The 72,089-nt window shown below is 36.6% G+C and overlaps 1 pseudogene; it reads right to left on the reverse strand.

Moving 5' to 3' along the window:
* Nucleotides 1–50,280: 50,280 nt before the first annotated feature.
* LOC150008783 (actin-related protein 2/3 complex subunit 3 pseudogene) lies at nt 50,281–50,823 on the reverse strand (annotated as a pseudogene).
* Between the last annotated feature and the right edge of the window lie 21,266 nt (nt 50,824–72,089).

Genomic DNA, 72,089 nt, shown 5'->3' on the forward strand with positions numbered 1-72,089 from the left:
ACAATATCCAAGATTTCCCTTATATATTTGGGTACTCCTATGTTGGGTTTATATATGTTTACAAGAATTACATCTTGATGGATTGTTATCTTAAGTATTATGTAGTATCCTTCTTTCTCTATTTTTATGGCCTTCATTTTCAAATCCATTTTGTCTGATATAAGTATTGCTACTCCTGCTTTTTTTTTATGTCTATTTCTTTGGGATATTTTTTTTTTCATCTCTTCACTTTCAGTCTGTGTAGGTCTTTTGTTCTGAGGTGAGTCTCTCGTAGACAGCGTATATGTAGGTCATGTTTTCTTAACCATTCAGCTACCTCATGTTTATTGACTGGAGCATTTAATCCATTTATATTTTAGTTTATTATTGATATGTATTTATCCATTCCCAATTTGTCTCTTTGTACCAGTATTCCTCTCTCTCTCTCTCTCCATCTTCTTAAAACAGTGCCTTTTTAACATCTTTTGTAATGCTGGTTTGGTGGAGATGTATTCTTTTATTCTTTTTTTGTCTGAGCAACTCCTTATTTCACCTTCCATTTAAAATGAGTGTCTTGATGGATACAGTAGTCTTGGTTGTAAGCCTTTGCTTTTTATAACTTGGAATATTTCTTGCCATTCCCTCTGGCTTTTAGTGTTTCTGTTGAGTAATCAATTGATAGCCTTATTGGAGCTCCCTTGTATGTTATTAGCAATTTCTCTCTTGCTGCCTTTAAGATGTTCTCTTCGGCTTTAACTTTTGCCATTTTAATTATGATGTGTCTTGGAGTAGGCCTCTTTGGCTTGATCTTGATCAAGACTCTATGTGCTTCCTGAAGTTGTCTGACATTTTCTCTCACCAAGTTAAGGAAGTTTTCTGTCATTACTTTCTCAAACAGGTTTTTTATTCCTTGCTTCTCTTCTTCTGGTGTCCTTATGATGCAGATATTATTCCATTTCATATTCCCCTGAAGCTACCTTAAACCTTTTTCCTTTTTCTTGAGGTTTTTTTCATTTTATTTCTCTTCTGGGAATTTTTTGCCACTATGTCCTCCAGGTCACTGATTTGATTCTTTGCTTCATCTTACCTGTTTATAATTCCTTCTACTGTGTTTTCTACTTCAGATATTGTACAGTATTTTTCATTTCCTTCTGGCTCATATTGTTAATTTCTGTGTCCCTTTTTATGCTGGTGTAGTTTGCAGTAAGTTCCTTGTAGCTTTCCTGGAATTCTTTGTAATCCTCACCGAGCTCCTTGAGGATCTTTGTAACCATTGTATTGAAGTCAGAGTCTGATAGTTTGCATGTCTCTATTTCATTTAGCACTCTTTCTGTGGACTCCTTTCCTTTCAATTGGTGATTGTTTCTTTATCTTTCCACTTTAGGTGACTCTTTTTGTTTTTGTATATTAGATTGATCTGCTTTGACTCCCTTTTTTAGTGGTATGATCTTCTGTGTTAGAGGACCTCTGGGTCTCAGGGGTGCTGTCTCCTTGATTTCCTGAGCTTGATGTGGTTGGGATATCTTTTATGGCATTTGTGTGGGCTCTCTGGCTGTAATTGGGTTTTGGTTGTTGTTGGATCATTCTTTGGTGTGTCCTTCCCTTTGGCTGGTTGACAAAGAGTCACTCCACCCACCACCTCTTATATGTTGATATACAGGTGCTCCAAGAACAAAAATGAATAGCCCATGAAATAAATCCACGCCTGCACAAATAACCCCCCACCACCACCACCACACTATCCACAACAAATGAGCCAATATTAATAAAAGTTTAAAGGAATTAATATTCTTATAAGAAAGAAAAATGAAGCATGAGATGACTAACTGAAAGAAAAATGATTTTGACAGGTAGAAGGAGGAGCAATTATAAGAGACAAGGTGAAGAGAAAAAGAAAATAAAATTTACATCATAAATAAAAAAGGGTGGGAGGAAGGCAAAATGAATTGAGAAGGGAAACATATACTATTAGATTTAAACATAAGTATACATGTATGTGTGTGTGTGTGTGTGTATGCTTTGGCTGTCTCATTCAGTTGTTAAGCTAGTCAATCTGTAATTAACAGTCAGGCTTAAGAGCCACAAGGGGGAGCAGAGTAATTCCTTTCAGTGGGGCTATTGCTTCCCCTCAGGCTGGTGCCACTTGGATGGGAGTGCTCTACCTGAGCAAAATGGCTCCTACAGTATGGGGAATGACTCAGCACTGCTCCCTCAGTTCTCTCATAAAAGCCACAGTCCTCAAGTATCTCCAGTCCACTCTGCCCTCCCTCTGCTATAGTTCAGGGTAAGTAGCTGCAAAAAATTTTGTGTGTTGGCCTTTTTAGAGGCTTGCCATGTCTTCAGTCATCTCACCCTGGCAGACAGAAACCCTGCCACTTTTCACAGCTGAATGTTATGTTGGTGCCTTTCTGGTTCTGATATTATAAGCTGCAGAACCCGGCCTGGGGTTTTAACCCCACACTTACCATGGAGAACCCCAAGTGGCTGAAATATCCCTCACACACTTCAGTTGCCACCTATGGGAGCCCAACCAGCCCTCTTGCATCTCCTTCACACTCTGCACTGGTCATGCTGTGATGAAGTAGCTTCTTCCGTCTCTCCGTAGTTACATGGCTTCTCTCCAGCCACCACTTAGTTGGTCATTTCAGTTTACCACTCTATAATGCAGCTTCAATTCCAGAGTGGTCCTGGGAGGAGGTCAGCATAGCTCTCACTTACTCCTCCGCCATCTTGGATCCCCAATCATCGGCACTTCAATCCTAGTGTCAACATCAAGAAGAATTTCTGTTTAAGGAAATATAAATTATAAATGAACAACTAAAAGAAGAAACCAGCATTATAAATACTTGTAAGTAAACACTTTTACTTTAAAAAAATGTATTTTAACCTCCTTCAGTGTACATTTTTAAAAATAAATAATATTGACCTACCATGGCAAAAACAGGAGCCCATGAGACTTTCATCACGAGGTTACGGTCCTCTTTAATTGCATGAGTAACATTAACTAATAGGATAGAGAAGTGACAGAAATATCTCATTTACTTGTGCAACGTATACTCATAAATTAATAGAAGTTCTGCTAGGATACCTGTTAGATCAATCATGAAACAATCCCTTGGTAAAATTGTAAAATTTAATTTTACTGAGATCATCTCCAGTTATTTTGGTAAATGCACCATGTACACCTGAAAATAGTTTAAATTTTGTCAATGTGGGGCACATTATATGGCGTTTATGTCTGCTAATTGTTTTAATTATATAAGGAAACATTGTGACAATTAGGTTTGCTTATTAGGTCAGTTTGGTTAATTGTGTTGTTCATACATTCTATACCCTATTTGATTTGTGTTAACTGTAGGTATTATTAACTTTTGACATTTTTGAATAGTAGTTTTATATATTTTTGAATATATATTGATAACATAGAAATTTAGAACAGTCACATTATTAAATGTCACTCTTTTCTCTAACAATGCTCTTGTTTTAAAATTAGTTTTGATATTAATATAGCCACAAATATTTTATTTTGCATTGCATTTGTTTGATTGTACCTTTTATTCACTGCTTTCCATTTCAGTCATTCTATATTCTTGTATTAAGATGTTTCTTTTAGCAGTAGCACATAGTTGAGATGTTTTAAATCTAATCTCTTATTTTTTATGTAAAATATTTTTTCATTTACATTAAGTGTACTTGTACTTCATATCTTCCATCTAATTACTTGTTTTCCACTTGGCTAACCAGATTTATGCTACCATAAAGCAATCTTTTGGATTGATTTGTTTTATTGTTTTGTTGGATTAAGTATTCCATCTTCACTCTATTTGTTAGTTATAATGTCTTCCTCTTCTTTTAATAATTACTACAGATCACAACGTTTATTCTTGAGTCATTTTAATTTAATATCAATTATTACTTTTAACATTTCCTCTCTAAAGCTAGGAACATAAAATACTTGAAATTTGTATAACCTCCCACTGTTCACATTGTTGTTTTGATGCATTGTAACTATATTATTACAACTGCAAAAGTATCATCAGCATTATTCTGTAACAGTTTTTCTAGTTGTCTTTAAGATAAACTTCATAGCAATATACTTTATGCAGTTCAAAAACAGAAACTTTTCTTGTCCTAATTTTCTATTTCTGAGATTACCTCCCCAGCCAAAGGGAAAATTTAAGTTGGTTTGCTTGTGTGTTTGCTTGTTATTGAAAGTTAATTTTTATATTACTTACATTTAATTTTTGAGGATGAATTATTTTAGTTAATTTTTAGAACCACCCAGAATTTGAGCTCTACCTAATCACAGATTTGACTTGTATGTCTATTTTTACAAGCATACTTATAAAATTATCTCACTCTATAAAGAAATGCAACTAGAGGAGTTCCTAAAATTTCAGTTATTCTGTTCAGGTATCAAGTTGTGCTGATTTTTGGACCAGAATATATTTGAGGAACAGAATTTAGAAATAATTTAGCAACACTATTAAGTTTGACTTCAACCTATATGTAAGTCTTAATGTTGGAAATTGATATGTTTTCTGCTTTGGCATTCAGTAATTTAGAGACTTGTTTCATGTTCTATGCACTCAAAGAAACATGTTTAGGCTAACTACAGATTCAGTTCAAAACCTGTCATTGCCTTTGATAGAACTGGGTTAGCTTTTAAAAATTATCAAAATTGAATTTTTTTGCAAAATAGTCCATTACCCAATAATTTACATTGTTTTAGATTACAAAGAGTTTAAGTGTTATACTTTAGCTCCCTAACATTTAAAATAAGTTATGTTTATTTGCCTCTCATTTATTAGTTTCAGACTGAAATATATTTGCATTTTTAAAACTGTGTATAAATCATTAATGTTTCATAGGTAAGAGCAGGAAAGGCAATAAGAAAATGTCTCCTTACAAATTATTTACATTTGAAAAAGGAATATATAGATAAATAAGCAAACCTACTTTTTCAGTATTGCATATAAATTGATATAAATATTAGAGTATGTAAAACAAACACAAACTTTGTGTAATGTCTTCATATGTTACAAAACATATTTGTGTAATACCTTCATGAGTCACAGTAACATGAGTCAAATATCGTCATTTCTTCTCTGATCACCTCATGTATGTTTTTATATTAAAATAATTATTTTAATAATTATGATTTTATCAGACTCAATTTTGAAGAAAATAAATAACCAACCTTTGGTTTCATAATTTTGCTAGATTTAGGAATAAACATGTAACAGAATATCAATATTAAAGTGTTGAATGGATACCTCCAGTTAAAACTATTACAGAAAGTCATGACTGAGTGATCACATAGTAATTTTGTAAGAAATGAGAAAAACCAGTGCCATGACTCTTGAATCCCTTTATGCAGTTTAAAAATATGAAGAGGGCCCTGGCTGGTGGGGCTCAGCGGATTGAGCACTGGTCTGTGAACCAAAAGGTCGCTGATTCAATTCCCAGTCCAGACACATGCCTGGGTTGTGGGCTAGTTACCCCAACTGGGGGCATGCAAGAGGCAACCAGTAGATAGATCTCACACATGGATGCTTCTCTCCCTCTATTTCTCCATCCCCTCCCATCTCTCTAAAAATAACTAAAATCTTTGAAAAAATTTAAAATGTTCAGACCTTTATAAAATATGAAGAAAAAGACAGAGAGAGGGGCTTTTGTGGGAAATGTTAGTGAAGAGATGTATTTTGAGAGATTTCTTTCCACACTACAGACCATTGTTTCACACTTTGGGGAAAAAAGGGAGATATGGCAGATGACCATTAGAATTTACTTCCTGGAACTCCAATATAGAGAGTATAACTGGCCAAGGGACCCAGCTGCTGTTTTGTGGTTTGTATAAAGGCAACACTTTTACTATACTGTTTTCAGTCAATGACAATGCTGCAGGGACACTAATAAAAACCTACTCTCAGGAGACTGCAAAGGGTTCCTGTCATAGACAACAGTGGCTTGAGGACTTTATCACCACTTTGCCAAGTTTCATCTGACTACACAATAGCCTATGACCATTCTACTCAATCTTCTCTCCCACCATCCTTCACTCTGGGCCAGACTAGAATCAAGTCTGAAGCCTCACTCAGAGTTTCTAGTTTTCTATCCACTTTCTCTACATCATTTTCACCTAACAAAATACTATTCTTGGATCTCAGAGAGGATAAAACACAGAAGGCCAATTTCTAACTACAGATTTAGGTATTCAAAGGCATTACTTGGAGGACTAGGCAAAATGTTGCCTGTAATTGAAAGACCTCAAGTATTCGGCTTGGTTCCTATTTATGAAACTAGAGTGGGCTGTGGCCTGTGGTCTCATTTCTAGTAAGATAATATGACGGGAAGGTGAGGTTTTCCTGGCAGAACCAGTAGAGTGTTGCTGCACTGAGGTCTTGTTGCAATGCCAAAATTAGCCAGTTGAAAAGATGAGAGTATGTTTCTCTTGGACCAGGTGTGTAGCACTCTGCAGAGAGCTGGCACAGGATCAACATGGGTCCTGTAAAATAGACCTGCCAAGACAAATTAAAATCTTATCAGAAAGAAGATAGAGCTATACAGTTGATCTCCAAATGCCAGAGAAAGGAACAGGAAAGTGCTTCAAAGGGATAATAGTTTAGCCAGAATCAAAAGAACTGGAATTGGTATTTGTCTTTCTCTGGTGGGCTTATTTCACTTAGCATAATGTTCTCTAGGTCCATCCATACTGTTGCAAAGGGTAAGATTTTCTCTTTTTTACAGCTGAGTAGTATTCTATTATGTATTGTCCCATAGTTGTTTTATCCATTCATCTACTGATAGACATTTGGGATGCTTCCATATCTTGGTGACTGTAAATAACACTGCAAAGAACAGAGGGGTGCTTATGTTCTTTCAAATTAGTGTTTGGGTTTCTTTGGATATATTTCCAAAAGTGGGGTAGTTGCATCAAAAGGCATCAATTTTTAATTTTGTGAGGTTTCTCCATACTGCTTTCCACAGTGACTGCATCAGTCTGTATTCCCATCAACAATGCAAAAGTGTTCCCTTTCTCCACATCGTGTCCAACACTTGTTGTTTGTTGATTTATTGATGATGGCCGTTCTAACAGGTGTGAGATGATATCTCATTGTGGTTTTAATTTGTATTTCTCTCATGATTAGTGACATTGAGCATCTTTTCATATGTCTATTGGCCATCTGCATGCTGTATTTGGAGAACTTTCTATTCAGGTCCTTTGCCCATTTTTTAATTGGTTTGTTTGTTTATTTGGTGTTGAGTTTTGTAAGTTCTTCATAAATTTTTGAGTTAACACCTTATATGATATCACTCATGTGTAGAATCTGATAAACAAACTAAACTAGCAAGCAAAATAGATCCAGACTCATAGAGAACAGGATGAAAGCTAAGGGCAGGGTGGGGAGGGGGTTAGGAGGTGGAGGGATTGAGCAAAAAGGAAAAAGGACTCATGGACATGGACAGCAGTGTGGCGATTGCAACAGATGTTGGGGGTAAGGGGTATAAGGGACTAAATGGTAATTGAAAAATACAATGAAAAAAAAGAACAAAACTGGAACAGTGAGGGGCATGGCAGAAACCCCTGAAGAGGTTGTAGAAGGAGAGTACATCAAATGTTAAAGCAACACTGCCAGCTTAATTACATTTATTTACCTGATGTTCTATTCTCTCTTCTCTCCAGAAACCTGGAGAAAAGACACTAACAAGGAATGGAAGAGACAATGAACAGACATAAAGGTAGAGAACATAGATTGTGGTCCATTTTTCTCACTGGGTGTTTCCAGGCTGAAATAGGAGGGGGAAGGGCAGATTTAGATTTTGTACAAAATCAAGCTTGAAATTATTATTTTAATTGTGGGTCAACAAATGTGATTTGCTAAATTGAATATGTTCAAACTCAAATATTGAAAAAGTATTTGCTAAGCAAAAACAGAAAATCCATGTAGAGCTTTTATAAAGAAGAGAATTCTTTTTCTCGCAATTAAAAAGTTAATGTTCAACCTACTGGTCACACCTATTAATCTTCACAGAAGGTTAGTAAAATAATAATAAACATGTAGTTATTAACAAAATTATTAGTCAACTACTAGTATAAATCCATATTTTGAATCCTGTACAAGTGATTGAGGTAATTTACTAATATTTTTCATATAGCTTAAAAACTGTAAATTCCCTATTGATCATATTATAATGAAAAATTTTGCAATTATCTATATATAGTATATGTAAATAAATTTGTAAGTATATTCAATTTACTATCTTGAATTGCTAGCAAATAAGCATGATCAAAAACATTAAAACTATTTATTATATACTAGTCATATATTTAATTGTCAAAAGAAACTATAACAATAAAAATAAGCCACAATGAGGCCTTTTGAGAAAAGAGGATATTTCTGTGTTGTTTAGCATAAAATGAAATGAAATAATAGAACTGAGATTTTTGTCTTGACTGTTTACCAAAAAAACATGAGTTGTGGGCACTTTGAGCACATCTCTCTTCCTAACAATTACGTATCTATAAGCCAAAATACAGGCAATGAATACAAACTGGATCTTAATGAGCAGCAAGAATCCAAGAGATGAAAAGCGAACAAAAGGCCAAGAGAACCACTAATGGTGTTACAATTGCTACTACGAGTTTTTCTCATTTGGATAACAACAGCATGATTCATGAGCAAGCTAACCAAGTTTCATTTCATTTTTCCATCATCAAATTAAAGCCTTTTGCTAATTTCTACGACCTCAATCTGTTAATTTGTTTTGAATCTTCATTTCCAATTTTTGTCACATCAAGATGCTGAGACTAAAAATGAATCAGACTTCAGCTTCCTTTTTTTTTCTGGAAAGCTAACACCTTCTTGTAATGGATCATTTATTCTTAAAAAATGTTTTATGGCTTTCTAGTCAAACCAAACATCAAAATTATGAAAAAAAACTGTGGTCTTTTCCTTAAATACCTTGGATTTTACAAGGGTGTTGACTCTTCATGTGTACATTTTCTCTTTGCTGGGTTTGTAATTTTGCTTTCTATTAGCATTATAACAGAGCAGTAAGTAAATCAGAACTCAGTTATATTTGAGTATGTCTACTTCTGGAAATAGCTATACTTAAGGAAATTGCATAATTAAAGAAAAATATTTCATTTAAGAAAATCACAGACAAATCAAGATTTCTTTTTAGTTGCCTCACCTATGCAAATACAAATGTCCAGTTTGGACTAATTTGAATCATCTAATTCCAGTTAGCATCCTCTTGATAATAGGCTAACAAAAGATTTCCCTCACCTGAAACTGACTCATTTGTGGGTGGTAGTAAGTTGAGGTAACAGATGGTCATAGGAAATGAAAAGCATTTACTTGATCACCACCCTCAGTCCTAACTGGTCTGAAATTTTAGAATTCAACCCTTCAAGTTCAGATGGTAATCTGAACATTCCTCCCCCTCCTCAAAGCAGTGTCAAAGATCTAAAAGAATAAAATTTGTGACCCCAGATTTTTATGTCCAGATAAGGTACAAGGAACTTTGGGGAAAGCACAAAATACATTTTAAAATTTATGGTGATTGTGCACAAAACACCACTAACATCCTCTACCTGAAAAATTACTTTAAAAAATATTACAGCCCCGGGAGAAATTAGCGCGCGCGCGCGCGCGCACACACACACACACACACACACACAAGAAAAGAACGTAAGAAACTCATTCAAACATAAAACATTATTTTAAAAGCTAGTAAGAATGATGATTAATGAAGCAAAATGTAAGTATTATGAATAGTGAAGTGAAGATTAATTGAAAATAGTAATAATTTAGCTAAAAACACTGAATCAAAATCCTAGAATATACTGGCAAAATTGAAAGACATTTACAGAGTTGCAAACTTAAATTTATTAATTTCTGCACTTATGAGAATTTGATAAGTAAGGCTTTATTTCCATATAAAACTTTTATTTCCTATTTTGGAACCATACATTTAACTTAGGTATTTTGTCTTAACTTTATGTTTACATGGGTGGATTCAGTGCTCATGTATTTAGCTTTTAATTCTAATTGCTCATAATTAATAGGGTGTATTTTATTTTGTTTTTGATTGGTTGGGTTTTAGCTTCAAATAGAATTTTCAAGATTTATTGTTTACATTCCTTTTTATTGCTTTTCCCATGATGTATTGCTTTACATTTACTAGACAATTATACTTGGTTGTACATGAAATTATTTACTCCTCTCTTTTAACTCTATAGATATGACAACCTTAAAATGTGACACATAGGTGTTACCCAGTCTAAGTCAACTTAGTTTTTTTTTTTCTACAGATTACTTATTTCTATTAATAGTGGTTATTCTGTGCAACTTTGCAAAGATATTCTGTGAACATACAAGCATAGCTAGCTAATACTGTTTTTAATTAATACAAATGGGAGCATGCCAAAAAAACACATTTCTGAGCTTTGCTTTCTTAAAAAAAAGAAAAAGTTCTAGTTAGCAATATTTGAGACCTCCTGTTTGTTTACAATTTCATCAACACAGTGCTTTCAAATTGTGTGGCCTTTGGCAATTAACAGTTGGATAATGGAATTTCGTTATAGTTTCTTTTAATTAAATTTATTGGGGTAACATTGGTTAATACAATTATATAGGTTTCGGGTATACAATTCTACAATACATCTTCTTTCTTTTTCTTCCTTTTCTTTTTTTTTTTTTTTGATTTTTCAATTACAGTTGTCCCATTTTTCCCCCATTGCTCCCCCGCACCCAACCCACCCCTTCTCCTACAATCATATCCCTCCCCATTGTCCATGTCCATGAGTCATTTATACATGTTCCTTGACTAGACCCTTCCATTACTTATCCCCCTTTTCTCCCTCCCACCTTCCCTCTATTGACTACTATTTCACTCTTTGTCCTATTTAGTTCGTTTGTTTGTGTTGTTCTTTAGTTTCCTGTATTAGGTGATATCATATGGTATTTTGCTTTCTTTGCCTGGCTTATTTCACTAAACATAATTCTGTCTAGTTCCATCCATGTTGTCGCAAATGGCAGGAGTTCCTTCTTTCTTTCTGCTACATAGTACTCCATTGTGTAAATGTACCACAGTTTTTTGATCCACTCATCTACAGATGGGCACTGAGGATGTTTCCAGTACTTAGCTACTGTAAACAGGGCTGCTATGAACATAGGGGTGCATAAGATTTTTTGAATTAGGGTTTTAGGATTTTTCGGGTATAATCCTAGCGGTGGAATCGCTGGTTCAAAAGGCAGTTTCATCTTTAGTTTTTTGAGGTAATTCCATACTGTTTTCCATAGTGGCTGCACCAGTCTGCATTCCCACCAACAGTGCACTAGGGTTCCCATTTCTTCACATCCTCGCCAGCACTTGTTGTTTGTTGATTTGTTGATGATGGCCATTCTGACTGGTGTAAAGTGGTATCTCATTGTGGTTTTTATTTGCATCTCTCTGATGGCCAATGATGTTGAGCATTTTTTCATGTGCCTATGGACCTTCTGTATGTCCTCTTTGGAGAAGTGTTTGTTCAGGTCCTTTGCCCATTTTTTAATTGGGTTGTTTGTTTTCTTGATGTTGAGTCATATAAGCTCTTTATATATTTTGGAGATCAGTCCCCTGTCTGTGATATCATTGGCAAATATGTTTCCCATATGGTTGGTTTCCTTTTCATCTTGCTGATGTTTTCTTTTGCTGAGCAGAAACTCTTTAGTTTGATGTAGTCCCGTTTGTTTATTTTTTCCTTTATTTCATTTGCCTTATGAAATGTATCCGTGAAGATATTGTTATGTGGGATATCTGAAATTTTCCTGCCTATGCTTTCCTCTGTATATTACATTGATTGTGTCTTTACCATCCCAAGTCAAGTGTCCTTTTATCACCAATTAAACTCCTTTACCCTCTTCTACCTCCTCCCACCACCCCTTCCCTCTGGCAGTCATTATACTGTTGTCTGTGTCATTATAGTTTTAATTTGTATTTTATTTCTCTGATTATGCATGGGGTCAATATTTTGTTATGTTTATTTGTAAATGTCTTCTATGCTGTCTTCTGTGAAATATTTGTCATATTCTTGGCCATTTTCTTGATAGGTTAGTAGTTTCTTTCCTATTAAGTTTACTAATGTTTTATATATTAAGAAAAGGGAGCATTTTTCATAGTAAAAGTTTCAAATAATTTTTCCAAGGATTTAAATTTATCTGCCCACCCAGTTGTCCCAATATCACTTACTGAATAATTCATCTTTCCCTTAATGATTACATTGGCATTTCTGTCATTTATCAAATTCTAATTCATATGGACCCTAATAGCCTGATGAATGTAACTATTTCTGTATTCATGTACCAGTGTTGACTTTTAAAATAATTAATGTATCAAACATTTTTATATCAGTTTGAATTAGGCATCTTTATCTTTTTTTCCAGAATGTTTTAAAAATTTTGTAAATTTTCTATATTCCTTTATAAAGTTCATTATAAATTCATCATTTAAAAGTATATTTTGGTAATTTTATTGAGATTCCATTACATAGATAAATTTAGGGCAAATTGTAAACTTTCCTACATTATCTTCTATTCCAAAAACAAAATATACCTCCATATTTGTTTATTTTTGTGTCCCTCAAAATAATTTTAAAGTTTTATTCACATATACCTCCTTAATTTCATGCAAAATATATTTTAAGTGTGTTATCCTTTTTGCTACTATTACAAATTGGTCTGTCTGACAATTTTTATTGTATTTCTTGTTATATGCTTCACCTTCCAATCTGAAAATATATACTTTACATTATTTTCAAATGTAATAGATAGATGATAAATAGATAGATATTACTTTATCTTTTGATTTTTTAACAATTCCATTTTCCATGTTCTCTTTTTCAGAAATACCAGTTATCTATCTGTTGGTTCTCAATGAATTAGTTTCCAAAGCATATAGCCATTTTCATATCTGTAAACATTTCCACTCTATGAGCAGTAATTTTAATCATCTTCCCTCCTAATTTTGTGCTCCTCTTTCTACTATTGTTTTAAGTATTACAGTTTTTTTCTTAATTTTATTATATAGATCTATAAAATATTTTGATATTTCTCAAGTTGTATCTGTTAATCCATCTGTAATTTAATTACCTTGACTGTGAATTGTGTTTTCTTGTAACTTGGAATTAGGCTTTCCTACGTGTATTAGCCATATGTCTTTCAAAGACATAATATCACACATTTTAGTACAAATTACATAGATCTTATTTGTCTGAATGTTTAAGGGTTTTTTTGTTTTCATTTTTGTCCTGTCATTTCTGCTAGTTTACCTATAAATGCATTCTCTCAAGGGTTTCTATTTTTCCCTAAAACAATTAAGGTAGATTTTCATTGTCCCTCTTTCTGTTTCTTTGAACATTCTTTGGAAGTTCCACTTAAAACATGGAGCTTAGTTATTAATTATTGCCTTTTTGTATCAGTCATTAACCTTTGAGGTATTAAGGAGGAAATTAGAGGCATGGGTTGTCTTAGTCAAGAAATATTGTTTCTATGAGATTCCTATCTCAAGAAGTTGCATTGTCACATTTGTGAGTGTCTCAGTAGACCGGCAGTGACAACTGTCCCAATGACTAGTGACATTTTTAGGTTAATTTAGGTAATTTGATGAGAGGATGAGTTTGTGAGAAATTTTGTGAGCCTCAGACTCTCTGGTGTAAAAAGGCAAGTGCCTTTTTTGCCTCAACTGATCTTCAGTGGCTTCTAGGAAGGTTTTCCTGGTGTCCTTCATGAGACTATCTGAGGCTATGCGAGGATTCCCAACATTTCTTATGATACACAACCCCAGTTCCACTAATTTTGCTCAACTGGTGAATGGGGTGTGTGAAAGATGGTTTTAGCAGAATTTTGTCTACTCATTTCTTCCACATAATATACTCTGTCAAAAAGAGGTTTTGTGAATTTATTTCCTGCATCTACCAGTTTTTTATTGTATTTGCCCAATTTCATTGTATTTGGTCAATACTTAAAATATGTTGTATTAGGTTGAGATTACTCCCAAATTTGATTAATGATATAACATTACATAGAAAAAAAAGAGTAAATGTGTTGATAAGAGAACACATCTTAAATGTAAATATAAACTATGCACTTTGCTTAATTAAAAGTATAATTACTTAATATTGCTTAAAAAATAGAAGAAATTGACAGAAACATTATAATAAGAAGGATGTAATAAGAAATTGTAATTAATTTTAATGTAATTAATTATTGGCTGACCAAAAAGCCAATCACAAGAAAGAATTTAGACCATTTTTTAGCGTTAATAAATACACATCAAACTTTACACACCATAACCTGCAATTGGACTTTATTTAGGAGTGCATGAAATATTTATAAAATTCTAGCATGCTTTGTTACATGCTACCCTTCCTAGATAAATGAATAAATTTTGGAAATTTGAAGCCAATATCTAGAATAGTTTTTGTTTTTGTTGTTTCTAAACCTAGAACAGTTTTTGCTTTTGTTCCTTATTGGGTAAAACAGGGTCATGAAAAAGGACCATATACAATAGACAAATTGGCTCAAATATAGCTCATCAGAGAAGAGTCCTATCTAGATACCATTTTCTATTTTTATATTCAACTTGAATTTCAGTAGATGAGCAAGAATACCAAGAGCATTTGAATCATTTATTACTCTCTTATTTTTCACATAGAATATTTTATTTTAAAATAGATTATTTTGAAAACTATTTTAATATTAACATATAAATTTTAAAAATCTTTTGAAACAACAATATTAATGATACATAATTTCTATTTTCCATTACTTTCTTTTTAATCATTAGAAATTAATTCTAATTTATAATATTTACACATTACTAGTTCATTTATTATGGAAATATTTGTTGAATGTATTTATTACACCAGAAAGTGGTTTTCTTTTACATGCCCTCTTTCATCCCCACAACTCTTCTATCTGGTAGATTCTATCAACACCTTAATTTTAATATCAAGGAATATAAAATATCTTGATATTAGGTGTTGATATAGGCACACCTTGGTAGAGATTGTAGGTTCTGTTTCAGACCACCATGATAAAGCAAAATTCTTGCTAAAATAAGTCACATCATTTTTGATACATAAAAATTATGTTTACACCATATTGAAGTCTATTAAGTGTGGAATAGCATAATGTTGAAAAAAACAATGTACTTACCTTAATTAGAAAATACTTTACTGCTAAAAAATTATACCAATCATCTGAGCCTTCAAAGAGTCATAATCTACTTTGCCAGTGGAGGGTTTTGCCTCTCTCTTAATGGCTGTTAACAGAGGGTGAACAATAAAAATTAAAGTGACTGTTGTAATTTCTTAAAATAATTCTATAGTGAAGTTTTCCACATTGATCAACTCTTGCTTTCACAAGTGATTTCTCTGTAGCATGTCAGGTTATTTTATATAATTTTGCACACAGACTTTCTTTCAAAATTGGAGTCAATCCTCTCAAAACCTGATGTTGATTTTTCAACTAAGTTTATATACTACTCTAAATCCTTTGTTGCCATTTCAACAATTGTCATAGCGTCTTCACCAGGAGTAGATTCCACCTTAAGGAACCACCTTCTTTGCCCATCCATATGAAGCAACTACTCATCTGTTAAAGTTCTATTATGAGATTACAACAATTCAATCACATCTCCATGCTTCAATACTAATTCTAGTTACCTTGCTATTTCTGCCACTAAAGTCTGAATCCCTCAAATTTATCAATGAGGGTTGAAATCAACTTTTTCCAAATTCCTATCAATGTAGATATTTTGACCTCTTCCCATGAGTCGAAGATATTATTAATGGTACCTAGAATAGTGAATCTTTTCTAGAAGTTTTCACTGTACTTTACCCAGATCCATCAGGCAAAGTCACTATCTATAACAGCTATAGCCTTATGAAATGTGTTTCTTAAATGATACAACTTAAAAATCAAAAGTATATCTTGACCTATGGGCTTCAAAATGGCTGTTGTGTTACCAGGCATGAAAACATTAATTTCACTGTACATCTTCATCAGAGCTCTTGGGCGACCAAGTGCATTGTCAATGAGCGGTAATACTTCGAAAGAATTTTATTTTCTAAACAGTTGGTCTAAACAGTAGGCTTATATTACTTAGTAAATTAAGTTGTAAAAAGATATGCTTACCATCCAAGCTTTGTATTCAATGGTTGTCTTTATATGGCACAGGCAGAGTAGATTTAGCGTAATTCCTAAAAGCCCTAGGGTTTTCATAATGGTAAATGAATACTAGCTTCAGTTTAAACTTATCCACTACATTAGCCCCTAACAAGAGAGTCAGCCAGTTCTTTGAAGCTTTTAAGTCAGTCAATGACTTCTCTCTAGTTATGAAAGTTCTAGATATCATCTTCCTCCAATATAAGACTTTTTTATTTACATTAAAAATATGTTGTTTTAGTGTAGCCACCTTCATTGATTATCTCAGCTAGATCTTCTGGGTAACATGCTGCAGCTTCTTTATGCTTCGCCTTGTATTTTTATATCATAAAGACACTTCCTCCCTTAAATCTCATGAACCAACCTCCCTAGCTTCACTTCTACTACAGATTTATCACTCTCCCAACCATTGTAGAATTAAAGTGAGTTAGAGCCTTGTTCTGGGTTAGGCTTCAGCATAAGGTAACATTGTGCTTGGTTTTATCTTCTATCCAGGTCATTAAAACTTTTTCTGTGTCAACAATAAGGCTGCTTTACTTTCTGTTATTTGTGTGTTTGCTGGAGTAGCACTTTTAATTCCATTTAAGAATTTTTCCTTTGCATTCACAGCTTGGCTCACTGGTACAAGAGTCCTAGCTTTCAGTCTATCTCTGTTTTGACATGCCTTCCTAAACTTAATCTCTTTTAGCTTTTGATTTAAAGTGAGAGAACTATGACTCTTCACTTGAACACTTAAAGGCCATTGTAGGGTTGTTAAATTGGCCTGATTTTAATATTTTTGTGTGTCATGGAATGGAGAGGCCTGAGGAGAAGAAGAAAGTTAGAGAAATGACCAGTCAGTGGACACACATGTATTAAGTTTGTCATCTGTATGGGCATGGTTCATGGGACCCCCAAACAATTACAAGATTAAATAATCACAACAAATAAAATAATAATTAAAAAGTTGGTAATATTGCAAGAGTTACCAAAATATGACACAGAGAAACTGAGTAAATACTGTTGGGAGAATGGTGCCTATAAACTTGCTTGACATAAGGTTTATGCAAAATATGCAGTTCCTATGAAATGCAATAAAGCAAAGCACAATAAAACAAAGTATGCCTGTGACTTGATTAATTGGCTACCATGTGTAGAATGTATTTTGGGATCAATTTTACTCTGAAGGCCATGCTTTTAATTTTTATGATCTGCTTTGAAACTATAATTATAAAACTTGATTGTGTCCTTAGTATCAATTAAACATACTAAAATAAACTCAGATGCCTAGGTCACATTTCACACCTAGAGAATTAGAACCTCACAGTATGGGGGACAAAAGTGGGAAGAATATTTTGTCTTTAAAAAAACAACAACAATAAGGTACAAAAGCAAAACACATATGTATTGCTGATCTACTTCCACTGTTGAATTTTTTCCTTTAAAATCTATGCAACTGCCCTAGCCAGTGTGGCTCAGTTGGTTGGAGTGTCGTCCCATAAACTTAAAGGTTGCAGGTTTGCGTCCTGGTCAGGGCACATGCCTCATGCCTAGATTGTGGTCAGTCCTTGGTCAGGCCTGTACAAGAGGCAGCTGATCAGTGTTTCTCTCTCACATTGATGTTTCTTTCTTCCCTTGCCTCTAAAAAAAAATCAATAAGCATGTTTGGGGATTAAAAATATCTTTGCAACCATTTTATTAATGTTTTTATTATAGGAATATATGGAATTTTTAATAATATAATAAATATCATTAATTATTAACCTGTTTATGTCATAGTGTTACTCTCAAAATATTGCAAAATTGTAATATTCAAAGCCCAGAATAATTGCAGTCTTTTTAGTAGATATGATACCTGTATCTGCCATTCTAATGCATTATGTATAAAGTTAAAAATTTGTTAAGATTCAAAGTTTTATTGTAGCCTTTCACCAGCCTCAAACTGTCTTACCACTTCAAAGATCATATTCAGGATAATCTCTTTGCTCCTTTTGCACTTTTCTTAGCACACAAATACTTTGGCACCTTTCCAGATATATCTGCTCATTGATTCCTGTGCAATTTGCTGCAACCAAATTGGGTAGGTTGAGATCTTGTCATATGAGGTTAAGGACTAAAATGCCACCTTCTCACATAATTGCCAAGCTCTGACTGGCTTTTATTCAACTCCTAAATCTCTTGTCAATTTTTGGATCCCTTGCCTCCTCATTTTAGTCACAGCCTTGCCCTGAGATTCCAGGAAAATTTTAACCTTAGAAAGCCAAGACTTGTGGAGATGTCAAGTACCAGCTTCTGTCAGAATCAAGACACACCACGTGCTTATTTCACTCTGGCTCTGAGACATTTCTAATGTGTGGGTGTTAGCCTTTTCCCCAACACTCAGGCTCATCTTCTGTTATTGCTATTACAACTTCCTCCCATTCTGAGCATCCTATATATAGTTAATAATTAAGATCTCTTAAAGCGAAAGAACAAAAATATCACATTTCCTTATGTTTTATGGAGATAAATTGGTTTAATTGCACATTTAAGAATCACAAAACCAGAAAATGGGAATTCACTGGACAAAGAGGGAAAAATGTTTGCCCCTCTCTATCTGCTGATCTTTTTAATAAGATACAATACTTCGAGTTTTCAGGTGACTTCCTTTTCAGTGGATTTGCTGGGGTTGAGTATAATGCTAGTGAGGCCTCTGGGACACTGGCTAGTCTGCTTGGTTCCAACTTCAGCTGCTTGCTAGGGAACTGCCTTGAATTAAATATGTTTTCCAAAAGAAAAAAGAAAAGAAAAACCAGAAAAGCCATTCAGCATTCAAACCTTCACCATATTCCAATAATTTCTAAATACCTGCTGCTCTAAAATTGGGAATCAAAACAGAGGACATGCTCCCACTTGTCTATGGCCCCAAGATTGTTATTTTTCATAAAAGTTTACCTTTTTAAAGTTGCTATATTAAAGGTCAAGACTTTCACATTGATGTTTTTAAAAAATTGCTTACAATGCATTAAATATGTTTGACATTTTATCTCCTCTTTTTCTGAAGGCAAGGTAATTCTAAACAGAATGTAATAACTTTTCTGCAAGCTAATTTTTATTTTTGGCTTATAGCAATAATATTTTAAATTATAATCATATTTATTAAATTGAGCTAAAATTTTGACCTAGTTTTTTTAAGTAGCTTTATATTGTGCCAACAAAGATAATTAAATTATTTGCTAGATTGCCCCAAAATGTTCACTATTAACAGATAAAGCAAATTGTGAAGGGTAGATAATAACTCTTAATCTAATCAACACTATGTATAATTATGTACAAGTTCTAGTCTGCAAAGTTGATGTATTAATTTTTATCTTTCCTACTTAAAGCTAACCTCTAAAATTGAAAAGCACATAGAATATTGCTCACTTTGGATATTGGCCATTTTACAGTCATTCTATCTAATGATGGTACATGTGTAATGCTGTTTGGCAAGGCAAGTTAAGAAATATCACTCAGTTCCATAGATGCTTTTTCATCCTAGACAGTCTTATAGACCTGCCTAAAAAAAGTACACCCAAATGCCGAATTATTTGTCAGAACAAACGAAAATATTGGGAAGTAGTACAAAAATTATTTTCTTAAAAGCTGGATATTTTTTCTATAGGCCTCAGTGAAGGTAAACAATCTTGCAAAGCGTAATTCAATAGTGTTCCTTGTGACAACTCTGATTACTGTGCTTAACATTGAAAATTAAGTTTTGAGGAATGCATGTATAACTCATTAGAATTTTTACTTGTAGAATTTACCATTTTGCTGGTTTCTAAGTGTTATGAACATAAACTTGTTAACAATTTCAGATATTCATCCTACCATATGCTTAACAGAATCTGATTAAAACCAGTGAAAAACCTAATAAAAGGCTTTGTAAAATAGAAATCTAAAGAAAGTCTCTAAAACAAATAAGATATAAGGTTAAATATTGATGGCCACTGAGACAGATACAGAATCAATGAGCTAGTTTAATAGTGGGGGAATCATGGACTTGGGCATTCGGCATACATAAATTCTGGCTTTACAACGTATTTTCTGTGTGGGGTTAGGATGGAGCTTCATCCCTTCTCATCTATAAAATGGGCAAAAAAATTTCTAGTTTGTATTCACTCATCCATTCTATAAAAAGAAACTTAGTTGTTACTATGTAGTATGTGACTAAAAGCATAAGAGCAACTTGCATAATTAGATTTTTTAAATTATCTTGATGACTTAGAAATGCTTGTTTCTGTGACCCAAGTTTCTTGAAGTCTGAATAGTGTTGAAAAAGAATAAAGACTATCTGCTCTTTTTATATATTTTTTCTTTAATTCTTGGGATTTAGACATTGCTCATAGGTGCAATGTGATTATTTCTTACTCTCCTCAATTGCACTATATTAATTTAGAAGTCTACTGAACAGACATGGAACAGAAATGTACTCTATTGTGGCAGCTTCCTAGCAATCAGAACTCTAAGCAGCTGTGTGTCCATCTGTGCATATGTCATTTTTTAAAATGTAACAGAAGCTGGGTCCAATGTTTAGGTGTCATGTCCTTCATCTTCCTATGCCACAATGCCTCTTTGTGGTTCAAAAGAGCAAAGGAACATTTTCTGCTTATTATTATTGTTGATTCATATCTCATTTGCTCTACACTATCGCCAGAGATTTATTTTGCCCCTAACTGTTTTCTTAGGACTCTCCCACCCTGTAAGTAGCTGCATTAGGTTATTTCCTCCCCTTCTGTAATGATTTGCATTTTTACAACTTAAATCTTGGTTTTATCATTTCCTTACCATACTTCTAATGCCTCTAGGCTCTTTATTAAAATTATTTCCCCAGTGTATGCAACATCATCTGAGTTAGTTCCATCCCCAAATAAAAGGGGTTGCATATTATCTTTTCCTAAGCATTCACAAATATGTTGAATATAAATGAAGTTAAAAATTCCAACTTTGAAACATTCTCATTCATTTCTAAGAACCCCAACATATTTGTGTGTTGTTTTTATTTGTTTAAGATTATAAAGCCAATTTGAACATATTTAACAGGCCATATTTAGACTAGTTTGAGTAAGTGACATGAAATGTTATTAAACATCAGGTTAAATGCCTTAAGACATAATAGATTTCCTTTAATTTTCCCTCTCATTTATTTAATATATCCTTTTGTTACTCTTATTATTTCTCTTCCAATAGTATGCATAGGTTTAAAGAAAAACAGCCTAGAAGGTTGGGTTGCTCTTCTGGATAATGATATTGACTCTTAACAATTTTTCATGAAGAGTCTCTGAGAAAATTTTACCCAAACTATATTCAAGAACAATTTATGTGTGGTTCAAAATTCAGTTGTGGCTAGTAAAATAGCTTGTTTTTGATAAATTACAGTTAACTGTCAATATGCCAGAAATAAAAATGCCTTGGTTTAAGTATCTTAAAAATAACCTCTACTTATTAAAAACAATATAAAGTATCTAGGAATAAATTTAACCAAGGAGGTAAAAGACTTATACTCAGAAAACCATAGAACACCCAAGAAAAAAAATGAGAAAGAAACAAGTAAATGGAAGCATATACCGTATTCATGGGTTGGAAGAATTAACATCGATACAATAAAAAATAAAAATAAAATAATAGTTAATGTCATTAAAATGTCCATACTACACAAAGCAATCTATAGATTCAATACAATTCCTATTAAAATACCAATGGTATATTCCAAAAATGTATATGGAACCAAAAAAGACCCTGAATAGCCTCAGCAATCTTGAGGAAGAAGAACAAAGTTATAGCAAACCACATCAAACTATACTATAAGACCTCTGTAACCAAAACAGTTTGGTACTGGCATAAGAACAGAATGGAACAGAATAGAGAGCCCAGAAGCTAGATATTCCTTTTGGCATTTAGTACAAGGTACTTTGTTTTGATTTGGATGTCAATCAATTGGTAACTGAAATATATATTTTTTAAAATTATCAAAATTCCAGACATAAAACTATGTAAAGAAATATTGCTAAGCCACATATCATAACCACATATACTAATTCCAATTTATCTTTTACAAATGAACTTAAAACATAATTAGGCTTATTGAATTGGAAATTTCTTTTCTTTCTAGAGTTTGAAAAACAAATAAATATTTATGTGAATAAAAATAGTTGAGCAATTTGTATAAGGCTTTATAGCAAATCAAAATTTTGTGTCTGCCATCAATAGGATTGCATTTAGATGGAAAGACAAATTATTATTAATCTTATTTTCTAGTTTGGAATTAGAGAATTATATGATATAAGTTACTTAAAGTAACTAGGTAGCAAAAAATTACTTCGTCAAGAACAGAAATATGCTCAGTGTGTTGGGCATTGTCCCACAAGCCAAAGGGTTGCTGATTCAGTTCCTGGTCAGGGCATATGCCTGGGTTGCAGGCCAGGTCCCTGGCTGGGGATGTGTGAGAGTCAATCAATCAGTGTTTCTCTCTCACATCAGAGTTTCTCTCTCTTTCTTTCTCCCTCTCTTCTCCTTTCTCAAAAAAATAAATAAAATATTTTAAAGATCAAAAAAAGAGAAATATGTGAATAATAAATGTTACACCAAACTTCTATTTATATGCTGTTTAAAGTATCTGCATGTGGCACTATAAGTGATATTACATGAGAGATGTCTGAATTATGAATAATTATAAAACTATACCAAGTTCTTGAAGAGATAATTGTGTTACCCATCACACAATTCATAGCTTTAAAGTGTTCTTTACTTCTTATTCAACCAGCCCTGTTTGAAAACAGTCATCTGATTTCTATTTTGGTGAGTATTAACTACGCATTTGTTAGTGTTCTTGATATTGTAATTTTAGCACACTTAGAGAATATGTGTGTGCTGTAAGCACCTAAACTGATATAATAAATCAGGTCCCTTCAGCAATAGAGGTCTAATTGGAACTGTAACCAAAATAACGCAAATCATGTGTGCAAATGTCAATAATGAGACAACTGGGAGAAAGAATACATCACCCATGAGTGTGTGTGAGTGTGTTTGTGTCTGTGTGCATGCATTTGTAAGCTAAAAAAGAACTGCCAAACCCTGTGTCAAAGGATTTCTTCTAAATTAAACAGAGTACAGACATTTCTAATTTTACAACTTGCCTCCTGGTGCTACACAACTAAGCCAAGTCCAGTAAGAAATCACCTTTCACATCTTCCTGTAACACCTTTATTCCCTAGATGAGGTACATTTGGCCTTGAATATTCTTTAAAACAAAAAACAAACAAACAAACAAAAAAAAAAAAAAGAAAGAAAGAAACTCGGCGTCGGCGGCAGCCGTCCGTCTCGAGAGACGATGGTGTAGCTTCTTAAGAGTCTATCTGCACCACCGAGAATGGTTGTGCAGTCCGACTCGGGAGTGACACGGTATCTGTCTCCTCCCATGTTGAATCGACATCTTGCGATGACGTTGGAGTGTCCTCTCCAGTGAAGCTGAAGCTACAGAGCCTGGGCAGGGTGATATGGAGGGTCTGCTGTTGCCCATGCAGCAGACCCCCCCTCTCTTCGCAGCTGAAGGGTTCAAAGGAAAGACGGAGTCAATACAGCTTGGCTTCAGGTGCGCCGCAGGAGTTGCCGGTGTTGACTACAACGTCAAACCGCCTTAGGGACTCCGGCTCCGGATTTTCTGTTGGGGTTTACTCCCTTAGCCTTTCCCCTGAAGAGGTATGCCGCAAGGCAGCGGAGGTTTTTTGGAGTCAGAGTTTTCCTTCTCTGATGTGCCCTGACTGGAAGATCGAACCAGCGACACTTAGCTCGCAGGCCGACGCTCAATCCACTGAGCCAAACCAGCCAGGGTAAGAAAGAAACTACCTAACACAAATAAAAGCATGAGCAGGGATGCATAGCTAGCATTAATCTGAACAGTAAGGGAAAAAAGCTTTTCAAGTTTCTCTCATTTTCATTCATTACAGGAATGGGACTACTTAGCCTGAGTTATCTAGAAGCCACATTCCTGACTTCAGATTAATAACTATCACTTCTCATTACACCCTCTCCAAGCAGGAGTACACCTCTTTCTGTTGCTCTTTCAGGAATTTAGAGATATATTTCTGTCTACTTCTTAATTAAACTTTTTAACAATCTTTGTTTTTATATCTTTATTTTTGAGTATGATAGAGAATTCTCCCTATGACCTATTAGACTATTAATTGTATCATCTTCCATTTCATATATATGTGTATCTACATTTTACTTGCTTTTTAAGTATATTTTATTGATTATGTTGTTACAGTTGTCCCTATTTCTTTTCCCTTTGCTCCCCTCTGCCCAGTACCCCTCTTCCCTCCAGCAATCCCACCACCTCTTAGTTCATGTCCATGGGTTGGGCATATAAATTCTTTGGCTTTACCCTTTCCTATATTATTCTTAACTTCCCCCTATTTTATACCTGCACCATTTTCCCATTTCTTCCCCTTCCCCCTCCAGCTGATAACACTCCAAATGATCCCCATATCTCTGATTCTGTTCCTATTCTGGGTTGCTCAATTGGATTTTGTTTTTATTTTTTAGGTTCACTAGTTGATAGTTGTGAGTTTGCTGTCATTCTAATATTTATAGTTTTGATCTTCTTTTTCTTAAATAAGTCCCTTTAACATTTCCTATAATAGTGGCTTAGTGATGATGAACTCCTTTAGCTTTACCTTGTCTGGGAAGCACTTCATTTGTCCTTCCATTCTAAATGATAGCTTTGCTGGATAGAATAATCTTGGTTGCAGGTCTTTGCTTTTCATCACATTGAATACAGCTTGCCAGTCCCTTCTTGCTTGCAAAGTTTCTTTTTTTTTAAATTTAATTTTATTTTTTGGTTTTTCAATTACAGTTGTCCCATTTTTCCCCCATTGCTCTCCCCCACCCAGCCCACCCCTTCTCCTACAATCATATCCCTCCCCATTGTCCATGTCCATGAGTCATTTATACATGTTGCTTGACTAAACCCTTCCCTTACTTATCCCCCTTCTCTCCCTCCCTCCTCATTCCTATTGACTGCTATTCTGCTCCTTGTACTATTTAGTTTGTTTGTTTATATTGTTCTTTAGTTTCCTGTATTAGGTGATATCATATGGTATTTTGCTTTCTTTGCCTGGCTTATTTCACTAAGCATAATTCTCTCTAGTTCTATCCATATTGTTGCAAATGGCAGAAGTTCCTTCTTTCTCTCTGCTACATAGTATTCCATTGTGTAAATGTACCACAGTTTTTTGATTCACGCATCTACAGATGGGCACTTAGGCTGTTTCCAGCACTTAGCTATTGTAAACAGTGCTGCTATGAACATAGGGGTGCATAAGCTCTTTTAAATTAGGGTTTTAGGATTTTTCGGGTATAATCCTAGCAGTGGAATCGCTGGTTCAAAAGGCAGTTTCATTTTTAGTTTTTTGAGGTAATTCCATACTGTTTTCCATAGTGGCTGCACTAGTCTGCATTCCCACTGACAGTGCAGTAGGGTTCCCCTTTCTCCACATCCTTGCCAGCATTTGTTGTTCATTGATTTGTTGATGATGGCCATTCTGACTGGTGTAAAGTGGTATCTCATTGTGGTTTTTATTTGCATCTCTCTGATGGCTAGTGATGGTGAGCATTTTTTCATGTGTCTATAGACCTTCTGTATATCCTCTTCTGAGAAGTGTTTGTTCAGGTCCTTTGCCCATTTTTAATTGGGTTTGTTTCCTTGAAGTTGAGCCATATAAGCTCTTTATATATTTTGGAGATATCTTGTGATATCATTGGCAAATATGTTTTCCCGTATGGTTGGTTTCCTTTTCATCTTGCTGATGTTTTCTTTTGCTGAGCAGAAACTCTTCAGTTTGATGTAGTCCCATTTGTTTATTCTTTCCTTTATTTCTCTTGCCTTAGGAGATGTATCTGTGAAAATATTGTTAAGTGGGATATCTGAAATTTTCCTGCCTATGTTTTCCTCTAGGACTTTTATGTTGTCATGGCTTACATTTAAGTCTTTGATCCATCTTGAGTTTATTCTTGTATGTGGTGTAAGTTGGTGGTCTAGTTTCATTATTTTTGCACATCCCTGTCCAGTTCTCCTAGCACCATTTGTTAAAGAGGCTCTTCTCATTCCATTTTATGTTCCTTCTTCCTTTATCAAATATTAGTTGACCATGGAGGTCTGGGTTTATTTCTGGGCTCTATATTCTGTTCCACTTATCTATATGTCTGTTCTTCTACCAATGCCAGACTGTTTTGATCACAGTGGCTTTGTAGTATTATTTGATGTCTGGTATTGTGATTCCTCCTGCTGTGTTCTTCTGTCTCAAGATTGCTTTTGCTATTCGAGGTCTTTTTTGGTTCCATATGAATTTTTGGAGTATTTGTTCTAGGTCTGTGAAATATGTCATTGGTATTTTAATAGAGATTGCATTGAATCTGTAAATTGCTTTGGGTAGTATGGCCATTTTGATGATGTTGATTCTTCCCATCCAAGAACATGGTATTTGCTTCCATTTATTTGTATCTTCTTGTTGCTATAGTAAATGGCATTTTCTTTTTTGTTTCTGTCTCACATATTTTATTGATGGTGTACAGAAATGCCTTAGGTTTCTGTATATTTATTTTGTACCCTGCTATTTTGCCAAATTCACTTATTACATCAAGTAATCTTTTTGTGGAGTTTATAGGGTTTTCTAGGTATACTATCATGTCATCTGCATATAATGATAGTTTTACTTCTTCATTCCCAATTTGGATGCCTTTTATTTCTTTTTCTTGTCTGATTGCTGTGGCTAGGACTTCCAACACTATGTTGAATAGGAGTGGAGACAGTGGACAGCCTTGTCTTCTTCCTGATTTCAGGGGGAATGCTTTCAGTTTTTGTCCATTGAGTATGATGTTGGCTTCAGGTTTCTCATATATAGCCTTGATTATGTTAAGGTATGCTCTCTCTATTCCCATTTTGCTGAGTGTTTTCATCATAAACGGGTGTTGTACTTTATCAAATGCTATTTCTGCATCTATGGATATGATCATGTGTTTTTTTTGTCTTTCATTTGGTTTACGTGGTGTATTATGTTTATTGATTTGTGGATATTAAACCATCCTTGCATCCCTGGGATGAATCCCACTTGATCATGGTGTATGATCTTTTTGATGTATTGCTAGATCCTCTTTTCCAATATTTTGTTGAGGGTTTTAGCATCTATGTTCATCAGTGATATTGGCCTGTAGTTTTCTTTCTTTGTTGTGTCTTGACCTGGTTTTGGAATTAGGGTAACACTGGCTTCATAGAAAAAGCTTGGGAGTGTTCCCTCTTCTTGGATTTTTTGAAATAGTTTGAGGAGGGTAGGAGTTAGTTCTTCCTTAAATGTTTTGTAAAATTCGCCTGTGAAGCCATCCGGTCCGGGGCTTTTGTGTGCCGGGAGATTTTTGATTACTGTTTCCATTTCCTTCTTTGTTATTGGTCTGTTGAGACTTTCTACTTCTTCTTGATTCAGTTTTGGAAGGTTATATGTTTCTAGAAATTTGTCCATTTCTTCTAGGTTGTAAAATTTCTTGCCATACAGTTGTTTGTAGTAATTTCTTACAATCGTTTATATTTCTATGGTAGCAGTCGTGATTTCTCCTCTTTCATTTCTGATTTTGTTTATTTGGGTCTTCTCTTTTTTTTCTTGATGAGCCTGGCTAAAGGCTAGTCGATTTTGTTTATTTTTTCAAAGAACCAGCTCCTAGTTTCATTGATCTTTTGAATTGTTAGTTTAGTCTCTATGTCATTTAATTCTGCTCTGATCTTGATGATTTCCTTCCTTCTTCTTGCCCTTGGCTTTGTTTGTTTGTTGTTGTTCTAGTTTTTGTAGATTTAGGGTTAGATTTTTTATTTGAAATTTTTCTATACTTTTCAGATATGCCTGTATTGCTATGAACTTCCCTCTTTGGACTGGTTTTGCTGTGCTCCATAGGTTTTGGGCTGTTGTGTGTTCATTGTTATTAGTTTCTAGAAATTTCTTGATTTCTTCTTTGATGTCATTGTTAACTCAGTCATTACTTAATAGCATGTTATTCATTCTCTATGAGTTTGGGTATCTTTAATTTTTTTCTCTGAGGTTGATTTCTAGTTTCAAGGCATTGTGGTCTGAAAAGATGCTTAATATGATTTTAATTTTCTCGTACTTGTTGAGGCTTGTTTTGTGTCCTATCATGTGGTCTATCTTTGAAAATTTCCTATGTGCATTTGAAAAGAATGTATATTTTGCTTCTTTGGGGTGAAAAGTTGTATATATATCAGTTAGGTTCATGTGGTTTAGTGTTTTTTCAATGCCTGTATATCCTTGGTGTTCCTTTGCTTCGAAGATCTGTCTATTGTTGATAATGGAGTGTTAAAGTCCCTTACTATGAGTTTGTTGCTGTTAATATCCTTCTTGTTGTCTTCTAGTATTTTCTTTATGTATTTGGGTGTTCCTATGGTGGGTGTATATATGTTTATCAGTGTTATATCTTCTTGATGGATTGTTCCCTTAAGTATTATAAAATGTCCTTCTTTGTCTCCTTTTATTGCCCTTGCTTTGAAATCCGTTTTGTCTGATATGAGGACTGCTACTCCAGCTTTTTTTTCCTGTCCATTTGCTTGGAATATTTTTTTATATCCCTTTACTTTCAGTTTATGTAAATATTTTGTTTTCAGGTGTGTTTCTTGTAGACAGCAAATATGTGGGTCCTGTTTTCTTATCCATTCCGTTACCCTATGTCTTTTAATTGGAGCACTTAATCCATTTATATTTAAGGTTATTATTGACATGTATTTATTCATTTCCCTTTGTACCTGTGTTCCCCTCTCTCTCTCTTTTTTTCTTTTTCTTTTTCTTAAAACCTTCCCTTTAGCATCTCTTGGAATGCTGGTTTGCTGGAGATGTATTCTTTTAGTCTTCCTTTGTCTGAGAAACTCCTTATTTCACCTTCCATTTTGAATGAGAGCTTTGCTGGGTAGAGTATTCTTGGTTGTAGGCCTTTGTTTTTCATTGCTTGAAATATTTTTGACCATTCCCTTCTGGCTTGCAGTGTTTCTGTTGAGAAATCAGTCAATAGCCTTATCAGAGCTCCCTTGTATGTTATTTGCTGTTTTTCTCTTGCTGTTTTTAGGATTCTCTCTTTGTCTTGGAATGTTGCTATTTTAATTATGGTGTGCCTTGGAGTGGCTTTTTTGGGTTCCTCTTCATTGGGACTCTTTGTGCTTCTTGTACTTGCATAACTTTTTCTCTCATCAGGTTGGGAAAATTTTCTATCAGTACTTCTCCTATCAGCTTTTCTATTCCACGCTTCTCTTCTCCCTCTCTTATTCCGATGATCCTGATATTACCTCTTCTCATGCTATCCTGTAATTCCCTTACATCTTGCTCATATTTTTTCAATCTTTTTTCATTTTGTTGTATTATCTGGGAATTTTTTTCTACATTGTCCTCTAACTTGCTGATCCAATCCTCTGCTTTGTTTAGCCTGCTTTTGATTGATTATACTGTGCTTTTCAGTTCAGAGATTGTATTCTTCATTTCTTCCTGGTTCTTGTTAATAGTTTCTATATCCTTTTTTTATGCTGGTGTAGTTCTCTGTTAGTTCTCTGTCATTTTCTTGGAGCTGTTGGTAACTCCTTGGAGGTTGTCATAGTTGTTTTTGAGGTTGTCTAGTATATTGAGGTTCTTCATCACCATTGTTTTGAATTCCATGTCTGACATTTGGGCTATGTCTATTCCATCTACCTCTCTTTCTGGGGATTCCTCTTTTCTTTTCATTGAGAGGTTGTTTCTGCATCTTACCATGTTGGATTCTTCTTGTTTGTTTTTGTTTTTTGGGTTTGTCTGCTTTGACTTCCCGCCTTTGTGGTATGAGATTCTTTATAGGAGATCTGGGGGTTTTAGTGGTGCAGTCTCTTTGATCTCCTGAGCTTGATGTTCTTGGGGTACCCTTTATGTCATTTGTTTATGTCGTCTCGTTATATTTCAGATGCTCTTTGGTAGGATCTTCCTTCTGGCTAGTTGATTGAGAGTCACTCTGTCCACTTTTGTCTTGAGTTCTTTTGTGGAGATGCTGTTAAAAACATAAACACACAGCCCAGGCAGAAAACCCACACCCTCAAAAATATCCCCCACCTTCTATCCCACTATCGTCAGCCAATGAGCCAGTATTAATATAAATGTAGAGGGATTAGAGCTTTTATACTATAGGAAGAATAGATAAGAGTTGTTTTTAAGGAGGAAAAATATGATTTTTGAGAGAGGGGATGATAGATTAATAATAGTAGCAAGTAGTGTCGAGACTATGCAAGACAGTAGGTAATATTTATATTGTATGTTAATAATAATAAAAGTAAAAGAGTGAAGAATGCAGAATATAGTAAGAAAGTGGAATTATATAGTATTAGATTTATATAGTAGTTATATTCTATTTACTTAGTGTGAAAGGGAGGCTAAACTAGACAGACAAACAAATAAACAAGAATTAAAGAGCAAGGATGAGAAAGAGAGATGGTATGAAACAAATTAAAGAGATAGTTTTTTAAGGATAATTTTTTTTAAAAGTAAAAATTAAAGTTAAAGTTAAATTTAAAATTAAAAATAAATTTTAAAAATTAAAATAAAATAAAATACAAATAAAACTAAAATATATATAAAAATTTAAAAAATATATAAAAGGAAAGTTCTTACTCAGTTCAGCCTTTGTGTGTCATCTTCTTTTTCTGGATCCACAGCTGTTCTAATGAGGCGGGCCAGAAGTTCCTGTTCCTTGCACCAGCGGTGTGCAACCACAGTGGCCAGTGTTCCTTTGGCGCCTGTTGGAGCCAGCCCAGGTGCTTGTGCGCACACAAGGTGGTGGCCTTCACTCTAGCCTAAGGCCTCCAGAGCCATGCTCCAGGAGTTTGTCTCTCACCCCTTGGCATGGGACCCCAGACACTTGTTCAAGGTGAGAGTGAGCATCTGTGAGTCGCTGCCGCCCACTGTTCCTGCAACGTAGCCACCCACCGTTCCCACACCCACCTGGGCAGACACAAGCAGAGCCTGAGCAAGTGGTCTGCACTCCGGCCTGGCACCCACTGGAGCTGGCCAGGGGTATCTGTGCTTGGTCTTCTGCGTGCCCAGCAGGTCCTCCCTGTGCCCATTGGGGCACTGATCTTATGTTTGTTGGGGTGTGTCCAAGGGGCACCTGGATGCACAGCCCCACGCACCTGGGCCAGTGAATGAGGGCACTTCCCTGTGCCCTGTGCACCTGTGCAACCCAAGGGGAGGGTTGTGGAGTGGGCAAGTGCACTTCTGCACTGCACTCCTCAAGAATGTCCTATCACCCCTGACCTTTCCTCTCCTCTCCGCAGTTCACAAGAGAAAAATATAAAGGAAAATCACGTTCTCACATGCACAGCAGTATGCTGTTTCTTGTCTTTCAACGCCAATGTCACCTGGTCCAGTCCTGTCTCTGTCAGTGGGCAGAGATCTGCTCTCCTCCCGATACCTCTCTGGGGAAGCCAAACAGGTCATTCCCAGATGGTTTTCTCTAATCCAGCAGTGCCAAGGCTTGATTCCTGCCAGTGTCCAGCTGCTCACTGAGATGTTCTGTCTGCAATTAGTCCAAACTACAGATGAGTCTTGGGAGCCAGAAAGCACAGCCTCCCCTCAATCCTCTGCCATCTGGCAAAGTTTCTTTTGAGAAATCAGCTGATAGTCTTACAGGCACCCCTATGTAGGTAACTCTGCTTTTCTCCGGCTGCTTTTAAGAATCTCTTTTTATCTTTAACATTTAGCATTTTAATTATGAGGTGTCTTATTGTGGTCCTCTTTGGGTCTAGCTTGTTTTGGACTCTCTGTGCTTTCTGGACTTGTATGTATATTTCCTTTGCCAAATTTTGGAAGTTTTCTTTCATTATTTTTTCACATAAACTTTCCATTTCTTGCTCTTCCTCTTCTCCTTCTGGCACCCCTATGATTCGGATGTTGGCACATTTAAAGTTGTCCCAGATGTTCCTAAGCCTCTCCTCATTTTTTTCAATTCTTGTTTCCTCATTCTGTACTGGTTGACTTTTTTTCTTCCTTATGTTCCAAATTATTCATTTGAACCCCAGTTTCCTTCCCCTAACCATTGGTTTTGTGTGGATCTTCCTTTGTTTCATTTAGCATAGCCTTCACTTCTTCCCTTATAAATTTGCCATACTTAAGCATACCTGTCAAGCCTGTGAGCACCTGTAGCACCAGTGTTTTGAACTCTATGTTTGTTAGGTTGGCTATCTCCTCATCTGTGAAGTTGGCTATCTCCTTGTCACTTAGTTCTATTACTGAAATCTTGATCCATTTCCTCTTTTGGGCCATACTTCTCTGTCTCCTAATCTTGACAGACTCCTGTGTTTGTTTGCCTCTGTGTCTTAGGTAAAGCTGTCATATCTATTACATTGTAAGGGGCGGAACCTTAGGTATTCATCAGTTGGCAACCCATTTCACCATGTTGTGGCGCTGTATGTGGGGGAGGGGTCTGAGAGGGAACAATGCCACTTGTTCAGCACTCACCTCTTTTCCAAGCACTTCTCCCACTTTCCGTATGGGACTGGCACCCCTCTAGCTGTTGCACTGGCCATGGTTTCCAAAGTGGGTGGGTCTGTGGACATTCTAGGTCCGTAGGGGCCCTTTAAACAAGCAGACTCTGCTGAAAGATTGACGGTTTCTTCCTCCACCCCCACCCCAGCTGGTCTGCCCAGTCAGAAGCAATGAGGCTTTATTTTCCTTAGCACTGGAACCATGAGCTGTGCAATCTGGTGTGGTCCTGGGAGAGCTCTCCAGGTGTCCCTCCCTACTTTTTAAAATGTGTGACTGTACTTTCTACCAGCCTGCCACTGCCACCCTACCGCTGCCAGCCCACTGCTTCCTCTCTGCCCTGGCTCCACCCCTCTTACCTGTCTGGTTCATTATTTCTTCTTTATATCTTTATTTTTTGGACTTCCATGTAACTCTATTTTCTGGAACTTATGGTTGTCTCTAGTTTTAAGATAGTTTTATTCCTTCTTAGTTGTGGAGGGAGATGCAGCATGTCTACCTATGCCCCATCTTGGCCAGAAGTCATTTGTCCTTATATTTAATGAAATCATTTTTGTCTCTAAGTTAAAATTCATTTAAATATACTCAGTAAATTTTATTGTGATCTAATTTTGTCCAAATAATTTGGGTAGAAGTGCACTGTAATTTATAGTATTAAGTATTACAGACCATCACCCACAAAGTAGATTGCACCATCTTACTTGGATTTTCTTTAGGAATTTGTACTCTCTAGTTCTGTTGCCACAATATATTTTTCTGGAGTACACACTCGTAGTTTCAATGTAATGTAACATTTATTGATCACCTATTCTGACCATAACACCATGCAAAATAATATAGGTGACATCATATTTAAATGGTGAAGTATAACATCCCCTTATACAAAATGAAATCTCTGTGTTTTTACCCTACTTTCTCGGGATAATTTTTATAATATACCTATATTTTTTGTCCCATATCAGTGAAGGTAATAACAGGAATAGAAGTTGTAGTGTAGTAAAGGTTTTGATTTTTATGAAGTGGTAAAAGCATGTAATAAAGAAAAATTAACAATAGAAAAATTTATAACACCCTCTCAAGATAAATCTTTTTTAAAAAAAATGAGTTTTTTAAACTCTCAATATTAAAGCAAATGTAATTCTCATGTTCAAATATATAAGCATATTTATTTTAAAATGAATCTCAAATAGGTAAAAGTATGTTTGGCCAAGTAGATGCAGGATGAATATCTATTTCTGCTATGTGGCAAGACTTAAGATTCTATATCTCTGTCAATGGTTGCAATTGTATTCCATCTACCTCTCTAATTCATATACCTATTTACTACCAATTTATCTATACATATGGATATTTATGTCAATTTAAGTTAAAAATACTGAGTTTCTTTTTAGAATGCTATCATTTATAATAAGTGTACAATTAACCACAAATAATTTCTTCTGCCATGGTATTTACTCAGGGGCTTATAGACATATAAATTAGACATTTTCTGGTTCAATAAATCACAATAGATATTTAAAAACTGAAAAAGGTCAAAAGTGTTTTTCTGGTATGCATGAGACTTTCTCATTTCTTGGGAGTATTATCTATTATACCTGCCAGGTGATATCTGCCCTTTTGATAGCAGATGTCAATAGAGATACAACTGTGAGAACTCTTAACATTGTGGCATAGGTTTAAAGACCTAGATTTTGGAATCAGACAGACCTGAATTCAAGTCAGAAATTGGCCACCTTACTTATACTGGCAAAATCAAAAAATGCTTGCAGGAACAATCTGTATTTATAAAGAAAACAATTTAACTCTTAAAGAATTAAAAATTCAGCCAGGGCCTAGAAAGATGTTGTTACCTATATTCTCAAGTCTCACAATAGCCATGTAGAGTGCTTATTGGTTTGGAACTCCAGAGTTCTCTCTCTGCCTGAATTCTGTCCCTCAATCCATCAGTCCTGCCTTAAGACTCTTTTCAGTCAAGCCAAGGCACCATCCTCTCTAGGATGTCTAATCCCTTGGATGTAGGGTACCTAAAAGGGTTACTATTCTATTGCTGCTGTGGCCCAAATCTCATAGCCTAACTATAAAGTTTATTTTGCTGCTGCTGCCTTTGTCCTTTGACTCTATCAATAAACAGCAGTTCTTTCAGGGTGTGGGCTGGATGGAAAGCAGAAGCACATTTGGGAACTCAAAATCCTGTGATGATACACTTTGACAGTTTGTAAAATAGTTGCAATAATGTTACTTTTCTGAGGGCTGTTTACAGAGGATCAGTACAAATATTGGGTAAATTATAGTTATCTTTAATTGTTATCACTGCCCCTAAGACTCCAGTAAGTTATAGAGCTCATGTTGCTTTGGTTTTCTCATTCATTCATAATGTCAATAATATATTCTGAAAATTTTAATATCACATTAGCATACAACACACTATATCTATAAATATCCAGACATAAAACAAACACATGTATATACAAAAACACATATGCACATATTTTAAACATGATTATGTTCCTAAATACAAACTAAGAAATAATTCTTTTAACCATACTTACGAGTACACTTTTTCCAAGCAAGGACAGTGCACAGGTAATCTATTTTAATTTCCTACACTGTTCCTCCTCCCCCTGCCCCATCTTTCTTCCCCACACCCTCAGTCTTCTTGTCAAGAATGGTGGAATACACACCCTAATCAAACAAAGTCACTGCAGAGGCAGCAAGATACACTGGGAAGATTAGAGTGGAATAAAAATGACTCCAGAAGAGTTCACTGATAAGAGTAAACTTGAGAACAGACATTTTGGACATGTACAAATGTAAAAGAATTTTATAGGAATGTCTCAAAGCCTGTCACCATTGGTGGGGGGAACCACAATAAAAGAGATAAGGATTCTTTCATTGTTATCTTTACATTTGTATGCATTCCTAGTTCCTGCCTACAGCACAACAAACTGATTAGCTGTTTATTGACAAAATAGTGTGGGACTGGACATATGTTGGCATACATTAAATCACTTATTAATAGGAACTATTATTTAGCGGTCACAAGTGCTTAAAAAGGAAAACCTTTACAGTGTTTATTTCATTATTTGAGCACTATAACAAATGTCGCATTTATAAAATGATATCTGTGTTGTGTTGAAACTGTTGAGACATTTAAATCTACTAATAGACACTATTACTTTTGCCATAAATTAAAAGGGAAAGAGAAAAGTAACTAGTTTTAAGAAAACCATATGCTATTTTTAGTCAGGAACTTAACCAACAAAAATAAGGGTAGGTGTTTAGACTTGTCTTTCATTTCTTAGAAAAGAAATGTATAATGGATTAAATGTAGTTATTTCCATAAGTATCTTTATTCTTTCTTGGAATAAACTACTAGCCTTGCTATATTTTAATAACTTATCATTTACAGTAAAACATAAATTAGGTTAAAAATGGAGTTCCCCTGTTAGTATAACATTTCCTCAGTGAACTGTTCAACATTTTGTATGGACATTATTTATTAGTCTGTTCTGTCTTTAATGCTCTGTCTGCCACATCATAATCTAAGAAATAAATAAAATAATTGAGAAATTTTCAGTCCAAATATTTGTAAAATCAGGATGAAATATTTATTCTTCTCCTATTAGTTACCTCATAATAGTGTTCGGTAAAAGTTTATTACCAAAAGTAAAAGAAAATGATCAACATAATGTCCTGACACAGAGAGGTACTCAAGTAGTATTAGGTTCTTATTACCAGGCTGCTTCTCTACCAAGCCAGGCTGCCCAAATCACATGGGGTAGAGATGACTTGACATGGAGTCAAGTGCTTACAGGATTCTGTATGACCAAGCATCTTTATTTAACCACCATGCTGCTAACCCCATATGAGAAAGGGTTTGGAAAGGTTAATATAAACATTGTCTGCTTCTTTCAAACTGCATCAGAATACCACATCTGGTGGGTCACCTCACTCTGCAGTCAAAACTCAAAGGACATTTGCTCTCTGAATGTCAGGATAATTTTATAAGAACCAGACACCAGGCAACTGATGTGGGGCTCAGAGAAAAACACAGATTGTTACATGTGAACTGTTTGGATTTTTTTTTTTTAAGTCCTGAGTGTGAGGCCAAGACCTACAATAGTAGTCATTGAAGATTCCAGACAAATTACACCCATGCTACAGCTAACATCAAATGGCAGGGAAACTGTGTAGTAATGAGATTTCAGAACACAATGACAACTAATGAGCAAACGTCATGCATTAGTCAATTCAGTCACATCTGGCCAGTTTTGTTATAAGAATAAAGTAAGAATAAAGGACACCAGGGCACAATATGAGACATATAACAACAACAACAGCAACAAAAAACTACTTTCAATGTAGGTTAAAATGTATATTTTATTTATTGATTTAAGTTATGGTTACTCAGGTTGCCTCCTACCCTACCACTTCCCCACTACAAATAATGCTTCAATGAATGTCCTTGAACATTCTAATACACATTCATGAGCTACACACACACACACACATACACGTGTCATGAGGTATGTGTCTAATAAAATTGCCTAAGTAGTGCCAATTGGTGTGATGTGCACCTGTTATAAATATTTTACAATATATGTAATTAAGTAAAATAGTGTTAAATATTTTAAAATTTTTGTTACCCTACCAATTTCTTCCATTATTTATCTGTAGAAACACCATCGCTTATTCAATTAAACATAGAAATCTATCTAATCTTTGTCTTTTACTTGTTTTCCATTGTTATTTCTAATAGTCATCAAATTTTATAGTATCTATGGTATCTTACAATATAGATAGTATTGATGATAACTTCTACTTTTCTCTGTAATCATCCCCACTAATTCATTAGTATTTTTACTAATTCATTAGTCATAATTCCTTTTGCCTTGATTCAACCCTTCATAATCTTTTGATATCTTTATGTCTGCTCTGCTTCCAGTTCAGTAGCATTATACAGGTGTCTCTCTCAAACTGAAATGTAGCTCAAGTTATAATTCTACCCAAACATCCCTGAAGACTTTAAGAAAATCTCACCTCACCCATATACTCATACTAGTTTACAAAAATCTTTCTATAGTATTTTCCATTTTAATGAAGTTATCTGTTAACACCCATTTCTTACAAGTCGCTAATTTCTCAAAGAAGGAGTTATGTTTTACTGGTATTTGTATCCCCAGTCCCTGCAAATGTTAACTGTTCAATAAATGTTTGTTGAATGGGCTTTTATTATTACTCCCTCAGGTTCATATATCCTCTTTGCAAATTATAGTTAATTATCTGGCAAACTAATCCTACATTAAGATGTTAATATAAAATTATACTCCCTTTAATATGTTTAAGAAATAAGCAAACTGCACAACATATTTGTTAAGCATTTATATATGTGTTTGATATAAAAATATTAAAGAAAGACAAGAGAATAATAAACATAAATTTCTGGATATGTGATATTTCTGGGTGAGAAGCCAAAGACAAGATGTGGGGAAAGGCAATGGAAATTTTTAGAAATATTTGAGTTCTTGGAGTGCCTGGTTCATTACAGGTGTTTAGTATATTACTAATAAATATTTGGACAATTACAATAGTGAGTCATTTATGGACCATGATGTCAGTAAGCTGTAAATAAGAAAACATGATTAATGTAATTCTGTATTCCAAAAAAAGAAAGGGAAGAAAAGAAAAATAAAGTGTGTGTGTGTATGTGTTTGAAACAAGTATTTTTTTCTTCAGAGGAACTTGAATTTAATAATTTTATAACAGGAAATTTCTAGAGAAAACAATTTTTTTAATTCAAAAAATATGTAATGTTACCAGAGTTATGTGACTGTGAGCCAAACACTACTGTCCAATCGCTTCACTTAATAAAATATCTGGTTCTAACACTGAGGTATCTTTAATTAGTGAAGTTTATAATTTCATGAACAGACAACCTTGTGTTAGTTTACAGCCAAGAATTTATTTCAACATGCCTCAACTCATATCATCCAGACTTGTCCCTGTACTAGACATACAAGACACAGTCTGCTCTAGAGGTTATGGAAAACATGGATTTAGGACTGTTGGACTCCCTAGAGCAAAAAATCAAAACTTGAAAAAGTCCATGTTTATCAACCATGACAAAAAGTCAAATTATTTACTCCATAGGCAGTAGAAGGGACAGGAACACACATTTTAAAAAATGAGTCCAGGATTTCTTATGATACTGCATGAAATAATCTCAACCAAATCATAATTCTTACTATTTCTTGTTCTCTCCATTTGAAGAAATACACACTTTTACTGATGAAGTTTGCTGAGCCAAGCTAGTATGCCTATTTAAGTTCAATTTTCAAATGCCATCCCAGTGTTTAAGGAGTAGCCTGAGTGCCTTTTTGTTGAAGACTATTTGTTATTTTTCCATTGGTATTAAGCCCCTTCCCATCAACAATCACATTTTATTCTAATTGACATTACAGCTAGTTTTTGTATATCTGTCCACCTTTTATTGAAAGTACATGATAGAGCTTAGAATAAAGTTTATTGACTGAATCATTGAATGTTAAATCAGTTGTGCCCACACATGGCACAGTGGGAAGAGCCTAATACAGGGGAGATAGGAAGCAGCTAGATAGAGTTTGAGAAAAGCCTGAAGTCAGACAGGGTGACAATAAGTTTCTTGGACTGTTGATACAGTTCATGGTTCTGTCTCCTGACCAGTCATCATTATCTAGTGAAATGTATTTATTGAGGAATTTTTAAAAATGAGGAAATATTCAATCATGAGTGGCAACAATGAAAAGTTCACTCTCTACCTGATAACTGAAGACAAGACACTCTCTGGGTCTCAGTTTTATTATGTATAAAATAAAATATTAAATCTTTGTTATCTGTGAAGTTCTCCAGGTAGACATACTATGATTCTATACATAAAGAAATTTGATCTGGGAATAAACAAGAACAAGTCAGTATCTATTTTTTCTGTATACAATATAATTGCATCATCTTCTATAATTTATTTTATTCCAATATTTTCACAAATCAGGAAATGCAGGAGAAACCCATCAACTACCCGCCATTGGCCAATAAAAGAGAATAAAAAAACGGATAAAAGCAACCTATTTAAATGTTAAAGATAAATAGACTAGTTTAATATGTTTTTGTATTATGATATTGAGGGCAGATTAGTGCTACACAAGAACAGATTTTACTACAGGTGCCCATTGAAGAGTATATATAAAATCACCTCTTCTGAACACAAGAAAACTTTTGAAATTCTAAAATGTATGATTATATTGAGACTAATTCTTGACTGGCTTTTGTATTTAGAAGCTTTTCAATATTCTTCATATAGATTTGAAAAAAAAATGCCTTTACAGTAATGGCTTTGTGTTTCCTTTTTTTAAAAAGGAGAAAGAGGACCATTCAGTGCTACTGGCCAAGGTTGTGATGTAGACAAACACACTGCATCTCCCTCCACAACTAAGGAGGAATACAACTACCTCAACATTAGAGATAACCAGAAGTTCCAGAAAATCAAACTGCATGGAATTCCAGCAAACAAAGATATAAAGAAGAAATACTCATCCAGACAGGTAGGAGGGGCAGAGTCAGGGCGAAGAGGACACAATGTGGTGGCAGCATCAGTGGAGGCAGTGGCAGGCCAGCAGAAAGCACAGTCACACATTTTAAAGTCAGGAGGGATACCTGGGGAGCATTCCCAGCTCTGTACCAGACCTCAAAGCTCACTGTACCAGCACCAGGAAAATCAAGCCCATTGTTTCTGACTGTGCAGACCAGTGGGGGTTGGAGTGGAGGCAGAAACTGCTGATCTCAGCAGAATTATCTTGTTTAAAGGGCCCCCATGGACCTAGAACATTCACCGACCCTCCCACTCTGGGAACGCCTGCCAGTGCAGCAGCTAGAGGGGCGCCAATCCAGTGCGGAAGTGGGAAAGGTGTATAGAAATGGGGTGAGTGCTAGGAAGGTGGCATTGTTCCCTCTCAGAGGCCTCTCCCACATACAGCGCCACAACATGGTGAAACAGGTTGTCCTATACTGAAAAATCCCTAAGGCTCTGTCCCTTACAACATAACAGGAGCAACAGCTCTACCTGGGATGCAGAGGCAACAAACACAGGAGGCTGTCAGAATGAGGAGACAGAGAAGCATGACCTAAAAGAGGGAACAGATCAAGGTTCCAGTGGGAGAACTAAGTGATGAGGAGATAGCCAACCTAACAGATGAGGAGAGAGACAACCTAACAGACACAGAACTCAAAACACTGGTTATAAAGATGCTCACAGTCTTGACACATATGCTTGGGCATGGTAAGTGCATAAGAGAAGTGAAGACTATGCTTAGTGAAATGAAGGAAAATCTGCACAAAACCAAAGGTGAAGGAAAGGAAGCCCGGGTCGAATCAATGATTTTGAACATAAGGAAGAAAAAAGTCAACCAGTGCAGAATGAGGAAGCAAGAATTGAAAAAAAATGAGGAAAACTTCCCAAATTTTGTGAAGGAGATGGACATGCAGGTCCTGGAAGCACGGATGGTCCTGGATAAGCTGGATCCAGAGGGGACCACACTAGGACGCATTATGACTGAGGTGCCAAAGGTGAAAGATAAAGACAGAGTCCTGAGGGCAGCAAGAGAGATGCAGAGAGTTGCCTACAGTGTGGGCGCCTATAGGACTATCAGCTGATTTCTCAGATGATACTTTGCAAGCAGGAAAGGACTGGAAAGCAGTATTCAATATGATGAAAAGCAAAAACCTGCAACCAAGATTATTCTATCCAGCAAAGCTATCAGTTGGAATGGAAGGGCAGATGAAGTACTTCCCAGACAAGGTGAAGCTAAAGTAGTTCATCATCATCAAGCCATTATTATATGAAATGTCAAAGGAACTTACTTAAGAAAAAGAAGATCAAAAGTATGAACACTAAAATGACAACAAACTCACAAGTATCAACAAGTGAATCTAAAAAATAAAAACAAAATCCAACTAAGCAAACCAGAATAGGAAGAAATTATAGGTATGGGGATCATTTGGAGGGTTATCAGCTGGGAAGGGGGTGGGGGAGAAGTGGGGAAATGGTGCAGGGACTAAGAAGCATAATCGGTTGGTACAAAATAGACATGGGCGTGTTAAGGATAATAAAGGGAAGGGTGAAGCCAAAGAATTTATATGCACGATCCATGGACATAAACTAAGGGGGTTGGGATTGCTGGAGGGAAGAGGGGTATTGGGCATCGGGGAGCAAAGGGGGAAAAATTGGAACTACTGTAACAACACAATCAATAAAATATATTTTAAAAAGGAAATAAAACTACTTTCAAGAATTGACATCTCTGTTCTCAAATTTTTATGTTAAAATTTTGTATCAAAATTCTATATGATCTAAAAAGCATTGGAAATCAAGACAATACTTAAATATTTAAAAGTTAAGTGTAGTACTATATCATTTCTTCTTTATTAAAAATTCTGTCCTAGGTGACATTAAATCAACCAAGTACTACAATAAGACATAACCTCAAGAACCTTGTTTGTAATTCACACCTCTACTTATTTAATTATCTTCTGAGATGGAAGATAAACTGAAGTGCTTACTATGAATCTAATTCTAAATTGAGATTAAAAAATTATACATGTTTAGTTCTCACATCTAGCACACATATGGAAATAGAAGTCTTATTAAATACAATAGTCAAGGTAGAAGAAAATGCCATTACAGTGAGCCCTTGAAAAAGATCTTGAAAGAAGCCTTATTCTTCTGCCTTAAAAGAGATTTTTCAGCCAAATGCAAAGAAGATAAGAAGACTGAATATCTAACCTACCAAAACAGTTTCTGGAAGCAGGGATGAACTTCTCTGGAGATTTATTAGGGATTATTTCCTGGTTCACAACTTAAATTTCTCTGAAGTGCACTAATCTCCCTTAGGGCACTACTGTAAAAATACCTCTTCATTCATTATGCTTTTCACTGCAATTCCACTTTAAGTATTAATTTTAGAGGAGGTTTTACTTGCAATTAACCATGCGATTATATTGTAATCATATTGAATTCCTTACTCTGAAATGAATTTAGCATAATCTGAACCTAAAGAGGCAATAAAGTTAACACCCACAGAGTTTACCAGGAAGTCAGACATCTAGCACCTTCACTAATTGGAGACAAACACATAAACTGAAATACAGAGTTTTCTGAAATAATAAAAGGAAAATTCAAAACTATACATGTAAAAACATAGATGAGTAGAATCGTATCTGTTTATGAAATCAGCTAAACTATGTATCAGATGAAGTAAAAAATCAACTCAGTTATTCTGAGAATTAATAAGAATGCAAAAAAGGAAGGTTTGTGTGAATTTGGCCCAGTAAAAATATGGGCTTCTGGAGAGGATGCATATGTCTATAAACCCATTGCAAAAGACAACAGCACACTTCATAGGATATTCAATATTCAAAACCTTTGGCATTATTACCCATTAGTTACTTGTGAAATATTTAAAGCATGTGCAACCTAGAATCCTAACCTCTGTTTCTCAATTTCATAGTTAAAAACAAAATCTTGAGTGTCTAGGTACTAAAACAAAGGAGAATTATGGAAGAGAATGTATACCTTTACCTTCACTATTTAATAGATGCCTATGTATGTAATTATACTTGAACACATATACACACACAATAGATATCTATGTATATATTTCTACAAAAAAAGCATATGTAATTCAGAGTTTGATAAATCAAATTTTTATTTTAAAATCTTATGTGGTCTACTTGTAGTGAAGTGCCTGGTGAACAGTATGGGAAACATCAAGAATTATTTTATTTTTTAATCATCACACAAGCCTTATGATGTAGTATCATTCCCATTTTAGAGATGAATAAACTGAAATTCCATAAAATTTTAATAACTTCCACAAATTGAAACAGCTACTAAGTAACAGAGCCAGGACTCAATCCAAGTCTCCTAACTCTGTGTTTCTCTAATACATTATGTTGAAAAGAAATCCATGAATTTTATGGACTATTTTTAGTATAGAAACTATATATACAACTTATAACTACATAAAAATATAATGCATGAATTAAAATCACTTCTTATCCCACCCTTTAGCAAAAGTCTTTATTACTATTTTGAGATAAATATATATATATTTCACTACTGTTCTTTTGGTACTCTATGTTTTTGATGTTCTCTCTATATTTATTTAAAGTTATGATACTTAACTATAATTGATTACCTCTTGTTTTATTTAATATCATGCTGTGAGTAATTTTATAATTTAATGAATGCCTTTCAATATTATATTCTTTCTAAACAAAGGTAGTTTGGATATTTAACTTCAAGTTTTATCATTTATTCCAGATGAACTCTGTGTCTTTGAATCATGTGTTTCCTTAATATAAGTATTAAATGATATTCATATGCATGAGTCACATTTTTTCAGTTCCCTCTTTGGGACACATTTGTAAAAGTGAAATAACTGCATCAAGGAATTTACTTTTATGGCCTTTATATACAGGATGAAGCAAAAGTAGATTTACAGTGTGAGTACACAAAACATAGTTCATTCTATTATTATTTATTAATTATTGTATTATTTTCCATACAAATAATTGTAAACCTACTTTTTCCCCCATCATGTATGTTGTCAAATTCTCTCCAAAAAGTTCTTTCAAGACAGGCATAAGTACCAAGTGTTATAAACATTATTTTTCATGAAATTTATGTTTTAAAAAGTTATGTTATATTCTATTGATTAGAAATCACTAGGAAAAGGTTTTTTAGGTTTTTTTCATGTTTATCTTCCAACTATAATTCTGTTAGAATTGATAATATATAATTTCTTGATGACATACTTGTGGTGACAATTTTTCCCATTACTAATTTCCATGTTTGTTCTCCATTTGAGGATATTATACATTTATTTATTTATTGGAAATACTCTACTTATCTCATGATTTTTATTTTAATAATTCTTGTAATATAAATTTTTAATTTTAATGCAATTAAATCTTAAAGTATTTAATATAAAAATAACTGCTCCCATTGTTTTTACTTAGTTTACTTCTCCAGATATTTATTAAGTAATAATTTATATCTTCTTATATGTTTTACTTTGCTAAGGCATAAACTAGATCTAGCTGAATCTTGTGATTTAGTTAATGCATTAGTTAATTTTCAAAAGAGCCTAATTACCAATATTTTTTAAAAATTATTTTCCTTAATATTCACATATTTTAACTAATCTCATATACTAATTGTTAAAAAACTGAAATATAGAGAAAAATCATAAAGCAAATTTTTTGTTTTATAGTGTCTCATGCCATAAAACATATTCTCCTCAAATAAATGTTTCAAATAAATTTTAATTATGCTTTAAGTATTACCATATAAAATTCCTTTTAAAATGATTTTGAGCTATTGTACTCAAGTTTATAGCCATAGTTATAGCCACTCCTACTCTTCATTCAATTTAGTTAATTGCTTTTTGTGTTCTGCATCAGACATTTGTTGCTTATGGCTTTATGGTTTTTGATTTCTTGATTTTTATTTACCTCTTAATTGTTAATGTCAGGCCAGTTTACTAACTTGGGAAAGGGTTAAAGAATTGTACAATTTCTATTTATTGTGTAATTCTCATGTGAGTAAAAGTCTTATCAGTCTCATTATCTTAGAATAAGATTAATTTTTATTCAAAATTCTAATGGCTTTTGTGACATATTTGGGGAGGAGAAATGCTTCAATATCCTAACTTTTATTACTTTAAAAAAACGAATACAAACTAATTTCTTTGCCTCTGTATATTACTAGTTTTCACGTTTAACATTTCTTCACTTCAGAAATATTTTTTCTTGTACATTTGATTATTTCATCTACGTACAATGAAGTTATTTCCTATTTTACTCCATAGCCCTAAATTATAAACTGGATCTGTAACTTAGACAAAATAATTATTTTTTAACTTGCATTCTTAATTAGTTTCTCAAACTTGTCCTTCCCACTACTGAGTTAATTTATGCTATAACAAGTCTTTATGCACTAATTTACTTATTATATTTTAAACATCCTTTTTTCTTTTCTATTTCTTATTCTAGCCATTTTAGTGTACATTGCTGAAGTTATTAAATACTTTTATTTATATTTTAAAACCTTTTGTCCTATCTCTAATTTCCTTTCTCATGGCATTTTATTTATTTACTGGAGACAGTTTTTTAAATACTCATTACTTGTCCACTTTCTCTTAACTTGCTTTTTGAGTGTTGGCTTCAAAAACCTATCATATGCCATGATTTGTTTAGATTCTGTGTAGCAATCACTAAATTAGGAAAGATATACCAACACATAATGTTTAACATATGGTAAAAAAAAAAAAATCCATCAAAATTCCTCTTTAATTTCAGCTTCTTCCCTAATAAGCAACTTCATTTCTAATACACATGGGAAGATCAAGACTACCATCAGGCATCCTAAATGCAAAGCCTAATAAGTATGGGTCTAGTGTGAGTTCATTTCTGTAAGGTATAACTTTTCTCTGCTCAGGTTCTTTAACTCAAATAGAGACTCCAAAAGAGTATAGTAACTATTAATTTAGGTAATACTTACTACATCTTCCAGTTATCTAGTCATTTTCAACTTGTTTTAGAATACATTTCCTTGGAAAAAATTAACACAATTTAAAATATATATATGTGTGTGTGTGTGTGTGTGTGTGTGTGTGTGTGTGTGTGTGTATTTTTCTAATTTCAATTTTTGGGGAAAACTTAAATGTAAACAAAGTTGAAAATATAATATAATGTGCAAACAAAAGTATATTTTATAACATAATCTCCTCAATGCCAAAATTACTATGTGCAAAAAATAAGTTGAAAACAATTTAAAAAAATAAATATTTACAATAAATATAATGGTTAAGTAAAAATAAACTTATGGAAAAAAATTATTTACGATTTGGAGTTATGCTATGTGCTAGGTTTTCTACTAAATATTTTACTTTAAATACCTGTAAAACATATTTAAATTAAATATATATAACCATTTATTTATTTATTTATTTATTATGCTGTTACAGTTGTCCAATTTCTTTCCCCCCTGCTTCCCCCTCCCTCCAGTTGTCCCCCCCTTAGTCCATGCCCATTGGTTGTGCATATAGTTCTTCTCAACATCTTCCTGTATACTCCACTCCCTCCTACTATGCTTCTTAATTCCTGCATAATCTCCCTCCATTTTCCCCCTTCCCCCTCCCCGCTGACCTCTCCCCAATATGTTCCTCATACCTATAATTCTTTTTCCCCTCTTGTTGCCTACTTAGTTTGTCTTTGTTTCAATTACCTAACTTCTGCTATTGGTTGCTGTGATAGAGTTTTCATTTGAATGTTCATTGTCCTAATCCTCCTTCTTCTAAACAAGTCCCCTTAACATCTCATATAACAGTGGTTTGGACCTAACAAACTCCTTCAGTCTTACTTTGTCCTAGAAACACTTTCTCTGCCCTTCTATCTTGAATAATATCTTCACTGGATAGAGTAATCATGGTTGTAGGTTTTTGCTTTTCATTACTTTGAATATTTCTTGCCAGTCTCTTCTTGCCTGTAAAGTCTCCTTTGAGAAGTCAGCTGATAGTCTAATTGGGACCCCTTTGTACATAATTCTTTTCTTCTCTCTTGCTGCTTTTAAGATTCTCTCTTTATCTTTAATTTTTGACATCATGATTATAATGTGTCTTGGTGTGGTCCTCCCTGGGTCCAGCCTATCCAGAATTCTCTCTGCTTCCTGGACCTGTAAGTTAATTTCCTTCCCCAAGTTAGGGAAGCTCTTCTTCATTATTTTTTTCACATAATTTTTAAATTTCTAGTTCTTCTTCTTCACCCTCTGGCAATCCTAAAATTTGAATATTCATTTGCTTATAGCTGTCCCAGAGGTCTCTGAGCCTCTCCTCGTGTTTCTCACTTTTTGTTTCCTCTTTCTTCACTGATTGACTGTTTGCCCTCTCCCTATGATCCAATTTGTTGATTTGATTCATGGCTTTCCCTTCCTCACCACTTGTCTTGTATGTATTTTTGTTCATTTCAGCAGGACTGGCCTTCATTCCTCCCTGTCTTGATTTAGCCCCGCTGTTAGGTCTGCCTTATGACGATAGCTCTGAACTGAGCCTCAGAAAGATTCGCTATTTTTTCATCGGTCAAGGCTTTTATTTGTTTTTTCGTTAGCTGTGTGATTGGTATTTCAATCATTAATCCTGCCGTTCTGACCATTTTGTTTGTCTTTCCTTCTTGGGCAGGGCGCTAGTCACAACCTGGTTACCTTCTCACCACACTGTGGCACTTTGCATGGGGGTGCGTGTCCAAGATGGATTCCTGCTGTTACTCTCTGCTGGGGAACACGGAGCCGCCTCCCGATGGGGTCTGCCTTCCCCAGCGTTGGAATCGTGAGCTGACTAATCTGGTCTGCAGCCGGGGCCGGAGTTGGCTCCCAGGTGCTTCTCTCCTCCCCCCAAATACGGGTGTCTGCTTACCAGGTCCCACTGTTTGCTGCTGCGGCTGCTGCCTCAAGCACAGTTCAATCTTTCTCAGCCACAGATTTGTACTTCCTACCCATCCGGACGAGCACCATTTGTTTATGACTGCGTACATTGGACTTCCATGTAACTTTATTTTCTGGAACTTCTTATTAGTTTTAGTTTTGTGGTAGTTGTAATCCTTCTTAGCTGTAGAGGGAGACAGAGCATGTCAGGCTATGCCTCCATCTTGGCTGGAAGTTAAAAACCATTTATTTATATACTATGGGGCATAATCCAAATTCGAGGTGGGAAACTTTCGGTACCAACGGCAAGCAGGCAGGACACCACACATGGTGAGTTCCCTAAATTAAATATATTTTAATTTGGTCCCTTTAACAGTCTGTATAGATTTCTGGTCAAGATGGAGGCATAGGGAAACATGCTCTGCCTCCTTGAAAAACCACAAGAAGAATTACATACAACTAACCTCAAAATAAATGGCACCCATAAATGCCAGGAAATTGAACGGTACGACCAAGGATTTAAAGAAGTCACATTCCTGCAGTGGGGTCGGAGGGGCGGGCATGCAGTGTGGTGCAGAGGCAGCAGCAGTGGTGGAATGGGTGGTCCCGCATTCACATGCAGTGGATAAAAATTGGGAAAGATGCCTTGGGAGCAATGATCCCAGCCACAGGCAAGACCACACAAGCCAGGGTCCCACTACAGAGAAGATAAGGCCCCATAATTTCTGACTGTAAAAACCAGTAAGTGTTGGGGAACCAGAAGAAACTGCTAGTTTACCAGGAAAGTCCATTTAAAGGGTCCACATGAACTTAGAATGTACACAAACCACCTATTCTGGCACTCACAAGGCAACAGCTAGAACGGTGCCAGTCACATGCAGGAAGTGGGTGAAGTGATTGGGAACAGGGTGAGTGCTGCACAACTCTCCAGAAGTCAGGCAGCGGCATTGTCACCTCGCCTAACCCTCCCCGCACACAGCCACAAAGGGGTAAGTGGGTTGCCCTGTCATGGTAAATACCTAGGTCTCCACCCCATACAACTTAACATGTGAGTTATGACAGGGAGTCAAAGCAGCTCTACCCAATACACAGAAACAAACACAGGGAGGCTGCCAAATGTTCTTTCAAATTATTGCCTTGAGTTTCTTCAGATATATTCCCGGAAGTGGAATTGAAGAGTAAAAAGGCAGATCCATTTTTAATTTTTTGAGTTATCTTGATACTGTTTTCCACAGTCTTGCACCAATCTGCTCTCCTACCAACAGTATAAAGGGGTTCTTCTTTCTTCACATCCTTTCCAACACTTGTTTATTGATTTATTGATGATAATCATTCTAATAGATGTCAGATCATATCTCATTGTGGCTTTAGTTTGCATTTCTGTGATGATTAATGATGTTGAACATCTTTTCATATGTCTATTGGCCATTTGTATGTCTTCTTTGGAGAAGTGTTTATTCAGGGCCTTTGCCCATTTTTTAATTAGATTGTTTTTTTTGTTTTTTGTTTTTTTGGTGTTGAGTTTTGTAAGTACTTTGTAAATTTTGGATGTTAACCTCTTATCAGATGTATTAGCAGATATGATCTCCCATTCCATGGGTTGTTTTTTTTAATTTTGTTGATGATTTCTTTTGCTTTAAAAAACCTTTTTAGTTTGATGTAGTCTCATTTGTATATTTCTTTCTTGTGTTTCTCTTACCTGGGAAGATATATGAGAAAAAATATATTGCTATGAGCTACGTCTGAGATTATACTGCTGATGTTTCTTCTAGATTTTAATGGTTTCAGATCTAATATTTGTCTTTAATCCATTTTGAATTTATTCTATTTTTTTTTCCTGACGTAAAATGTTAGAAATTGGACTTCCGGCCAAGATGGAGGCTTAGACAGACACGCTAGGTCTCCCTCTACAACTAGAGAGGAATACAACTACTTCAAAACAAAGGATAACTAGAAATTCCAGAAAATAAAACTACACGGAAGTCCAACATATGAAGTTATAAACCAGCGGTGCCATTTGGGCAGGTAAGAGTTAAAGAGGACAGTGCTGTTTGCGGTGGCACCTGGACTGCGTCTTCACAAAGCAAGTCCACCACTTGCTGGGTTTATCGTTCTGAGGGTCAAACACCTTCTCACAAAGTCTCAGGCCCGTTTCCTGCCTCAGCTGCTGTAAATAGGCCCTCATCACCTCATCTTCCTGTTTGTTTGCAGGTTTGGCATAAATGGCATTAAGTGGAAAACCAGGCTCTCCAGGAATCGGAAAATTAGTAATTCCCAGTGTATACATTTCTTTCTCGCCTTGGCTTTTGGAATTGCACTTCTGCAGTTTCTTCAGACACTCAGAAATGTAGAGCGTTATGTATATCAAGGTTCTATCAGCTTCATTCTTAATTTCATAGTTTTTGAAGAAGACATTGGCCTTGAAGTAATAGATGGCTTCATCCACAATATCTGTATCTTTTGTCTCTCTTGGGGCGGGTCCTTTGAACTGACTTCTGATGGGCAACAGGGCCATGTTCCCAATGAGTTTGGTGTCGGGGTCCATGAGAGAGGAGTGGTAAGCTGGCATCTTTGCGAGTCCTTGAATTTATTCTTTTGTGTGATGTAAAAGGGTGGTTTAGTTTCATTTTACTGCACATATTTGTCCAATTTTCCCAATATTATTTTTAAATAAACTATATCTTCAGCCCATTGTATGTGCTTGCTTCCTCTGTTAAATATTAATTGACAATTAAGGTGTGGATTTATTTCTGAGCACTATTCATTGATCTTTTGTTGTGTTTTGTTGGGTTTATAAATGTTTACTATATTTATATCCTGATATTGGATTGTCACCATTATTATAACGTAGTATTCTTCTTTGTCTCTTACTATAGCCTTGGTTTTAAAGTCTATGTGGTTGAATATAAGTTTGCTACCACAGCTTTTTTTCCTTTCCATTTAAATGAAATATACTTTTCCATCCTTTTATTTTTAGTCTGTGTGTATCTTTTGATCTGATGTGGGTCTCTCATAGACAACATATATACAGCTCTTGTTTACTTATCCATTCAGTTACTCTATGTTTTTTGATTGGAGCATTTAAGCCATTTACTTTTAAAGCAATTATTGATAGATACATATTTATTGCCATTTTATTTTTAAATTAACCCCTCTTTATTCTTTTTATTTTTCTTCCTCTTGTCTCCTTCTTAAAGCAAGCCGTTTAACATTTGTTGCAGTACTGGTTTGGTGTTAACAAACTCTTTTAGCTTTTTCTTGTCTGGGAAGCTCTTTATTTCTTTTTCAATTTTAATACTAGCCTTGCTGGGTAAAGTAGCCTTGGTTCTATGTCCTTGCTATTCATCACCTTGAATATTTCATGCCAATCCCCTTGTGGCCTAAAATGTTTCTGTTGAGAAATCAGATGAGAGTCTAATTGGAGCTCCTGTGTATGCAATTAGCTGCTTTTCTCATGTGGTTATTCAGATTCTCTTCTTGTCTTTAAGCCTTGCCATTTTACTTATGATGTGTCTTGGTGTAGACCTCTTTGGGTCCATCTTGTATGGGAGTCTCTGTGCTTCATGGACTCGTATGTCTTTTTCTTCACCAGATTAGGGAAGTTTTCAGTCATTATTTCTTCAAATAGGTTCTCAATCGCTTGCTAACTCTCTTCTCCTGGTATTCCCATGATGAAGATGTTTTCAAGCTTCATGCTATCTCAAAGGTTTCTTAAGCTCACCTCATTTTTAAAATTCTTATTTCGTTTTTGCTGCTCTTCTTGGGTGTTTTTTCCTACCTTATCTTTCAAATCACTAGTTTGTTCCTCTGCTTCATCTAACCTACTGTTTATTCTTCCAGTGTATTATTTATTTCAAATATTGCAATATTTATTTCTAAATGGTCTTTTGTTATGGTCTATGTCTTTATTCATGATATTGAGTACCCTTATAATAATTACCGTAAACTACATCTGATAAATTGCTTGCCTTCATTTCATTTAGTTCTTCTCAATAACTCTCTTGTTTTTTAGTTTGGGGCCTGTTTTTGTCTCCCATTTTGGATGCATCTTTGTTTCTTTTTCTTTTCTTTTTCTTTTTTTAATGTATTAGGTATATTTACACAGATTCTGGTGCAATTCTATGTCAGACACTGCTTCTGACTGGACCTGGGCAAGCTGTTTGGAGCTCCCAGCTATCCACAGCTCATGGTTCTCTCTGCTGGGGTATCTGTGTGCAGAGAGAGCTAGGCTGTGCCCCAGGGCCAGCTTTTCCCAGCTCTGGGCCTGGGGGAGAGTCAGCGAAAATCTTACATCTCCCAGAGATCTGCCTTTGCCTGAAGGCTTTCTGTTAGGCTTTGTCTTCAACGTTGCCTTCAGCTGTACTCCTTTGCACCCCAGCTTAAGCTCCACATGGTAAAGTAGAATAATTCCTGCAAGTTGGGCTATTGCTTCCCCTCTGCTTGTAGGGGAGTGCTCTGTCTGAGATAAATGAATTCATGAGGGTCTTTGTGGCACTCTTCAGTCTGCTCACCATTGCCACCACCCCAGACTCTCCTCACACATCTCTGGTCCACTCTGCCCTCCCTCTGCCAGTGCCCAGAGTAAGTGGCTGCAAACAGAATTTTGTGCTTTGGCCCTTTAAGAGGCTCTCAGCACCTCTCTCTGGCAAATAGAAACCCTGCTGCTTTTCACAACTAAACGTTAATTGAGCTCTTTTCCTAGTTCTAATGCCCTAATCTGGGGAGCCCAGCTTTGGGTTTAAACTCCACACTTCTCAAGGGGAACCCTGGACTGCTGAAGTATCCCTCTGAAATTTAAGCTGCCACCCATGGGAGCCCAGCCAGCCCTCTCACGCTTCCTCCACACTCTCTACAAGTCTCATTGTGGTGAGGTTATAAGACTTTTCTAGATCTAGCTAGTATTCAGTTGGTTATTCAGGATGATTACTGCTGGCTACTGGCTCTGTTAGATGCTATAGCTGTCTCATCTACCTCCATACTGTTTCCAGTACACACCAGATTTCTGTGTGAGGAGGCCAGCAGTAACTGGGGAGGATTTCTGGTGATGCAGATTCCTTGTGAGAAGTGTTGATTTCACTGTTCAGGAAGGATGAGTTTGGATTATCATTTCTTATGCCTAAGGTTAGAAATGGAAAACGGAGAGATAGAGACCATCCTCCAGATCACCAATCATTAAATATTCTTATGGGAATGGTGGTTGGAGGGGGTAGGAATCAAACATGGAAATATAAACCAAAGTCTTGTAAATATATTTGAAAATCAATGAAACATCTTGGTTTACTAGTTCTTAATGAATGCCTTTTGTATTCATGGTGAACACATAACAAATATTTGCTGGCAAATGAATGAGCGGTTGCAGAACCAATGGTACACCTGAGAACACTGTGCTAGGTTTGTTTAGCTTCTGAGAATACGTGTTCTTGAGAGAACACTCACAAATTTAGAGGGTGTACAGGGTGGCATTCCATGCAAATTATTTTAATCTCCATGGATGTGTTTGAGGAGGGAGGAAAGCAGTAGCCGTGGCAGAGCAGTGTAAGGAGCTCTGGGGGGCCCAGGAACCTGATGGCTGTCGCACATGCCAGCTTGCAGAAGTTAGATGTGTGTGATAGTTCAAGGTTAGGTCCATGTCTCATGCTGCCTTAGAGGCCTGGAGGTCTAATCACCCATGATGGCATGAGGGCAGGCCCTAACAGCTATAGGCACACATGGAGCTTCCTAACCTGAGGGCAGATGGACTCATACTTATTGTGTCAAAGCCACTGATAGCCTTGGGCATGTAATTACCCCTAATGAGTCTTTTCTATGAAGTGTCATCTACAAATATAGGGGTAACCCAAGGTCATTGTTGGATTCTTTGCACTAGAATTATCTTAGGTGGTTGTCAGTGTGTATCCTTCCCACCTTTAAGTAGGTGGGACCTGAGTGACCAACCTCCTTACAACCTTCCTCAGAAATGTACAAAACAGTTTGACTCAGTTAAGAGACTAACAATATACCTGGTGGTGGTGAGCCCCCACTGCCTTTGTGAACAAGCCTGTGGGGGTCTACTGCAGCAGCCAATTTGCTTCCTGGGATTTTCTCTGCTTTTTTTAAACCTGGAATATGCCTTAAATGGCTGGAAAACTTCAGAAGGGAGTTAGGAAGCAGATCTGTCTTCATTAATCCAAAAACACTGCCTGTAATGCCACCATTGTGGGTTCAAATATTCCTTTATGACTTCTGACCAGGCTTCTCTAGTCCCTGAAGCAGACACCTTGGGGGTAGGACAATGTCTCATTTACTGAGTTTAGTAAAGCCTGTTTGGGCAATGCTCTTAACTCTAGTTTGAATGACAACAGCCACAACATAACAAAAACTTGTAAATATTCCACCAGTTCCTCCTGGAAGACCCTGAATCCTTGTCAGGCTGAGGAATATACTTCAGGCTCAGTGCTGGCTCTATAGACAGGAAGTACTGCCACCAGACTGAGGGTAGGATACCAGGAACCTCACCAGAAACCTCTGCCACATGGAGGGCACCTTGATTCTGTGAGAGCTGGGGACTTGGTTTCTTGCATGGCATGAATATGGGGTTTGGAGCTGGGCAGATCTGGATTCAAAGGCCTCCACTGCCACTTAAGAGGCAAGTTTCTTAATGTCTCTAAGCTTCGGTTTCCCATCTAAATTAAAGATAGTACTGCCTACCTTATAAGGTTGTTGAGGTGATTAACTGTGCACTACAGAGAGGATGGGGGCAGATGGGCTCCATAGGCATTCCTAACTATGAAGAAAACTCCTGCATTTTTGCAGTGCCTTTGTCTAGGTGTCCAAATGGATTTGCTTGTATGGTCTCCTTGAGCCTCACAGTGATCCTGTGTTAGGGGGCAGTGTGGCTCTGGACACCATTATGCAAAGAGAAAAAGGATGATACTGGGAAACTGATTTTTTCTAATATCACACCATTAGGTGGAACCAGGACTGATTGTTCTGCCCAATACTTTATCCAGAAAACTTTGCCAAGTCATAGTTTGTAAACATTCCTACAGTGTCTGAACAGAAGAAATCCAGGTGAGACACAAAAAAGAAAGCTGTTCTGCCTGAGACTGGCCACCAAGGGCAAGTTACAGAATCTTTCCTGTGGCTGAAGAATTAGGGGATGCTAATCAAGCAAACAGTACTCCTGCTGGAAAAATAGTGCTTCTACCATCACACCATTAATCTAACCAGAATCTGATAATCTGTTTTATTGTTAGAGTAGAGTCATCAGCTATGACTCATTGTTGGGAAAGAACGGCATTATGAAATATAGTGAAGCCATTAAAAACAATGAAGCCAGATCTATCTATATGTACTGAGATACAGAAGTATATCTATAAGATATGGTTTACTAAAAAAGTACAGAGCAATATGTATATGTATTTGTATTTTTGAAACAATAATATTGCAGTTTACATGGCATACATACTTAATAAGATTAGTAAGATTGCACATCAAGCTATGGACTAACTTTGTCCCTGAGACTGTGTATAGAATGAGAAAGAGGTAAAGGGCTTAAAATTTTTTAATACATTTGTCCCATTTACATTTTTTACAATTAAAATATATTGTTCTTTTTAAATTACAAATCTCTAAACATTGGGGGGAAAAAGAAACTCATATCTAGCACCAAACCTAGTATCTATCATATGTTTATATAGATATTTACTGAATAACAACTTCATGAGATCCCTAATAATTTTGTTAATAATAATAAACCTCACATTTAAATTCTGCCCGTCTTCCACCCCGCTTCTGTTCTTAGTTCCCCATCCTTCGCCACCCTCCCAGCCCCTACCCTCTCCCAGCCTCATCCTGGAACTAAGTCTTTGCAAAAGTACAGGATAAATGTCACGGCGGAAAGTGCCTGGCTTGATCTTTCGCGATTTTCCCTAATTGCATAATTGCTTCACATGGTGTCTCCCAGAAGGGGAGAGGGCCTGGAGGTTGAATCAGTCATCAGTGGCCAATGATTTGGTCGATCCTGCCTTTGTAATGAAGCCTCCATCAAACCCAAATGGACTGGATTCCAAGAGCTCTCAGGTTTATTTACTGACTACTCTACTCCTGGGACCTGTGTTCCACAGCCAGCCCTGTTCTAGACCAACAGCCTCTCTAGACTCTAGACCAGCGATTTTCCATCAGTGTGCTACTCTACTCCTGTAAAGGAGGAAAGAGGAAGGACATCTCTAAAATCAGAGAAGGAAAACTCTGACTCCATAAAACCTCCGCTGCCTTGCGGCATACCTCTTCAGGGGAAAGGCTAAGGGAGTAAACCCCGACAGAAAATCCGGAGCCGGAGTCCCTAAGGCGGTTTGACATTGTAGTCAACACCGGCAACTCCTGCGGCGCACCTGAAGCCAAGCTGTATTGACTTTGTCTTTCCCTTGGACCCTTCAGCTGCAAAGAGAGGGGGGGTCTGCTGCATGGGCAACAGCAGACCCTCCATATCACCCTGCCCAGGCTCTGTAGCTTCAGTTTCACTGGAGAGGACACTCCAGCGTCATCGCAAGATGTCGACTCAACACGGGAGGAGACAGATACCGGTTATAAGCTCATCCGATTGGCGAAGGAAACGAGCGCCAGGGGTCTCCTCTGATGGTGGGAGAGGTCATCGCACCTCACTGGACAGCTACCGTCTCGCCATGGCTCGCCTGCCCCACTGGGTGCGTGGGGATCAGAGAGGCGCCTCTCGAAAAGTGGGCCACAAAACACCCGCACCAGTTAATTCCAAGCAAACAACAAGAAAGAAGCCTCCGGCTCTTCGCCTCGCTAGCTGGAACATCAGGACCATGTGCCCCGGACTTACTGCAGACCTTCCGTGGATCAAGGGTGCCAGGAAAACCGCTGTCATCGATAGGGAACTGGCACGACTAAACATCGACATTGCGGCTCTACAGGAGACCCGGTTGGCCGACAATGGAACTATCAGAGAAACCAACTACACCTTCTACTGGCAAGGGAAGTCTCCGGACCAACCAAGACAGCACGGTGTTGGGTTCGCTGTGAAGAACACGCTTGTTAACTCCATAGAGCCACCCACAGGAGGCACAGAGAGATTACTTACCCTCCGATTGTCAACAACTTTCGGCCCAGTCAGCATTCTTAGCGCGTACGCCCCAACCCTCTGCGCCACCACTGAAGAGAAAGAACAGTTCTACCATGCACTGGACGAAGCGTTATCCAAGATCCCCAGAAGTAACGCTCTTTATCTCCTTGGAGACTTCAACGCAAGAGTAGGAGCCGACCACATGGCCTGGCCCACCTGCCTTGGAAACTTTGGGAGAGGAAAGATCAATGAGAATGGTCAGTGACTGCTTGAGCTTTCGTGTCACCACGGCCTGTGCGTGACAAACACATTCTTCAAGTGCAAAGAGATCCACCAGGTGTCATGGAGGCATCCCCGCTCCCGCCACTGGCACCAGCTTGACCTCGTCATCACCAGAAGAACGGATATTGGCAGCACCCTCCTCACCCGCAGCTACCACAGTGCAGACTGCAACACGGACCATGCCCTCGTGGTAAGCAAGGTGCGCATAATGCCGAAGAGGTTGCACCACTCCAAGATGAAGGGTCGCCCACGCATCAACACCAGTTGTGCCAGCAACCCAGTTAAGACCCAGCAATTCATCAACAAGATGGAAGATGCACTCGGCGGGGGAATGGCGGCAGACGACATTATCGAATCCAATTGGTCACGTCTCCGCGACGCCATATACAACTCCGCCATTATTGCTTACGGGAAGAAAGAGCGGAAGAACGCTGACTGGTACGAGGCTCACTGGGAAGAAATGGAACCCGTGATCGAGGCTAAGAGGAAGGCCCTACTGGCTTACAAGGTCACGCCCACTCCCAGTACACTTCAAGCTCTACGGGTTGCCAGGAACAAAGTCCAGAAGACCGCCCGCCACTGTGCCAATACCTATTGGCTAAACCTGTGCAGAAGCATTCAGGAAGCCGCCGATATAGGCAACACACGAGGAATGTATGAGGGTATCAAGAAGGCAACAGGCCCAATCCCCTCCAAGATCGCCCCCCTTAAGTCCAAGACAGGTGAGGTCATCACTGACCAGGAACAGCAAATGCGGCGGTGGACCGAGCACTACCTCGAGCTGTACGCAACGAAGAACACCGTAACAGACACTGCTCTTAACGCCATCCCAGACCTACCAGTCATGGAGGAGCTAGACACCCCACCTACTGCGGCAGAGCTCGGCAAAGCCATCGACCGCCTCGCTTGCGGGAAAGCACCAGGAAGCGATGGAATCCCTCCAGAAATCCTAAAGAGCGGGAAACCAGTCCTGCTACAGCCGCTCCACCATCTACTCTGTCTCTGCTGGAAGGAGGGTTACATCCCCCAGGATATGAGAGACGCCAACATTATCACCATGTACAAGAACAAAGGAGACCGCAGCGACTGCAACAACTACCGGGGCATCTCTCTCCTCAGCGTCGTCGGCAAAGTATTCGCCCGGGTCGCTCTTGCCCGCCTGCAGACCCTTGCTTCCCGCATCTACCCAGAGTCCCAGTGTGGCTTCAGAGCTGGCCGATCAACAGTGGACATGATCTTCTCCCTACGCCAGCTGCAGGAGAAGTGTCACGAGCAGCATAAACCACTCTACCTCGCCTTTATCGACCTCACGAAGGCGTTTGATCTGGTCAGTCGAAGCGGACTCTTCAGCTTGCTACGGAAGATTGGCTGTCCACCACATCTGCTTGCTGTGGTCATGTCCTTTCACGACAACATGCACAGCACAGTGTCCTACAACGGCGCAACCTCTGAGGCCTTCCCAGTCAGCAGCGGAGTAAAGCAGGGCTGCGTCCTCGCGCCTACGCTGTTCGGAATCTTCTTCTCCATGCTCCTCCAGTACGCCTTTAAGGACTGCAGCGAGGGTGTCTTCATTCACACCAGATCCGATGGCAAGCTCTATAACCTGGCCCGTCTACGAGCCAAGACCAAAGTCAAAGAGGTGCTCATCCGTGAGATGCTCTTCGCCGACGACGCAGCTTTGACATCACACTCCGAAGAGGGACTCCAGCAGCTAGTCACTTGCCTTTCCCACGCATGCAAGGAGTTCGGACTAGCCATCAGCCTGACGAAGACGAATGTTATGGCTCAAGGCACGGGGACTCCCCCATGCATCACCATCGACGGATACACCCTGGATGTTGTCAACGACTTCACTTACCTCGGGTCCACCATCTCGAGCTCTCTGTCAGTCGACTTGGAGGTCAACCGGAGAATCGCCAGGGCAGCCACAGTTATGGCCAGACTGAACCGGCGAGCGTGGAACAATTCCAGCCTCACTGAGAAAACCAGACTGCGCATCTACCAAGCCTGCGTACTCAGCACTCTCCTCTATGGCAGCGAGACGTGGACCACCTACACAAGGCACGAAAGGAAACTCAACAGCTTCCACATGAGGTGCCTGCGACGCGTCCTGCATGTCGCCTGGCAGGATAAGGTTCCCAACACCGAGGTGCTGAAGCGAGCCAACATGAGCAGTTTGCATGCAGTTCTTAGTGAGAGACGCCTCAGGTGGCTCGGCCATGTCAAAAGAATGGATGCAGGCCGTATTCCCAAAGACCTCCTCTATGGCGAGCTAGCAGAAGGCCAGAGGATGACAGGGCGCTCAAAACTGCGGTTCAAAGACATCTGCAAAAAGGACATGACACAATGCTCCATCAATCTCAACACATGGGAAGTTCAAGCAGACGACCGCCTAGCCTGGAGGCTCGCGGTCAGGCAAGGTACGTCACGCGCAGAGGCTGCGCGCAACGAGGAGGCGGTCCAGGAAAGATCGAGGCGGAAGCAGCGTCAACAGCAGCAACAACGGCCATCTGCCTTCACCTGTAACAAGTGCGGCAGGGATTGTCACTCCCGAGTCGGACTGCACAGCCATTCTCGGCGGTGCAGATAGACTCTCAGGAAGCTACACCATCGTCTCTCGAGACGGACGGCTGCCGACGACGACGATGACGACGACGATTCAGGATGATTTTTCTTTAATTTAGTTTTCATTTGAGTTTGGTCCTGGGAAGACATTAGTGTCGCTTCCACTTACTCTACCATCTTATATCTCCTCATAACATTATTTTTTATACATGAAAAATAATATAAGTTAGGCTCCACTAAGTTTCTGGAATCCAGCAATGTGTTAATATTGAAATGGTACTTTTAGTCATTTTTCTCTGAAAGCCAACTAGATTCATAAAGTTGAATATAAAGTATATTTACCAACCTCCTCAAGAAGTTATATGGATAAGAGTATAATTTGACCTCAAAAAGAAAGCTAAAATAAAAAAGTAACAAGAATCTAGAAACTCTACCATTATTTTCTCTAAGAAAGGTAGCAAATTATGAATCAAAATGGAAAACATGTATCTCAAATTGTCATTGCAAAATCAACCTTGATGAAATTCAAATCTTTAGCTTGTGTCATGAGTTAAATATTTTTACTGTTTTTGCACAATTTTCCAAAAATGGCAGCTTCAAGATAGTGTCTTAAGGCTTTCTCCTATATATTCAGGACACCACTGACTCCACCCCTACCCAGAGAGAAAACCCCTGGCCCTGGAACAAACCCCCTAAGACATCTTGTCTCTGTGTTTCTCAGAAATGTAGATAAATTTTGTCTTTCATCTACCAAAGACTTCATATTCAACAATAAATAAAAGGAAGACAAAGTCAAGTACAGAATCTTTATATGCCTACACTGCTTTCTCATAGTTTCTGGGGTTCTATATGGAGCTCAATGCTTACTTGGAGACAGAAAGTGCATGCAAAAAAAATTGTTCACAAAACTAAGCTCTGGTGCATCACAGTTAGGAAAGAGGGGAACCTATCAGAAGTAGCAGAAGGTTCCTGTTTTCTTTTGCCATTTTTTTTCTACTTCTAAACTTCTTTAATAGAGCCAATTTTGTGATATTTATTTTGTTCATTAAAAAATATTTTATGCTATATTTAAGGTGTAATGTTCTTCTAAATGATCTCCAAAATCTTTCTGATATTGAATATATTGCATTTATGTTTTCAGGTGATTTTATGTCTGTCTGTATCTTTCCAAATGTGCATATGTGTGCACCTCTCTCATCCTCTACCTGTGCCCTTTTCTATCTCTCTCCTTCATGTCTGAAACATTTATAGTTATTAATCAGTTTTTATAGGTATGTACTACTGTGTTCTACATTGTGTTTTTTTACCCAATAATTAAGAAAGATTATAAGACTATTAGTATTAGGTTCATCTTTTGTGGACAAAATTGCACTTTTAAAAATGCAGTCAAGAGTCCTAATTGAAAGACAACTTAAAACAATTTTTCTAAGTACTGTAATTCTTGATGTGTCATTTAACTTTTATGCTGTGTGGTTATGTTCTCTCTTTTTATTTATATGCAATTTCTAGTGAACACTAAGGTCTAATTCCCTTAAAATTTATTTGTAATCTAATGTATAATTTTGTCATATTTTTATAACAATATAATTAAGCTGAGATTTACTTTTCATAGTTTGCTAATAAAATGAAGTGGAATTTAATTTTACAGGAAAATGTTTAGCATCATTGGTTCTACAGTATTCCCTCACTTATCGCAGGTATTACATTCTAGATCGCCCCCCCGCCCCCCCATGGTAGGTGAAAATCTGCAAAGTGGGAACCTTACATTTATTTTAGTATTTATATATATATTTTAAGGCTTTATAAACACTTCCCACACACTTTTAAACCATTCCCAGTCCCTTATTAACCTTTCCTACTCCCTTATTAACCTTTTCCACACTTTTATAAATACTACTTATGTTCTTAAACATATTCTGCACTCTTAAACCTACGTAACTTTAACAACATTCATATACAGTACCGCAAAATCCCACAATATAGAGAAAAATTCACGATAAATAATTAAATATAATAGTTTTAAAAATTCCTTGATACAGTGAGGCCACAATAAGTGAACTGTGATATAGAGAGGGACTACTGTATTTTCCATGATGGCTTATTGTTATTAAATAAATTCTGAACTTGCTCTTTAAGAACAAAACATCTTTCTTAGGTTAAAATTCTCTTTGTTGTACTCACTTTCTATTTATATTTGGTAGACTAAATCTAAGAATGTCTACCTTCTGCTTTTCAATTTTCCACCTGTTGGCCTAATTTCCTATATTGTTTTACTTCATTATATTATCTTTTCTCACATTATTTTTCTAATCAATGTTTTTAAAGCACCTTTCATGTGTCCTGAGACACTCATTTTTACTCCTGCTCAACTTTATTATGGTGGTATTATTTGAAAAACAAATGCTAGTGTTTTTTTTTTAAGTTTTAATAATTAATTTCAGAAGTAAAAGTCAGTTGGGTGAAGCATCAGATGTATTCCCTCCAAAGCCATGAGTGGAATATTTGGAGACATTCTTGTCGCCTCACTCCTGAGTTCTTGGCAGTTTGTAAAATTTTCTTTGTTCTAAAAGTTTTAAGCTTAAACTGAAAACTTGTAAAGTATTAAACAAGAACAAGAAGAGGCCTGAGAGTGTGTGTGTGTATGATTCTACTAAAAGAGATGCTGTTGCCCCTAGATTCATTCTGAGGAAACATCATGGTTAAAATGAAGTTACCCAGCTAATTTATTCAGCTCATCCTCCCCCCAAAAGATATAGGTGACCATTGTTTGGCAGGTGTTTGCCTACATGCTTTATGTTTATGGCCATATTTAATTACTCCAAACATTTTATGACAAAACTATAATTGCCGATTTCTAATGAGGTGTCTGAGTTTTAAAAATACCAAATGGCTAAAAATAATGAGAGATTTGGGATTAAAATGCATGTACCTTTAACATTAAAGCCCAATTTTAATTCGTTACACATTTGGTTTTCTATATTTGCATTAATAATATTTCTGTATCTTGCTCATTGGCTTGTAGATCCTCTTGCATTTAATCATGTGTTTCTGTAGGTTACCTCGATTTAAAATATTTGCTTTTTATTCTCGGTATTATCTTCTATCAATGTTTATTTTGCATTTTTAATTTTATATTATCTTCCCAATATCATGGCATATATTTTTAAAGGCATGTTCTTCTTGTATTTTCTCTTATGTCTACTTTTGAGAAATAGCTCATATTAAAGTCTCATGGTTCCTCTTCTCACTATTCTTTCTAATTTTCTACTACATTTGATAAACATTTTTATTTTGAGATTTTTTTCTTGTTCTCAAACTTAACTTGTATTGTTTTCTTAATCTTTGTTTTATTGTATTACATTTTAGCATTCTTATTTTTATTATAATGCTTTCTAAATATAATGAATATCAGATTACAACAATGAATATCGTGAGTGTTCTGACAATGAAATTTATGCAATTTTTATAACTTGCATAATCACAGGAAGGATCATAAATACAAATTCTGATATATCTATGGTTACTTAGTAAAGAAGGGAACGGACATAAACTAAATCAGTCACTCTCTCAAAGGCACTTTCTTTTCCATCATGTTCCAGATAAAATTCTTTCATGTAGAATTGCTATGTTAAAAATTTTAGTTTTCCCTCAAAATCAATCCTTTTTAATAATAACTTCTTTTGTCCTGATATATACAAAGTAGCAGTATATTGCATCTATTTCAGGTGATTAATTTTTTTTGTACAGAGTCATAGATTATTTTTATTTAAATGGAAACCAAAATTTTAAAAAGGAAGCTAAATCAAAAAAATTAATAATAATAATAATTTAAATGGAGACCATATTGCTTGATGTAAAGGTGAGAATCAATATTAATTAGAGTATAAAGCATATATATATATTATATATATATATATATATATATAGAGAGAGAGAGAGAGAGAGAGAGAGAGAGAGCAAGTGTGTTTTTATTCATGTAAAGACATTTCAGGGATATTTTTTAGTTTAACAAATTATAAGAATTTCAGAATGAGGTTTATATACATTATTTACTCAGGAAAAAATCTATGTTTCATATCAATATCAATTTTTAAATAATAATAATATAAACTGCCAAGGTAAATTGAATCTCTATTTCCCAAAACAATAAGTTTGAGAATTTGTCACAGGAGAATCTTAATGAGTTCTCTTTACAATGATTTCCAGGTGCTTATATTGCATAATGAGTACCTTAAAACAAGAAAAATAGTTTAATATTTCAAAAACTAATTTTAAAAATTTCAAAAGACATAAATATTATTGAAATATATTCTTTCACTTTACTGCAAAGGAAAAATAATCTTAAGAAAGCAAATTGTGAAAATATGTAATTTATCCCTATTTTATAATCACATCAAAATGTTCAGCTTTCCAACTTGGGTTAATTTTTACAGGTCCAATTCCTTATTTTAAAGAAAATATTATAATGTGAAAATTTCTCAAAATGTTTTATTTTTATGTTACTATTTTAACTTTGAATGTATACATGGAAATTTCACCTAAAAGAAAGAGAAACCCCAGAGAAGTGTTAGGCCTGTGAGCTTATAAACCTACTGAACAAAGAGCAGTAAGTTTATGAAAAAGTGACAAAAGAAAAAGGTTGGGGCTATGATTGGGGCAGTAAATTGTGGGAATGTAAATATAGAGAGGGAAACTAATGGAAGTTAAGGGTTATTTCAGTAATGTTTATATATGTCGATTCAAGTCAGTACCATCTCCAATGACAAGTTGTCTTCTCTTCCTGACATGAAAAAGAGGAAAGGGGGAAACTTTCCCATGGGGAAATTTATGCCTCACTTAGTTGGGAAGAGGACAGACTGCTCGTTCTATATTTGTTGTTTCTCAATTGACTTCAGCTCAGAATAATTCATATGCCAAAATGACATATCTTGGGATGGCATATTCTAATCCCTTTTATAAAAAAGTGTGAATGGAACAAAGTAAGGAAGGATAAGAAGGGTAGGACATGAGGTCAGAAAAGCAGATGGTATAAGAACTCCTCAAAGGTCATTGTAAGGATTTTGGCACTTTTTTAAATGTTTTTTTTTATTTTTAAGTTATGATTAATGTACAATATTATATTCATTTCAGGTGTATGACATAGTGATTATACATTTATACACTTACAGAGTGATCACCCCAATAAATCTAGTACCCATTGACACAACACAGGGTTTTTACAATATTATTGACTGTATTTTCACTGCTGTACTTTACATCACCATGACTATTCATTCTGTAACAACAAATTTCAATACTTATTAATACCTTTACCTTTATCATTCATCTCCAACCCCCCTCACACCCAGCAACCATCAAAATGTTCTCTCTATCTATGAATCAGTTTCTCTTTTGCTTGTTCATTTATTTTGGTTTTTAGATGCCACATATAAGTGAAATACCCTCTAGGTCCATCCTTATTGTTGCCGATGGCATGATCACATTCTTTTTTTATGGCTGAGTCATATGCCATTTTATATATGCACTACTCCTTTATCGATCTTCCAGTCAGGGTACATCAGAGAAGGAAAACTCTGACTCCAAAAAACCTCCGCTGCCTTGCGGCATACCTCTTCAGGGGAAAGGCTAAGGGAGTAAACCCCGACAGAAAATCCGGAGCCGGAGTCCCTAAGGCGGTTCGACGTTGTAGTCAACACCGGCAACTCCTGCGGCGCACCTGAAGCCAAGCTGTATTGACTCCGTCTTTCCCTTGGATCCTTCAGCTGCGAAGAGAGGGGGGGTCTGCTGCATGGGCAACAGCTGGCCCTCCATATCACCCTGCCCAGGCTCTGTAGCTTCAGCGTCATCGCAAGATGTCGATTCAACATGGGAGGAGACAGATACCATGTCACTCCCGAGTCGGACTGCACAGCCATTCTCGGCCGTGCAGATAGACTCTTAAGAAGCTACACCATCGTCTCTCGAGACGGACGGCTGCCGACGACGACGACGACTCCTTTATCCATTCATTTATTGATGGCTGCTTCCATATATTAGCTATTGTAAATAATGATGCAATGAGCAAATATCTTTTCAATTAGTGTTTTCAGTTTCTTCAGAGAAATACCCAGAATTGAAATGCTGGGTCCCTCTTTGTCTCTTGTTATAACCTTTCTCTAAAAGTCTACTTTGTCTGGTATAAGTATTGCTATCCCAGTTTTTTTGTATGTCTGTTTCCATTTTTATGAAATGTCTTTTTTTCATTACTTTCAGTCTGTATGTGTCTTTCAACCTGAAGCAAGTCTCTTGTAGACATATAAGGGTCTCATTTTGTCATCTCTTCAGCAACACTGTATGTCTTCTGATTGGAGTATTTAATTCATTTACATTTAAAGTAATTGTTGGCCCTGGCTGAGTAGCTCGATTAGAGCTTTGTCCTGCTATGCCAAGGTTGCAGGTTCAATCACTAGTTAGGACACATACAAGAATCAACCAATGAATGCATAAATAAATGGAACAACAAATTGATGTTTCTCTCTTTATCCCTTCCATTCTTTCTAAAAAAATAAGATCTTTTGCCATCTCTTGTAACACTAGTTTGGTGGTGATGAACTTCTTTACCTTCTTCTTGTCTGGGAAGCTATTTAACTGTTCTGCAATTCTAAATAATAGCCTGTCTGGATAGAGTAGTGTTGGTTGTAAGTGATTGCTTTTCATCCCATTGATTATAACATGCCAATCCCTTCTGGCCTGCAAAATTTTCATTGAGATGTCAGCTGACAGTCTTATAGGAGCTCCCTTATGGATAACTAACTACTTTTCTCTTGCTACTTTTAAGATCCTCTGTTTGTCTTTAACCTTTGACATTTTGATTATAATGTGTCTTGGTGTGGGTCTCTTTGGGTTCAGCTTATTTGGGGCTCTCTACACTTCCTGAACTTGTATGTCTAGTTCCTTCACCAGGTTAGATAAGTTCTTCATTATTATTTTTTTCACATAGGTTTCCTTGCTGTCTCTTCTCCTTCTGGCACCCCTATGGTGTGAATGTTGATATGCTTGAAGTTGTACCAGAGGCTCCTTACACAAACCCCATTTTTCTTTTTTGATTCTTTTCTTTTTGCTGTTCTGATTGGGTGTTTTTGCTTCTTTATACTCCAAATCACTGTTTTGATCTTCTGCTTCATCTACTCCATTGTTGATTTCCTATATATTTTTTTCATTATAATTACTGTATTCTTTATTTCTTACTGATACTTTTTTATGCTTTCTATCTCCATTTTTATGTTTTCTATCTCTTTGTTGAAGTTCTCGCTAAGTTCTTCTACTCTTCCCCTAAGTTAATTGAGTAATCATATAACTAGTGTTTTGAATTCTGCATCTAGTAGATTGCTTGTCTCTGTTTTCTTTAGTTTCTTTTATGGAGTTTTGTTCTGTTCTTTTATTTGGAGCATGTTTTTTTTATCTCGTCATTTGGCAACCTCCTTGTGTTTGTATACATTAGGAAGAGCTGCTAAATCTCCTGGGCTTGGTAGAATAGCTTTATATAGTAGCCTCATCTGTGGGTCCCAGCAGCAGAACCTCCCTGGTCACCTGAGATTGGCACTCAAGTTGCTCCCTCTTGTTATAGATGAGCCTTGGTTGTTGTTGGTACCTCAATGGAAGGGATTTATCCTCAGGTCTTCCAGCTGCAAGGACTTGCCTTGAGCACAGAGCAGGACCAGCTGTGTAGGGACAGAATTCTTTATAGCATGACTTGCTTCAGTGGGGCTCTGGTTCTCAATGAGTCCACTACTAGGATGTGTCACTCAGGAAGTGTTTGGGTGGCACTGTGGCATGATCTGAAGCTGTCCACCAGGAGGTACAGGCCAAGTTTACCTGATACCTGTACCCTGCCTGGGGCTACCCAACATGAGCAACAGAGCTACTTGTGCTGAGTTTGAAGATGCCCAAAAGAGCAAAGTTGTGAACTACGGCCAGCTACTGCTACAGCAGGAGGCATGGGGCATTCTGAGGTGAGATATTGCTTCTTTGGTTTTTGAACCTTTGAGAGAATTTAGGAAAGTCCCCAGCATGAGCCAAAATAAGCCATTTGTGCGGAAAAGCCACTGGAAATAGCTTGGTGGACCCAAACGTTTGGTGGGGTAAGGTCTCAGGTCAAAACAAACTGTGTTAATGAGATTGATAGGTACTAACCTATGTTTCCCACCTGCTGGCTCTGTGAAAGGAGGGCTCAGCAAAGGAACAATGGCCTCTGCCAGAACCTCTGTCTTGGAGAAAGCTACCACTCCAGCCCTCACTCTGAGACCAGATAATTTAGTCTCTCCTCATGTGTCCCTGGTGCCCTACAAGAAAATTCTCCAAGGATAGAGCTCAGAGTAAATGAGTCTAAGTCCATGCACAGGCCCTTTAAAAGAAACACCTAAGACTCTAGTAGCTCTGCCTCTCAGTCACAATCTCCACTGATTTTCACAGCCAGAAGTCATGGGGACTTCTCTTCCACATACTGGATCCCTGAGGGCCTGGGACTGGGATCCCTTGCTCCTTGGGGGGAGGGGGGTGCTCTATAACCAATATATTCTTCCCTTTTTTATTGTTTATTAAAATTGTCCCAATTTTTCCCCTTTGACCCCTTCCACTGAGCCCACCCCTCAGTCCGTCAATTAGTCCTCATTTTGATGTCTATGTCCACGGATTCATACAAGTTCTTTGTCTAACCCCTTCCCCTTCCTTCCACCATTACCATCTTTCTCCTCCCCTCTTACAGCTGTCAATCTATTTCATGTTTCCATTTCTCTGGTTTTATTTTTCTCATTAATTTATTTTGTTCATTAGAATCCAGCTATAAGTGAGATCATATGGTGTTTGTCTTTCACCGATGGGCTCAATTCACTTAGAATAATAGTTTCCAGTTCCATCCATACAGATGGAATTTCCTCAAAAATTAAAAATGCAACTGCCTTCTGACCCAGCAATTCCACTGCTGGAAATATACCCTAAGAATTCTGAAACACCAATTCAAAGGAATTCAAGCACCCCTGTGGTCATGACAGCACTATTTACAATGGCCAAGTGTTGGAGACAGCCTACATGCCAATCAGATGAGTGGGTAAAAAACCATGGTACATTTACACAGTGGAATACTACACAGCAGAAAAATTAAGGAATCCCTTCCAATGTTTAATCACCACACATAAGTGAGAGATCAGACCAGACAGTCTCTATCCTTCCTATCAGTGTCAACATGGCTTCTTCTCTTTATCCTTAGTTATAGATCTTCTATTTAGCTAGTCATCAGGTGATTCTGAATGATGATTATCTCATAGTTTGGTTGTAATTTTGATATGATTGTGAGAATATTTGAGTAACACATTTAGGTTCATTGCCATGTTGACCAGAAGCCCATGGCGGGGTCTTCAAAATATTTTAATGTTTCTAAAATAGACTCTCAAAATCTGTTTTGAGATTTTTTCTTTTTTTATTGTTTTTCAATTAGAGTTGTCCCATTTTTCCTCCATTGCTCCCCTCCATCCAGCCCACTCCTTCTTCCACAGTCATTCCCCACCCTGTTGTCCATGTCCATGAGTCATTTATACATGTTCTTTGACTAGACCCTTCTCCTACTTAAACCCCTTCCCTCCCCCCTAATAACCGTTATTCTGTTCCTTGTTCAATTTTTTTCATTTGTTTGTGTTGTTCATTAGTCTCCTGTATTAGGTGATATCATATGGTATTTTTCTTTCTTATTTCACTAAGCATAATTCTCTCTAGTTCCATCCATGTTGTCACAAATGGCAGCAGTTCCTTCTTTCTCTCTGCTGTGTAGTATTCCATTGTGTAGATGTACCACAGTTTTTTGATCCACTCATCTACAGATGGGCACTGAGGCTGTTTCCAGCACTTGGCTATTGTAAACAGCACTGCTATGAACATAGGGGTGCATAAGTTCTTTTGAATTGGGGCTTCAGGATTCTTCGGGTATAATCCTAGCAGTGGAATCACTGGTGCAAAAGGAAGCTCCATTTTTAGTTTTTTGAGGCAATTTCATACTGTCTTCCATAGTGGCTGCACTAGTCTGCATTCCCACCAATTGTGCACTAGGGTTCCTCTTTCTCCACATCCTCACCAGCACTTGTTGTTCATTGATTTGTTGATGATGGCCATTCTGACAGGTGTAAAGTGGTACCTCATTGTGGTTTTTATTTGCATCTCTCTGATGGCCAGTGATATTGAGCATTCTTTCATGTGTCTATGGACCCTCTGTATATCCTCCTTGGAGAAGTGTTTATTCAGGTCCTTTGCCCATTTTTTAATTGGGCTGTCTGTCTTCTTGGTGTTGAGATGTGTAAGTTCTTTATATATTTTGGAGATCAATTCTTTGTCTGAGGTATCATTGGCAAACATGTTTTCCCATATGGTTGATTTCCTTTTCATCTTGCTGATGTTTTCTTTTGCTGAGCAGAAACTCTTTAGTTTGATGTAGTCCCATTTACTTATTCTTTCCTTTATTTCTCTTGCCTTAGGAGATGTATCAGTGAAAATATTGCTATGTGGGATAACTAAAATTTTCCTGCCTATGTTTTCCTCTAGGATATTCATGGTGTCACATCTTACATTTAAGTCTTTGATCCATCTTGAGTTTATTCTGGTGTGTGGCATAAGTAGGTGGTCTAGTTTCATTTTTTTGCACATCCCTGTCCAGTTCTTCCAGCACCATTTGTTAAAGAGGCTCTTCTCATTCCATTTGATGTTCCTTCTCTCTTTGTGGAATATTAGTTGGCCATAGAGGCCTGGGTTTATTTCTAGGCTCTCTATTCTGTTTCATTGATCTATATGTCTGTTCTTATGCCAGTACCAGACTGTTTTTATCATAGTGGCTTTGTATATAGTTTGATGTCTGGTATCATGATTTCCTCCTGCTGTGTTCTTCCTCCTGAAGATTGCTTTGGCTATTTGGGGTCTTCTTTGGTTCCATGTAAATTTTTGAAGTATTTGTTCTAGTTCTGTGGAATATGTCATTGGTATTTGAATAGGGATTGCATTGAATCTGTAAGTTGTTTTGGGTAATATGGACATTTTAATGATGTTGTTTCTTCCCATCCATGAACATGATATTTGCTCCCATTTATTTGTATCTTCCTTAATTTCTTTCTTCAGTGTTATGTAGTTTTCCAAGTACAGGTATTTTATCTCTTTGGTTAAGTTTATTTTTCTTGTTGCTATAGTAAATGGGATTTTTTTTTTTTTTTAGTTTCTATCTCTGATATTTTATTATTGGTGTACAGAAATACCTTCGACTTCTGTATATTGACTTTGTACCTTTCTATTTTGCCAAATTTGCATATCATGTCGAGTAGTTTTTTAGTGGAGTCTATAGGGTTTTCTATGTACACTATCATGTCATCTGCAATTAATGACAGTTTTACTTCATCTTTTCCAATTTGAATGCCTTTTATTTCTCTTTCTTGTCTGGTTGCTGTGGCTAGAACTCTCAAGACTGTGTTGAATAGGAGTGGAGAGAGTGGACATCCTTGTCTTGTTCCTGATCTCAGGGAGAATTCTTTCAGTTTTGCGAGGCTGGTGGATTCCGCTCTGCTGACCCCCTCGCCCTCGTGGGGCCAGAGAGGGAAAGGGGGTTTGGGCGAGGGGGTGCTGGGAGCCTCCTACTTATTCTACACCTCTCATGTCTCTTCACTGTGCCAGATTAGAGTCAAGCTCAGCAGGGTGTTCTTTCCCTGCTGATTCCAACAAGCCCATTCCCTTGGCTATGGTTTCGCTGGATAGTATAGGGACAGTGGGAATCTTATTCATCCATTCATGCGTGTCACTAATTAGATGATGAGGCATTTAGCTACCTTAAGAGAGTCATAGTTACTCCCGCTGTTTACCCGCGCTTCATTGAATTTCTTCACTTTGACATTCAGAGCACTAGAAAAAAATAACATCGTGAT

Source organism: Furipterus horrens, unplaced genomic scaffold (genome assembly GCF_987537825.1).
Source record: "Furipterus horrens unplaced genomic scaffold, mFurHor1.1.pri manual_scaffold_5, whole genome shotgun sequence".
Lineage (NCBI taxonomy): Eukaryota > Metazoa > Chordata > Mammalia > Chiroptera > Furipteridae > Furipterus > Furipterus horrens.